This window comes from Amblyomma americanum, chromosome 10, assembly GCF_052857255.1.
Source record: "Amblyomma americanum isolate KBUSLIRL-KWMA chromosome 10, ASM5285725v1, whole genome shotgun sequence".
NCBI classification, from domain to species: Eukaryota; Metazoa; Arthropoda; class Arachnida; order Ixodida; family Ixodidae; genus Amblyomma; species Amblyomma americanum.
Genome location: NC_135506.1, coordinates 69,820,410 through 69,882,607, shown reverse-complemented (window position 1 = coordinate 69,882,607; position 62,198 = coordinate 69,820,410). Strand labels below are relative to the sequence as shown.

General features: G+C 47.6%; 1 protein-coding gene across 1 annotated transcript; it reads right to left on the bottom strand.

Moving 5' to 3' along the window:
• Nucleotides 1-11,907: 11,907 nt before the first annotated feature.
• LOC144107460 (lysosomal cobalamin transporter ABCD4-like) lies at nucleotides 11,908-41,900 on the bottom strand. Its single transcript, XM_077640465.1, has 3 exons — nucleotides 40,370-41,900; nucleotides 38,567-38,888; nucleotides 11,908-18,209 (listed from the first exon to the last, which is right to left on the bottom strand). The coding sequence occupies exons 1-3, from the start codon at nucleotides 41,658-41,660 to the stop codon at nucleotides 17,834-17,836; spliced, it is 1,989 nt and encodes a 662-aa protein (XP_077496591.1). The 5' UTR covers nucleotides 41,661-41,900; the 3' UTR covers nucleotides 11,908-17,833.
• Between the last annotated feature and the right edge of the window lie 20,298 nt (nucleotides 41,901-62,198).

Here is a 62,198-nt window from a genome sequence, read left to right as displayed (position 1 = left end):
GGTGGATACCTGAACCGCGCCATGAGGAAAGGAAGGTGAGAGTGAAAGAATAAGAAATAGAAAAAGAAGTCCCGTAGTGAAGGGCTCCGAAATAATTTGGACCACCTGGGAACCTTTGACGTGCACTGACATCGCATAGCACTCGGGAGGCTTGTTTCATCGACCAGCCCACGTCTGCCGAGCGGGGAACCTGTCACGTGACCTTCTCACTGCGCTGCGCCCGCCCTGCAGTCGGGGAGGGGCAGAGGAGGTCACGTGACAGGTGCGCCGCCGTAAGACCAGGTTCTCCGCATATAATGTTTGGTTGCAATCCAGAAGAGAGCCAGGTTGATAGTCTATACATGGTGGCGCTTTTGCGGCGACACCAGTGAAGGGCTCAGTGCGAGAGGTACATCTGGCGTCTACGCTGTTCGCAGAAGGCTCACGTGACCTCCTTTGTCATCAGGGCTGAGGAAGCGATTCTTTGCGAACCACGCTTTTCGCCTCCTTGGACCTGACATTAAGTCACGGGTGTTGGTTGACGTCACTGCATTTCCACGGTAATAGAACGCCACCTGGACTTGGTCGATGGTGTTCACAAGGTGACCATCACGGCACAAGGAACGAGGTTCCGCTTGGCCTTTCGCTGGTAAATTAAGTGCTGCGCGCACTTTTCCGAGAGGAACTCCAGGGACCGTGTATAAAGTATTCGCCGCTGTTGTGCACCTTACGGCATGCCGCTATTTCGCCTAATCGCACCTGATCACGCAAATCTCGCGCAAGCATTCAAATTTTAAAGTGCTCGACGGAAATGCGCCTGGCGAAGGGGAATCACAACAGCGAAGAAAAACGGATATTCTGCAAATTGGGAGTGACAATAAAAGAATCGACTTTTCGGAGACCATTCGGGGCCAATTTTCATTCTTAATTCCTTTTTTTTTCTACAATCCTTTCCTAAGATTCTGTCTCCTTTTTATTTTTCATTTTGATTCTTGCAATTCAGTGTTGGACGAAGTTTCTCCTTACCTTTCTTTGTTTTTTTTTTTTGACTCCGAGAGGAGTATTACAACGATGTCCTCATCACAACCTTTGTGACCAAGCAACGCGCACAATAAATAATAATAATAATTGGTTTTTGGGGAAAGGAAATGGCGCAGTATCTGTCTAATATATCGTTGGACACCTGAACCGCGCCGTAAGGGAAGGGATAAGGGAGGGAGTGAAAGAAAGGAAGAATAGGTGCCGTAGTGGAGGGCTCCGGAATGATTTTGACCACCTGGGGATCTTTAACGTGCACTGACATCGCACAGCACACGGGCGCCTTAGCGTTTTTCCTCCATAAAAACGCAGCCGCTGCGGTCGGGTTCGAACCCGGGAACAGTGCGAGTACGCTGTGATGTTTCACGCGCACAAGCCCCGAAACAATTCTGTTCCTTTTTTTTGTCATTCCTACTTTGGCAAGTGTTTGTTTTCATTTATTTTAATAGTTCAAATACAAATGCAGACTTTATAATATTCATGCCAGATGCAATCAACATTCAAGCAAAATATCGCGCGAAAAGCAAAAACGAACTAATTCATCGCATCGGCCGCCTTTTATTCCAATCGAAGCAGTCGATACCTACAGCCGGTGTCCTATTTTACGCGGTAGCATAAACGACCGCATATAGTTTTCGCTCAGAACGCTACAAACCTGCATATTACCCGTTACCGGAATGATACTTTTACGCACATTTCTCGCCCGTGCGTCATAACCGCGTGGCTCGCTCGATAAGTCAATTGAAGCGGCGCCATTTTTTTTCGTTTCCCTTCTTCTTCAGCCTTCGTGACTGTCGTGATTCGGGCGTTCAGATTATTTCCTCGCGTGACAACCTTCAACGCCAGATGTCCTTTCTCACATTGCTGTGCTTAAAAATTCGTTGATCAATACGTGCCGTCGTCGTTCGCAGCATTCGTCGCGATGGGCGCCTCAGTGGCTTTAGCGTTCGGCTGCCGAGTCCAAGGTCGCGAGATCGAATCCCGATCCTCAGCGGCCGCAGTTCGGTGGCGGCAGGATACCAAAACACCTGCATGCTGTGCGAAGTCGGCCTACGTTAAAACGAATCGTGGATGCTGCTTCTCGTATGCGGCAGGTTCGAGGTTCAATCCTCCTAAAATCAAGACAAGAGTAAAATTTCATAAGTCATAGCCCGATTTAAGGGGTTCAGCCGTATCCATCCATCCATCCTCAGTGCCGCCTGGTACCCACCGGTCTTCCTGTGGGGACAAGCTTTCCCTCTGTCTGGTGATCGGAGTCTCTGAAGTGAACGGCTTGCAAAGAACTAGTCCTTGGTGCACTTCGTGCAGACCAAAAACACGGTAGCCATGTCGCTATTTCTTCAAGCTACTGTTGCGCCTTCAAAATCAAACCGTGCTCTTTCGAGTGCGCCCTTTCCCGGTTTGATATAAGAATGAAGCTTACTGCACTCATTGTGCATTTAAATTTGTTGGCAAGCACCCCATCCCTCTGAAAAACCGATGTTTCCTTGGGGTAACGCAATGAATTTCCGAGGGAAGGCAAGCGTAAGAGGGGAGAGAGTCACTTGGCCGGATGAGAGTAGGAAGTTTGCTGGGATAAGATGACCGCAGTTGGCAAAGGACAGCGTTAATTGGAGAGACATGGGCCGGGCCTTTGTCCTGCGATAGGCGTAGTTATGCTAGTGATGATGACGATGACCACTTAGACAACATTCAGTGTGGCCGCAAGCAGTCACACAGCAGTCAACACGTGGGACGCAGTCTCCCATGCCGGCCTGGGACCACTGGTTTGAATCGAAGGCCGCCTGATTGCCAGCTGCTCAGGGACGTCGTACCGCCTTGCGTTCGTAAAGGACCTTTGTCCAGTAACACCTTCATCTTCGAGCAGGACCCTCACTGGATACCTTGTCAAATACGAACGTCTCGCCGCGCACAGCAACTGCAGGAACATGAATCATTAGAGGTCCTTCAGTGCGCCTCAAGAAGCCCTGACTTAAATATGATCAGAAATGCTTGGAGCGAATGAAGAAGTGAAAGGTGCGAGACACAATTCAGGCCGTGAACGGCAACGGCTTGTGGCAAGTCGTGCACGGAGAACCGTTCCGTCAAGATGCCGCATTGGCTGGCATCCGACGGTGGAGTGATATTGTCAAAAAAATTTCAAGGGTGTATGTACATAAAGATAGACAAGACGTGCTTATGCGTAAGTTATTCCCTAAAATCCAGCGGTTATCTTTTGCCAAGCCCTGTTAGCAAGCTGGTAATGTAAACAAAGATTTGCGCTTTGCCGTAACTAAAGCACATCTCACATTTGAGCGTTCTCAAAAATACTATAGTCTCGCCTGCGCATCGGCGCAAGGTACCTGGCTTTTCAGGCACAGCGATTCAAAACGGGCAGACCGGAGAACGCGCGCAGCCACGCCTGCCGACCCACGTGACCTAGTGGCGTACGTGTCCAATGTCCTTCTCTGAGCCATCCACCCGCAACGGCGCGACACGGCCCGGAGTCTGCTGCTGCTCTGCAAAGCAACCAGGAAGGTGATAACCGGGATGATATCAGTTCTAGCAGTAATCACCACCTTCCTTCTTCCTTATCGAAACAGCAGTCGACGTCAGACAGCGGCTGGCCGCTGCGGGCTGCATGCCGCTGAAAGGACATGCGGTGTGTACGCCGCCAGGTGACTTGGGCCTTCAAAAACAGCGCAGGCCCAAAGGACGGAGAAAGTAAACAGGACCGGCACAGTCATTCGTTCCTGCGTAGTTTTTGATGAAGAATCATGTATAACAACTAACTCAACTTTCCCTTTCTGCTACAGACGTGGTTAGACGTGGCTGCAAGCGCTCCTCAGACAGGCGGTTTCAGTTGGCCGCGCCCGAACAGCCCGAATGCCATGCGCTGCAGTGCCGGCACACCAGCATTGAAAATCGTGAAACTGACATAGGCTTTACTAAAGACAAGCTGCAAACCTCTAATGACAACGGAGACGATAACTGCAATAATAAACAGTAGTATTACATTTTAGTTAAGCAGCTTAAAGTTAACGCGTCTCTTCTGTCTTTTGATGTTTGGAACCGCCGATACCACTTCACCGAAGAAACGCTGCTTTGAACTAAAGAAAATGCAATGCTACTAAAGGTTTCTGATTAAACAACCTGTAGAAAGAGGGAGATAAAACGAGATCTGTATACTATACCCAAGTACAGAGGTAGAGGAGGACCCTTAGCGCCAGCAGGAACAGGCAAGTTGAAAGCTGCCTTGCGTATGCCCCGCAAATGATTTCAAGGGAGCTCTACTTTCATCCTGTCCAACACATTTTGTCGAGAATTAAGCCGCGCGCGCGACTGCGACGCTGCCAGGGCGATTCCTTTCTAATTGCCGGCCGGAAACAGAGCGGCCGATGCGTTACACGACACGAGGCATCCTAGCACACTCGCGCGTTTACATTCGTCATGCTGTGAAATTTGCACGTCTTTCTTTTCTTCCTTCCTTTCTTTCCTTCTTCCTTTCTTTATACACTCTCTCGTTCCTCCGTCATTTATTTTATCGTTACGTTCTATTTGCATTTTAAATAATACACGTACGAAAGAACGAAACACGTGTCGGATGAGGTAACGACTGGCTGTCCAGACAACACGGGTGTTTCACTGAGTTGCAGTCTCATCTGCCTGCTCACGAAGAAATGCGATCGATTTTTCAGAGAAAACATTTCCCAATTAAACATGTCAGCGACCACAGGAAAAATTAATACCTCATTTTCAAAACAGCGGTCAAAGAAACCCCGCTTGGGTAAGCTTCTCTAGGCTGGGTAATGACTACGTTTTTTTTAACTTTTTTATCAAGTTCTTAACAGATTTTTAGAGAGAGGAACCTGGCAGGTCTTCTGGGGATAAGCTATTGATGTTTTTTTTTTCACCCACCATGCTTTCTCTGTATCTTTCCACAGCATCTTTCAAAAACGCGTACATACGACAGCCACTGACCTCTATGCTTACAATCGAAAAAAACTGCTGGCTATGATGGCCACGAATAGGGTACGTACTGTCCGGAGGGAGCTGCAAATGCTTGTGTAGTCCATGGTGTCAGTTGACTTACAGACATGATCGCAAGCGTTCAATATATTAACACATCTATTAATCGATTATGCTGATTTCTATGCATCCCATTCAGTGACCACTGTCACATGCAAATGTATAAATTTGTTATCTTTATGCATAGACTATAAAAATAAAAAAATTATACATTTGCATGTGCCTATGGTCATTGAATAGGATATTAATAATTGGATATATTCAATGAAGACCCTGAGTGAGACCAGACAACGGTCCGCAGAACATGGAGCTCGAGAGTTTAACCTGTTAATACGGCTAAATAATTCATTAGCCGGAATGTTCATCGATAAATCAACTATGTCCTTTTGTCCTTTTTTTCCCTTATCTCGTAAAGCAGCAGTCGCAACGTTTTCGTTTCGTTCACAGTGCTCTGACCATGGCTCTGATGCCGAAATAAACGTCCATTCTATTTCACAGCTATTTGTCAAACGCTTATACAAGGCGTGTCGATCCCCACAGCATCCTTCGAAGCCACCTGAGCGCTGCTGATACAGGGATATTTGTTGCCTTATGTTGTCCACAAAACTTATGGGCAACCCGGCGCAACCCCGTAGGACACCGCGCAGGCTTAAAAGAACTTCACAAGATATGAGCACTTGCGTGCGCTGAAATGTTTTATCTCCCTGGTTGATAGACACTGGCAAGCTATCAGTTAACTCTGGATGTTTTTGGTTTTTCTGCGATAGCATTTAAAGGTCCATTCCCACGAGTTCGCGTCGTAGTAGTAGTGCGCAAGTGAAGGGTGGCTGGCCCCGGGAACCACTCCGAGGGTTACCTTGGGAGGAGCAGGGTATGGCAAGAGAGGAGGAATGCGTAATCGGAGGGTCACGAGGGTTGCAAGCAGACGTGGGAAACCAAAAAGAACTCTGTTCCTATGCATGTAGGCATATCGCTCTAAGCTTATTTACCTCGATATATTGCGAAATGAAAATATCTCTGCTGCTGTCAATGAACCTTGCGTTACGCTGTCGTAACCACCCCGAGTATTTTTTTTGCATTTCATTTTATGCTGAGCGCAGTTTCCACCGCGCGTTCATAACTCCACTCTTCAGTACTTAGGAAAACGTTGCTTGCTTATACCTTTCCGCTACAAGGAATTACCACAGATTAGATTAAGCAACGACTCGACAAAGGTTAAGCAATCGGTTGCGCAGATAGGAGGTGACGTCTGCTAGAATGCACACTTCCGTGACTTATTACAGCGCTGCACTGCCATTCAATGAATGGATTTTGAGAGCGTACCTTTTGAAACGGGGCGGTGGCGATCGCCATTAGGCTTAGAAGTGATGCGACTTGAGCGCCCCCAAGTGGCGTGATCATCCTGCTGAATCAAGTGCCAATTAACGCGCCGTATTACGCGAACTTTACTCGAATGTAAGCACAAGTGTGCACCGTTCTCCTCTTGTATCATTGAGCCATGTGACGCACACCTACCCCCTCTCTTCAAATTGCACCCCATGGGCTGCACATGGACTTCGGAAAATGTACAAATGGCTTGTATCGACGTCATAGGGGTCGCCATGTTGGTGTACCAGGATAAGAATGAGTCTTCGCGCTTATTTAATCCACTTATCACCATGTGCTCTCTCAAGTTCACTGCGAAGCTCTCCGTGGTCCACCATCATGGCGCCAGTGACGTCACGGGCCCGCCATCTTGCACCGACTTCATAGAGGACACCATGTAAGCATACCAGGTCCATGGTGAGAATGCACGCCATCCTGCACCGACGTAACAGAGATCGCCATATTGGTAGACCAGGACTTCGCTGAAAGTCAGTGCACATTAGCCAGCTAATCGCCATCTGCTTATTCTTCACTGCTGAAGCTTTCTTTGGTAAACCACCATGGCGCCCGTGACATGACGTTTCCGCCATCTTACACCAACCGCATAGTGGTTATCATGTTAGCAGACCAGGATCGCAGTGAAAATGAACGCCATCTTGCACCGACTTAACAGAGGTCGTCATGTTGGTAGACCGAGACCGAAATGCGCGCCATCTTGCACAGACGTCACAGAAGTCGCTATGTTGGTAGACAAGGACTACAACTAAAGTCAGCGCATTTTAGTCTGTTAATTGCTTTCGTTTGCAGTGTCGAAACTTTCCGTGGCCCACCATCCTGGCACCTTTTGACGGCATGTGCTGACGTCACAGCCATGGGATCAGCTCCCTGGAAGGATGAGGCAACGCTAGTGTTAATTGCTAATTCCGCTCGAAAACTTCAGTTACAGGTCTTTTTTCAGAGTTAACTGCATTTGAAATCCCGCCATAAAATCTGGATTTGCTTGTGCGACCGATCTTACTCGTGGGAATATGCTGCTTTTTAAAGAACACTACTCTAGCTACCCCGTGAAAATTTCACTTTGTTCTCGTATCTCCTTTTTTTTTTAATTACACTTCGTTCCCAGTTGTTCTTGCTGTACAGATGCCGACTGGTTTTTTTTTTTTTAAAAAGCACGACCACAACACTCCTGGGGCAAACAGCACTCTTGTCAAGCCCGCGGACAAGCGAGAAAGCGCACCAGTCTTAGGGAGGTCACTTACGTGATCCCCCGGTAGTCGGACTGTCGCAGTGCCCGATGAACAATTTGTGTCTCGATTGTTTGCCTCTCTCATGCACCAATTCAATGTTGTATGATCGTTCTCTGTGTATTGTAGCCTCTCCCAAATTTACTCTCTGCGTGTGTTCTTACAAGTGACCTGTAGCTGCTCTGTACCGTCTCCTTTGAACAGCTCGTGCCTCAGGCAAGTCATGGAGGTACGCATCAACGCCAGGAATATTGTTTCTGCATTTGTTCCCAACCAGGCAACCTTGGACACCCTGAAGGCCGTGTAGAGTTTCGGCAGTATTCGGGTGCGCTCATTTTTCGCCGATGGAATTACAACGGCAGGTGTGATTTCCGACGTTGATGTGGACATTAAACGGTGACTTACCGAAGTTGTAATCTAGTGTGCGTATATAGCTGACATTCACCGCTCTGGACGGTCGAAGTGCGTGAAGGTCGTGCCTGAAGGCAAAAGATTGCCGCCGCATGTAAAGGTAGGTCTTGCCAGGCGGCCTGTCCGTCCATAAGTGACGCAGATTTTGCAGTGCCGTAACTGTCAGAAGCTCGGTTACCAGTGCTGGATGCTGAAGCAGAACAGCGTGTCTGCGTTGCGTCGTCACCCTCGATGGCCCTCTGTGCACAGCAAAGGCGCCGATGTGCGCTAACTGTGATGGAACGCACGAGGCGACCTCGAGGAAGTGTCTCAAGCTCAAGAATGAAACGAAAATACTCAAGAAAATGTCGAGGGATCGATCCATGCACAAGGAGGCCTCTAAGGCGGCCCACACCAGAAGAAGACGCCCACAGAAGCAGCTCAAGTCGGCCACTGCAAACGTTCGTTCAGCACACGCAGCGGTTCCTGGTGATGTCCAGAAGCCCTCGCTAGCGCCTCGACCAAGGCAGTGTCCGGCAAGCACTCAAGTGGAATCTGCGTTGAGGTTCCAGCTCTGCGGATGTAAAAGTTACACCAGCGGAAGACCACAAGTGCAGGACCTGTCGATTGCACCTACTCTATGAGAGTCGTGCATGAAACTCAACAAGGACGTCCCAGCGACGAGGCCTTTTCTAGCTTCATGCTCTCCAGGTGTGGGTCAGTGTCGGCCAGAAGAGGTAACAACATACGAGCAAATCAGAGCGATGGTCAAACACCTGGCTAGTGCCCTGGGCGTAGCTGTTGTCGGAGTAGATACGCCGGTTGCCAGCGTATAGCTGTGCTCTTCTTAACCGCGGTTGAACCCGTTCTCGTCACTCTTTAACTAGCGACCATATGTTGCGACTTTGCGACCACAGTCACTACAGGACGTAGCATCACGTGTGCAGCTCACTACATCACCTCTCGACTTCACCTTATTTCGGTCTTTTACTCTTCCCCTCTCCCACAGCGTGGAGTAGCAGACCAGAGACTGTTACTCCGGCCGACCTGTCCGCCTTTCTGCACCTCAAACCTGTCTCTCTCTCCACGAACCTTTGACTCCAGCCCACTCTCTGGATTGCGACCGGCGAATTAAATCGAGAACATCTCCTGTGAGACCAGAACTGCCGCCACACGCTCCAAGGGTGTCGGGTACACATACTATTTATGTGTATGTGCGAGATTGATAGTTGTACAAGTTTAATTTCGGGTCTTACTTGCCTCAATACTATACGCTGTCAGCTGCGTGTACTATTTCACAACCGTCTGATACTTGGCCGATCTCCCATGACCTCTTTCAAGCATGAGTCATGCATCACCGTTCAGAGAGCAACAGCAACTTCGTTTCGGTCCATTAGGCACCGCTCAACCAGAGAATATAGCGTGGAAGTGATTTCGGTAGCGATCGCCACATAGATTTTGAACTTGGAATGTGTGCAGAACACTGAACGAGGAAAAAACCTTTCTTTTAAGGACAGCCCCATCAGCGCTTGCATTCAAGCACTAAATCTGCCACACCAGGACCGCGGGTCGCTGCTTGTAGGCGGGCAAGTGCGGCATATCCCGTCGCCCGGGAATGCTCGATATACGGTGCTGCCTAGCCTTTGAGAAACTAAACGATAATTGGAGCCCTTTAATCCGGCCGGTGCAGTCTGATCACGTATGCGTTTTCTCTCGGGAGGATTAGGCGCTGGACTCTACGGCTTTGCGCGAACACAAGCATTCCCTGGAGTCCACGCTGGAGTTCCCGGTGCGTAAACGATGTTTTATGCAGTTCCCCCCCCCTTTTTTTTCCTTTTCCATTGTTTGCAGATGTTATTGAAGACTGACCGTTAGGGGCGCTGCAGCGAGCTACGGGTTGCGCCCTCGCCCCCCTCATTAACGCGTACCGGGAAATCGAAGTGCGAGTTAATCCTTGCGCCTGCAGGTTTTATCTACCTTCGTCTTCAAACAGACTGCCCGTTTCGGCAATTGATTTGCCCCAGAATTTCCTTCCTATTATTCGACGCGCAACACGCAGCGACTGCTCTTTTGTTTCCTGGGGACAGTTACCTCCGCATTTTCTTCCTTACAATCCCCTGCTCATTTTAAGGCATTCATTCGTGTTAATCCATGCGAGGAACCGGCGATATACAGGGTATTTCGCATTACTTGAGCCACTGGGAAAAAAATTGTTGCAGTTTAACTAGGCTAAGCGGGGTTTAGCAAAATGGTCCCGACCACGTAGACGACTCCGGCGGACTCGCTCCGTTCATAGCGATAACTGCAATGCGAATGCCACGACAGCGACGCCGGCTCCCTTCTCAAGCAAGCGGCGTCACGTGGTTAATCAGGTGGCCACAGCTCGGAGCCCATGGCGGAGGGGAGTGACGTGGTACGTCACGTGACTACTACACCTCCACTGCTCCTTCACTTGAAAGTCAAATTGTGGCGCCGATGACCTTGACTTGAGTTTTCGCTTAAAAAAAAAGTGGGAAAAGGACTGGACGCATACAGCAAAAATACAACAGAGGTAATATAATAATGGTGTTCTGTATCGCTATCTGTACACTCTTACTGGATAGTCAGGTAAGGAATTCGTTACGATAAGGTTTTATACAGCTGAAAGTACAGAAGAAGCTTTATAAGCAGTAAAAAAATCCAAAAAAACACAAAGAAGTGACTAACTCCAATGATCTTCACTTCATCTTGCAAAGCATGTGGCAATTACACAACTGCGCAGCTCAGCATAGTAATCAAACACCACTTAGCACAAGATGCCCAACAGAAGTGCCCAAATTTTTGCACGCTTTGTTGCGTGTAACAATGCATGAGCATTAGAGATCCCTCCCGTGCAAGTACTCCTCCTCTTTCACAGATCTGAAGATCCCGGAGAGTCTTCCTACTACTCCTGGTGCAGTGGCTAAGCAATGCGCCACTGCCCCGGCAGGTGGCTGTTTCAAACACAGCTACCGGTGAAGTTTGTGAGACCCAGGTTGCTCTTCCAAAGGTCCCGTAAGGATCATTATTGCGCAGGTAGTTTTTTGGAAGGCTGTGTCCTGCCCGGTGCGGTGAGCGGTTGACAATGAAAGTAATTCAATTTATTTGAATTAATTTCATTGTCAACCGCTCACTGCACCGGGCAGGACACCTGCTTTTTCGTGGCACGGACGGATGTTGGCTCTTCTCGTGAGTGGGACCTGTAGAGTTATCGCATTAATTGTTTATAAATGTGGTGCTGCTGTCGAGGATATGCCTGCTGATCTGCAGTTGGTGACGTTTTTCAAGCATTTCAAGGGCTCAGATCTACTCAAACTCCTTTTGTCTGCACAAGACAGCGATGCTGCAATGGAAAGAATGCGAAGAAAGCTGTTACCAGGTTTTCACAACCCAAAATAATCCAAAGAGTGTTTTAAGTTTGTGGAAATCTGTTGCTTGCATTTTTCCCACCTTCTGTGCATGTAAAACCTAATCAGGCCAAATAAAACCTCAATAAATTTGGCCGCTGGCTCTTTTTTCTGCCCTCAGAAGAGACACAGTGACTACATTCAACATTACAATAGAAAATGCTGGGACAATTTTATTAGTGTCCCTTCTTGTACACATATGCTTTCCTCATGCACAAAAATCTTATAAAATTTCTTGTAAATAATTACGCGCAACTGAAAAGTTGCATCTAGGATTGTCGCCCATGTGTTGTGCAGTGAACTGAGTAAAGCTAAAACAGATGTCTCACAGAATCAGATTTATATACAGGAGTCTTAAGTAGCATATCTGATTAGAGCTGGAAAAAACCACTAAGTAAAGTTGGCACAGAAGTGCCCAAACTGCCCACCTCGCAGGGAGCAGAGTAAGGTACCAGAAGGCCAGAGCAAATAAAAAAACTTTTACAGTATTATATTATACGTTATTTTTCACAGTGCCAATACAATATAAAGCAGATAACCAAGTGAAATGTTTACAGAATGGTCAGTTTGGCTGGTGATACTGTTTTGCCAATATTGTCATTTTACTGACAGTAAAAGTGTACACAGCCAATGTTTATTTTGATGCATTAAAGTGCGTGCCTTTAGGAATTTATACTCTTGCGAATTCACTCCCCGCTGCAGTAATGTACACTGAAAAATTTTACTGCAGTTTAAGTGGTACAAAAATAAAACGCCTATACACAAAAGGCATTTTCACACAGGTAGGAAAAATAGTGGGTACAAAAAACAGTAGGCAGTGAATGTCATGAGCTGGGCAAAATTACTTACAGCAGTCAACATCAACAAAGAACTGTTATGATGTGCACCTGGAATGCTAAGTACCAAGGACCGAGAGACAAATGCATTTCACACTTACAGAATGTGAGCCTGTGGTAAAAAAAACCTGTAATGATTATATTGAAATTTTAAAATCTTGATGGTTTTAGCCTGCTCAGGATAACAATATGAGAAGGCTGTAAAGGAATCATTTTCACGTACAATTCCCAGCAACATTTGGCATCGTTTGAAAAGCTGATATGAGCAGAATGTGACAACATGCAGACACATATAACAATGTGGCACCTTCTGCTCAAGTAAGCATCTAACCTTCTCAAGTTTTTGCATAATCTTCTGACATTTCAGGCTGCTAGTACTTTAAGTCTGCAGTCAATATGCAAAAAAAAAAATATGTGAGCAATGTGCAAACATATGCCATACCAAATAGCTTGCCACCATTTTGGGTAAAAGTTTCTCATAAAAGTGCTAAAGACTGCTGTATATGTTCTAATGCCCCTTTGTAGCTGACAAAACACTCATCTGCTGTATCAGACATAACACTGAATACTTGAGCATGAAATGTGTATGATACAGCCAGGCCATCACCTTAAGGGAATGATGTGCATCACATAAGAAAACATGAAATGCCATGTGGAATCTGCCTTCACCTGGTAAAAAATTTGTAACTGAATTTCTTCTTTCATTATTCGGTTTAGGCTTCCCCAGCTGTGATAGCATTGCTGTGACATCAATGTTGACTTCTGGTTACAGGAAACATGCAATGAATGCAGAATAATAGCTGCTTCATCATTTTAATTCATTCCAGCCATTAGGTCAGCTTGACCTAAGAGCTGGAATGACACCTAATCAATAAGCTGAGTTATATTGAAGTTTTTGTATGTCTTATGTGACCTCAACTAACTTTTTAAATTACAGCCACTGTCTGGTGCTGAAACTGAAACAACATGAGAGAAGGAATGCAATTACAAATTATTTACAGACTGTAGGTAAATTCCATGCGGCAACCCATGCATATCATTGTCGCAAGCACTATTATAAAGGAACAGCCTCTACTCCTTCAAGCAAAGTTAACAAATGCGTCACTCTGTAACATGACAACGAGATCACCAAAATTCTGTTGCACACTTTCCTGCCTCTCACAACCTCAAACTGTGCCCCACTCTGGTGACAGTACCTGTGACAGCTGTCCAACATAGTCCAAGTCATTGCCTGCCGCCATAAGAGATACACTCACGGTACAAGGCCTACCAATGGCACACACAAACTTAACTATAACAGATTCAGGTTGTACATTCACTGCCTGATGATAATGACTAATATGACTAAATTTCACCAGGTCTCTAAAATAACACAAGGACTAGCTGTGCACAAAGAGAAATCACAAGAATGCATGGAAAACAGGATGGACATACAGGCCCATTGAAAACAGAGCAGAGTTCACGTAGCAGTACCCAGTGCTTGCAGTGCAAACACGGAATACATTTTGTTCCCTTCAGCCGGCAGCTAACATTTGCAATCACAAACATTTCTCATGCTTTCGCTATGACACATTTAACATCTAAATGTATAGGGATATGAAAATCATAGTGCACGCAGCTGGAAAAAACTGCAATATTCTTATGGACAGGTCAGAAACAAATTACCTATGTCAGACTGAAATGTGATCCTTCACGGGTATCAAGAACACATTGATATTGATTCTTCAGGCTCCAGCATGAAAGCGAAAACAAGTTCATGGATGCATGGAAAGCATGTAACACTGCCACATTCCCTTAAAAAAAAAAAAGTGAGAAAAGATTGTTTTTACAAAGCACATAGCATGTACTACCATGCATGTATTTCTTGACTAAACGAGGAAAAGACTAAACCAGAGATCAAGGATGCTGAACATGAAACAAGTACTCTTAAAAATCAGCCAGAGACATAACCTTAAGCCCACATGCAATACTTGGAATGCCTCATAAGTACATCAGTGTCAGCCACCTTGTGTGTGATGAGTACATGTGCTTACTATATCTTGACAAAGAAGAAACAAAAGAAAAAAAGGAATGAAGCATATAACTTATTTCACACTCCATGGTAATCAATACTGCAACTAAGAGGCTGTGCTGCAAACTTGGCTGCATGACTGCATTCCTGTTCGCTTTTAAGCATATTTCGCACACCTAGACCGCTTTAACACAAGCACTTTTACTCCTCAGCAATCGACGTGCACTGAAATTTTCAAAAGCAATTGAAGCAACGTGCTACTATTTTTCAATGATTCATCTAATCTTTAGTGCTGTGCCCCGCCTCTCACCATCATGTGATGCTAGGTGTGCCCAAACCGAAAAACTTCACAAATACTACTCCGAAATTGCATGTATAGGCCAAAATTTCAACTACAGATGACATTTTATGTTAAAACTATAGATAACAATGTACTGTCTGAAATGCACGAACATATACATTGCTGGTCTGCAACTGAAAACTGAGCATAGTATGGAAGCTTTGAAGGAATGGAATATAAATGTTACTTTGCCATATGTAAAAGTCTTCCCAAAACTAATTTTACTGGTACTATTTTTTATCCATCCTTGGCATATAACTGCTCACTGAGCTCAAGAATGCTGAAGGCAGCCACTGATTACATCCAACAACTTGAGTTAGAAATAAACGCACCGCGTTAACAACAGAAGCCATATTTATAAGCACACCTGATCCGTGACCACTATGTACCTAATGGATTAGGACCACGTGGCTAGCTATGACATACTACAATGCCAAACTGTTTTCCTCGAAAATGGCCAGTAATAAAAGTAAAGATGCTCTCTATCTACTTCTTGTTGGACCTGCATTGCCTCAAAAGCGGTACCTTGAAAGGATACTGAAACCGATTACAAGCGGACGATTTTGGAATTCTGTAGCCTCAGTTTTATCTGTGAAGATGCTGTGCCCATCAAGGCTCAGTTTTATCACACATATGGAAACACCTCTTTGGCTTTAACCGCCATCACAAAACAGATAAGTGGCTATACAGCCTAAAACCCTGTGTAAATAGACAAATGCAGTCTTAACTACAATGAGCATAAATATCACAAATATCGAGCAAAAATTGGTAGCTAAACCTGCAAGGCAATGATTGTACTGTAGCTCAAAAATATATCTGAGAGACATTAATATAAAGTCACTGATTGCCTTGGTGAAAACTGCAACCTGGTACCATGCTGCAAATTGAAGTCGGTCCATATAGTGAAACTGCTAAAAATAGGTTGTGAAATACCATATTTACTCACTCACATAATGAACCTATCTTTTTTCCAGAAAAGTTAACGTCAATGTGCGTGTGTGTGTGGGGGGGGTCATTACAGAGGGAAGAAAACAGTTCTGAAAGATTTTTTCACAAGAGTCAAAAAGAGTCCGTCCATCTATCCGCCAACAAAAGCATGTGGTCGACAAGTTGCACCCCCACGTCACCATATTCCGTGTCGCCGTTGTTTGGTGTCACACGCTTCAAAAGGTGCTTGCTGTACAACGTCGTGATTTGATGAGTTTGTAAATCCTTGTTAATTCGGACTTCAAGGAATTGGACCGAGAAAAACGTCCGAACTAATAATGCATCTCCGACCCCAACCCACCCAAAAATATAATGTCAGAAACCGCTCACATCACAGTTAATTTATTCGGCGAAAACCAGGACAGCGGTCACCTGCTTTTAAGATTAAAACTGCGCAACAATGACGATTTTTCTGAATAACGTCAGATGCATACTGTGTGCACACTATCGGGATTGTTAACACAGGACTGCGCCCGAATGGTAAATGTCACCGCGACATCGTTGACTGTGCAACGCAGTAGCAGTGCAGCCTTCTCACAAGCGGCGTCGTCGCATGTGAAGAGGTTCCACAGCACAGACTGCGAAGAGCACGTGACCAGCGCGCATTTCCGCCAGGATGAAAGAACGGAAGAATCACGCGGACCGAACCGAGAGAAACGCGTCGGCACCAGAACGGCGAGGCACCTTCTGGTGAGATAATGTAAAGAGCAGCGACGCAAAAATCAGCGTCTGAAAAACCGCAAAACTGTACTCCGCTGACTGACCGGTGCGCTGCCAGGGCTGCCATCCCCGTGGTGTGGAGAGAAACTCAAAAAATCAAAACCGAAACTATGCGGCCGCACAACTTTTCGGCGGTGGGGCGCTCTAAACGTTGTCACTCCTGCCATTGTGCGACGTAAGAGGCGTGTGTTAACCTCTCTGACCTGTTATTTGCACGATTACTCGCTATGTCGTTCAACAGCGACACGGTATCCGGTCGGAAGCCCGTTCGAATTAATGAGCGTCCGATGCCACAGGTTTGCATGGTCGTTGGCCGAGACCACAGGAGCAGTCGAAATTATCTGGATTTTCGACTTAATGAGAGCCGAATTAACGATGTTTCAACATAGTCGACGGCACCGGTTATTCAAGGCGAGATAAAGCGAACGCGCTGAACGCCAGCCCTGAAGGTCAGGCGTGCATATTTACAGGAGGTAAAAAAAATAGAATTCTTTACGGAAAAAAAAGGGGGTGGGGGAGGGAAGGGGTTCATAATGCGAGCTGATTCATTACGCTAGTGAACACTTATTTGCAGCAGCAGAAAACAGTGATCACATGAAAAATGGCAACTGCACAATCCAGAGTTAAATGGGCCAAATAACTTCATAAAATTAATTTACCTTACTCAGCCATTGATCAATTAATAAAGCTCCCATGAACCATAAGCCATTTTATGAAAAAAATGCAAATTCAGCTTGCCAGAACTAGTTGAAGCTCTACACGCGACAATAATTCACATGTAGTGACTTGCATCTACTCCATTGGCCGTTACAAATTACTGATATGCTCATGAGTGTAAAGGCTCAAAATATTTCTCGTTTTACACCGTACTGAAGCCAGGATACAAAAAGAAAATACATTATCGAGTCTGACAGGCTGTCTTCCGTTGAGCATTAAAGATAAACGGAACATCGACGCTGTTCTCATAGTTTTCTCCTCTGTCTTGTTCTGCGGCATCTATTCTAATATTGTACTGTCCGGCAGAATATGGAGGTTTGTTGCAATGCCAGTTCTGACTGCCCATGTGGAGACACTAGACACCTTTAGCACACGGTGTACTGTGCTATCGGTACCGTTACCAAAGTATGGGGAGCCCACGCGCACTCTGTGCACATGCGCAGATCACCTTGATGGCGCCAGGAACCGGGTATCTGTGTGCACACCTGCCACATCGGGACCAATCAGCGCGTGCGCACATGTGTTGGGCGGGATCGCGATACTTCGGTAACACTAACATGGTATGCTAAATGTGTCTACTCTTGTTTGCTGAATGTGCCCTGAAGAAGAAGCCTCTTACCTCCTCCGCCTATCACGGCTGGAGATTTGGGTTTTTCGCCTACTCCACACTTGCTCCCATCTGACTGGCCACTGGAATCAAACCAGAACTTATTCCAGTGCCCCCATCAGCACTGTGCCTACCCGGCCAGCATCTTTGGGCTACCTAGTCAGGACTAAGAGTCTCTAGCAGCATCGGAGTTGGCGCCCTTTTGGTCCCGTTCTTTCAGCGTCCAAGTTCCACCCTTGGCAGCGCCATGAAGTTCCAGGGTGGCATCATGTAAGGGTTCGAGGCAGGCGTGGTGACCGATGGTCACCGTAGTGATGCCAAGCTTGCGGCATTCCTGGTAAAGCTTCACCTGAGTGCCCTCGTCGAGTGCACTTGTGGCCTCGTCGAGGAGCGCCATTTTGGGTCTCTGGCAGAGGACGCGCAGGAAACTGAGCCGCTGCCGTTCGCCCGGAGAGAGCGATTCGTACCACATGGGCATCAGCGAGGAGTCGAGACCACCGGATCGCTTGAGAAGGTGGCCAAGTTCGACCAGCTCAATGAGTCTACAGAGAGCAAAAAAAAAACAGCAGCTATAAAACATGTGAATATGGTTAGAGGCAAATGATGAATAGCAGCACTAGGAAGTACAAGCTTAATGCATCCTCCTCACACATAGTACAAGAAACGAATGTTTGGAAGCATAAAATACAGGCATGATGAATAGGAACAAGACAAGTTGGTTGGTTTACGATCTGGAATAAATGGGAACACTGAACAGGTGAGAGATGACAGTGCAGTGGTGAGTCAGCACTGTGTTTTGCCCCTAAGTGTTTCTTTCTTGGTGCCCTGTCGTCGCGCTTCAGTCATGGAATACAGTCACCAACTTGCCCAACAACTTGCCTTGCCAGACAAGGAAGACATGGCCAGCCTTCCAAAAGCTCTGGGTTTCAGGGAGAGTAAGAGCAAAATTGACACAGCAGCAGCCGAGGCTAGCAAGAGCAGACAAGAATAATGGCGACGTAAAAGCAGAATGGAAAAATTGCGCGAACTGCCACAGAAATCAAATTAATACAGTTTAAAAGATAGGAGACAATTGCAGTGGGAAAGAACCAGAATATGATTAAAAGTAAAAGTGCAAATATTAAAAACAAAACAGCCACTAATTATTACTAGGCAAGGTGGCACTCGCTACCGCTTCACTACAAAGGGAACAACAATAAGATTTTAATCTATCTAGTTTTGCGCCAGAGGACGAAAGTTTCAAAAAATCAGCTTCGTGCATATGTGTGCTATCGCGCAATGCGCTACTTTCGCAATCTTTTGATGCAATTTTGGCATTACTGGCGATAAATTGGCCACACTGATAGCAGGTGACACGTGCAACGGGGTCACGCTGATGGTCGCACACTCACTCCAATTAAGAGCTTTCGCTGTAAAAAGATGCTTTCGCAACAGCTGTGCCGGAACGGCCAGCACTTGGCGGCTGCAGAATGACGAAAGGAGGCAAACGCGGAGGGAAAAACCACGGCCGGACTCGAGCGGCGGCGAAACGAAAGGTCCGTTCGATTCGCCTGCACTACGTGAACTGGTTCTCGCGGTGCTGCACTTCGCCATTCGTTTCAGCGGTGCAAGATGGTGCCGTCTGCACGACGCCATTCGTTTCAGAAAAGTGCAGACGTTGGGCAGGTCTAGTTCAGGAAAGTGCAGGAAAACTGCACCTCCTCAATGGCCGGTGCCGAAATGGCGCAGGTGCAGCCGCCATGGAAGCAGACGACGGCTTGCGCGACGATGGCTTGCGCTTTGCGATAAACGGCGGATATACTGAAATTATTCCACTCGTCGATGATAACAGTGCCTCACACGGGCCCGCAGACTCTCATGGAACGTGAGTGGCCACCCGAGAAGGCGGCGACGGAGGCGAGGATGGCGGCCCTCGCCGGCACCTTGCATCTCTCGACCATCGTGCTCTCGAAGGACCCGGAACCGGCGTCTTTACTTTCTACTAATAAAGTTATATTAGTACTCGAAGCCGGTTATGTTAACTAAAAAGTAAACACGTGCATGCAGCGCATGATGCACGTTGTTGCAACAACCGCTTAGCATGCAATTCGGCGCGCGCACACCTCAGTCGTGTTGCAGTAAAAGAACACACGTGTGTTTCGGTTAGCTGCCGCGAGGTTGCATCGATCGAGGCTGATTCATGGAAACGCTTCGCTGCGATGTGCTGTTTGAAAATTCTTCACGCGGTTCGGGATGTTGGCGGCCGTTGATTTGGGCGCCACGCTGCTGGCTGCAATTTGATGGCGACGCCAAGGCTAGCAGATGACCAGGCCTGCACTCGACCATTCGTTTCGGAAGTAGGCAGCACTTGGAACTGCTGGAACTGGCGCTGCACGCTCGCGGCACCACCACGGCACCGCTGCAGTACTTTATAGAACTGGTGCAGGGAGTGCAGGCGAATCGAACGGACCGGAAGAATGCTCCCCAAATTCCACCGAGGCCAAGAGATGGCGCTGCCGGTACAGCTGTGCGAAAGCTCCGTCATGTACTTGGTTTAGGAGGCCGTGACGTCACGGCCTAGCACGTGAACAGCGCATGTCGACTTTGTTCCTAGGGGCGCCGGCGCTCCGCCCGTTATGAAGGAGGGCGCGACGTGGGCGCGACGTCACGCCCTATCGCGTAAACGCCGCGTTTCGGTTCCTCGGCGAGCTAAGAGTTAATCACGTGACCCGATTTTAACACGACAGCGTTAATAATAATTGGTTTTTGGGGAAAGGAAATGGCGCAGTATCTGTCTCATATATCGTTGGACACCTGAACCGCGCCGTAAGGGAAGGGATAAGGGAGGGAATGAAAGAAGAAAGGAAGAATGAGGTCCCGTAGTGGAGGGCTCCGGAATAATTTCGACCACCTGGGGATCTTTAACGTGCACTGACATCGCACAGCACACGGGCGCCTTAGCGTTTTTCCTCCATAAAAACGCAGCCGCCGCGGTCGGGTTCGAACCCGGGAACTCCGGATCAGTAGTCGAGCGCCCTAACCACTGAGCCACCGCGGCGGGTACGACAGCGTTACGGAACTCGTGTAGCAGAAAAAGCCGGCGTCGGCGGCGTTGGCCGTGAGCAAAAAATCCTCCTCCTCGCAATGCACCCCACTGCCCCAACAGACAGCGCGCGACGGCATTATGCCTCCGTTGCCCGAGTAGAGTTGGGCCAGGTTGCGAGGCTAGTGCGGGAGCGCTGGCGAAGGTTGCACCCGACTAGAGTTGAGCCCTGCTGGGAGGCTAGTCCTGCCACAACGCAGAGGGAGGCTAGCCGGCGCTCCCCCTCCTGCGCGCTGCTGCTGACGCACGTGATCCCTCCCCCTCGGGCTCTGCGCTACGTGGTTTGCCGCTCCATTTCACCGCAAGGCGTCGCGCCTAACGGGCGATGGTGTTCCGTGGACTCCCTGGCAGTGCTGCGACACGCTCTCGCGTTCCACTCTTAAAGGCGAAGCTTAAGTAATCTTTTGGTTGACTTTGACGACCGTGATGACTTAGAAATAACCTTGACCTCTGCAATGGCTTGACCATTGGTCAGACCACTGATTGGCTTTCCAAGCTTATAAACCGAAGGCTTGAAGGGTTATGGGACGTACACGGCGATCTCAGCCCGTTACCTCTAGTAGTGAACGAAAACAAGCCAGAAGTTTCGTAGAGAGGCGCTCTCAGCTGTACAACAATCTGTACACAACACGTATTTGTACTCGACATGGTCTCGATTTCATGTCAGTGGCTCGGAGCCTGCAATCACCGGCGTATGCAAATTTTTCTTGCCCGTTCAAAAAGTTAGGGGTCGGCCAATACGACGTGTCCACAAATATGCGACTAAATAGGGCAAAACATCGGCCTGCATGTCTGAACAATGCACCGCCTCTGTCAAAAAAATGCAAAGCCGACCGGGTTTGTTCTTGAAGCATGCAGTGCGGCTCGTTTTGCATCGCCAACCTTAAATGAGTATAGACACCCAACTTTTGGGTGCGTGTTTTGTTTGTAACGATGCGTAAGACATTATTATACATTGATTACCACCCAGTATTCTCCTACAACCGCTAATTAATTTATGATCGCATTTCTTTCTCGTGCTGTTTCGGTTTCAACGGCCGAATAGGACTGTGACGTCAACGTGTGCTTATAGGTCACGTGAGACATGAAAAAACTGCAATATTATCCCTGCTTCCGCATTCGTTGTCATTCCGGTTCTTGGAGAAGGCTGGCTTCAGCGCTGTAGTGAAATGAAACGATGAAGCAGCGATTACATGGACATTTTTCCATGCCTCACGTAACACAAAAGCACTCTTTGACGTCACAGCCATCGTTCGGCTGTTGAAACCGGAACCGCATGACAGAAAAAGTTCGATTATAAATTACTTAGCGGTCGTAGGTGAATATCACATGGCGATTCATGCGTAGTATTGTCGTCGGCATCATTGCAGAGAATACATGCCACCAAAATTAGGTGTCTATACTCCTTTATCAAATGCCTCGAAAGTGGGAGAAACGTTCGTAACTGGACCATCGACGTTTATAAAATCCACATTTGCTATACACAAACCCAGAGCACGGATTAGAAGCGACAGCCATGGGCTGCGACAAATGCTGCACAGGCGGCAACAATACTGCAGTTCCCCATTGATATCGGCGAACTCGGTCCTGGGAAAAAATCCTCGCGTACTCTTCACCAAGGCGGGAGCGGATGAGTCAACCAAGAGGCAACGAGGCCGCAAGAACAGCCGGTGGCGGCGGCATCAGATGGCAGCGTCTGTCCTCGGTACGTCGGACGGAGCGGGTTGCAGGTGGAAGCTAAAGCTGGTGGTGTTAAACCGAAAGACGGCTGCGGCCTCGCCGGAGATCTCCTGTTTCCGACTCTCTACACAGGAGGAGAGGATCTCTCGCTTTCACCTGCTGGGAGACGGGTCGAAATTCCGTTCCCACGGGCACTCCGAACGGAAGACTTGGCGCAGCGGTGAAATCTCAGACACAACAGTGCTCGATGACTCGGTGGTCTTTCCTCCTTGCCACTGACGGAGCTGCGAGAGTGCATCGGCACCGCCTCCTGCCGTGCGCACAACTGCTAATACCCTGACTGGGCACCTTTCAGAGAACTTTATTCCCCGGCCAGGGATCCAGGGAACACGAACTGCATTTAACGGGCTGATGGTACCACCGAGGTATGCCCCTGCCTCGACTGCACAAACGCGCAATAAAATCTACCGAGCGGTTTCCTTCGTAACGAAGTCCAGCGACATTGTTCCGAACCGGGACCTGCTGGCCCGAACGAGTCGGGCAGACCAAGGGCCCCACATCTCCAACAGCCCGTGAAAACTGGCAAAAATAATGCATATGTAGCCTTTGTCAAACGAATAGGACCCAAGGATTTTTTTGCCTCTGTGCACTGAAGGTCACCTCTTGAAGGTGACAAGAACTCACATCCTCACACCCTCCGAAAATGAGCAATTTCGCAAATGCTACAAGAGCACCACTCTAAACTAAAGAGAAAGGAGCATAACTCTACAATCTAAAAAGAAACTATGTATGCTCTCTGAAAAGGGAGTAAGCTTTTCTCTATCGCATCCCCCCCTATAAAAGGGAGTATACGCTAGAGGACAGCTTACTCCGTTTCTATTCCCATATGGGCGTATCCCTGTTCAGAGCGCACACGAGAAAGGCCAACATTCATGGGGCGAACTTTCACCGCGAAATTCTCGCGTGGCGCGCTGTCGCGAATTCTATATGTTGCCCCACCACGCGAGAAAGACCGAACGACGCCGGCGAACGCCGCTACTCATCCAGGCGCAGTATGCATCCCTTATAAAAATTGTGTGCAGATACTCAATGCACTAGTTATTGACTTTATTGCCTTTTTACAGATATTTCTTTTTGTCTATTCATAGCCTACAGACTGTCTATAGAAAAAGTCAACTAAAAATGCGTGCCCATAAATCCATACCTTGTGTATATACTGTCAAGAGAATCTGCATTGCCCACAGTTTATTCTCTAGCATTTGTCCATAGACTCTATACAAATTTTATAGACAGAAGTCTATGGAGCGTCTATAGACTGTCTAAATAAATTTTTGTAAGGGGGGCACAGTATGCAATAGCCGCAGCAACGCTGTCATTACGCGCAGTGGCTGCGGGGCCCGAAATCAGCAGCTATAGCCATGAATAGCACGCAAAAAGGCAAAATAGCGTGGAGAACAAAAACAAAAGCGGCCCTGATGTCAGCAACGTACCAAGTAAGTTTCAGTAGAAGCCGGGCTGAAGTACTGCCCTGACCGCACGCTGCATATTTTAATGCGAAAGCACTAGATGGCTCCATCGAAACGAAAACCCGGCGTCGCACAAAAAGTGGCGCCGTTACAAAACTCGCGATTGGTCGAAACGGTGTGGTGTCATCAGAGGCGGAACAATACGAAACGTTAACCAGTAAATAGTCAGTGCTATACTTACAACTGCACCAGCTGCAAAGGAATATAGTAGCATTAGAATTAGGAAATAACGAACAGTATATCAATGCTTTCGAATTACTCCCATGTAATTTCATTAAGTACCCCCAGTAATTCTGGCTGTTGCCCCAAGAGGGCGTTAGCACTTCCTTCACGTTATCCTTCCAAGGCACCATTTCACATGAGCCATACACCATGGAATGGTTCTTAACGTTGTTCACACACACTCCACCGGCACCAAACGTATACCCGTGGCAGCGTGGATCCTCGGAGCCTATTTTGTCGCTTCCAAATACCGCAAATCAACGCACACCACAACTGAAGCATGTGAGAAGACGGAATCTCAGAATTCCTTACGTTATTTTCATTGCAACGCACGAACCATTGAATTACTGCAGAGAGGGGAAAGAGAAAAAAACTTGCATTCACTTCATTTTTGGAGCCGCCGTGCAAAGCTCGGCGCCAGCACGTTCTTCAAACGCCACCTCTGAAGTTTTAAGTTGCAAGGGCGTGTATTAGCTTAGATCCCAAATTTGGTTGTGTGTTATCAGAAACGTGATGATTCATGTCAAATTAAATGCTTGTTTTGAGAATATTAGCTAAATTATGCTCGAATCAGGGCGAAACTGAGCCGGCCGCAGCCATCGCGAGCAGACGTTTCGGGAACATGGAGAGTGGGGAACAATATAATAAGAACCACACTCCGTTTCATACGTACATCAGGTGCAATGCTGTAAAAGGTACGGAAGTAGTCTGCGATAAAAAAAAATGAAGGAAGAGGTGTTACTCCGCGCTTGTTCTGTGGCCGAGTCAACGACACGATAAGGCGACAGCCTGTCGTCAGCAATAAAAGCGCATTTACTCAAGCTCAAGACGAATGTATCATGTAATAAGCCTGCAGGCAAAACATTAACTGCTTTTTACTCATCAACCGCCGCGGTGGCTCAGTGGTTAAGGTGCTCGGCTACTGGCCCGGGTTCGAACCGGGTTTGAACCCGACCGCGGCGGCCGCATTTCGATGGAGGCGAAACGCTAAGGCGCCCGTGTGCTGTGCGATGTCGGTGCATGTTAAACATCCCCAGGTAAAAAATTGTAAATTGGTTTTTGGGGAAAGAAAATGGCACAGTATCTGTCTCACATATCGGCGGACACCTGGACCGCGTAGTAAGGGAAGGGAGTGAAGGTGGAGTGAAAGAAGAGGTGCCCTAGTGGAGGGCTCCGGAATAATTTCGACCACCTGGGGATATTTAACCTGCACTGACATAGCACACGGGCGCCTTAGCGTTTCGCCTCCATCGAAACGTGGCCGCCGCGGTCCGGTTCCAACCCGCGAACTCCAGATCAGTAGCCTAGCGCCCTAACCACTGAGCCACCGCGGAGGGTCAATTCGAAATTATTCCGGAGCCCTCCACTACGACACTTCCTTTATTCCTTTCTTTTCTCAGTCCCTGCTTCATCCATCCCCTTACGGCGCGGTTCAGGTGTCCGCCGAGATGTGAGGCAGATATTGCGTCATTTCCTTTGCTAGAGAAACCAATTTTTTTCGCTCACCACAAGGAACGCACAACTTTTTTATCGCGGATGGAGACACCGCAAACAAGGGCGCGCTTATTGGCTAGTGCCCACAGCCGAGCGGAAAAGCGGCGGATGATACTAAAGAAGCTATACAGATCGGGAGATTCTATAGTTCACCGCAATGGGGACCGAACAGCCTGCTTTCGTGCCGCGTGCCCGAAGGAAACATCGCCGGGCGAAGTTCCCGCGTTATTCGCAGGTTTTTCGCTCCCTGGCGGTCGCCCAGGCGCATATTACTTGGGCTCCTTATTTTTCACAAAGGCTGTAGACCGGCTAGACACGTGCCATCTGCATATGTGCGGCTACAACACAAGAGCGCCCTAGCCCAAGGCATTCCATAGCACGTATATGTGTGCTCGCTGAAGATCGTGCCAATGTTTTCTCTAAAGCCCCAACTCGATGGACACATCCTACGCGTACCGGCGGAGCGCCTACGCGCACGGGCGTACGCTGGATCCTGTCTGCGCATGCGCAAAGCGCGACGCGCGCGCAGGCGCGAGCAGGGGCAGATATCTGTCCATGTTAGATATCCGCGCCTGAGCGCTTGCGCTTGCGCGCGCGTCGGTCCGGTTTACAACAATACGAGGACGGCGGGGGCTCTCGGGGACTCTTTTCTTTATGGCTTGAACCTATCCCAGGTTCCTGGAACTTTTCTTCGCGGTTTAAGTTGTCCTTTCAGCGCCCCCCAAATCCCCTTTCTTCACGCTTGAAATTCCTTCGGTCGGCTCGAGAGGGTGAACGCCCCAGCACAGGGAGCATGTAGGTGTATGACTTTTTTCGACGCCTGGCACGGCGCGGCGCTGGGCGCGTAGGCGCTCCGCCGTACGCCTAGGATGTGTGCATCGAGTTGGGGCTTAAGCCCTAACTCGATGGACACATCATACGTGTTCCGGCGGAGCGCCTACGCGCACGGGCGTACGCTGGATCCTGTCTGCGCATGCGCAAAGCGCGACGAGCGCGCAGGCGCGAGCAGGGCGCAGATATCTGGACATGTCAGATATCCGCGCCTGAGCGCGTCGGAAGCGGGGTTCGGTGTACAACAATAGGAGGACCGCGGGGCTCTCGGGGACTCTTTTCTTCATGGCTTGAAGCTCTCTCAGGTTCCTGGAACTTTTCTTCGCGGTTTAAGTTGTCCTTTCAGCGTCCCCCAAATCCCAATTCTTCACGCTTGAAATTCCTTCTGTCGGCCCGAGAGGGGGAACGCGCCAGCACAGGGAGCATGGAGGTGGATGCCTTCTTTCGACGCCCGTCGCGGCGCGTCGCTGGGCCCTTGGGAGCTACGGCCTACGCCTAGGATGGGTGCGTCGAGTTGGGGCTTAAGATAGAGAGCCATTGTTCCACCCTTTGTAATCGGGAAGCCAGTGAGATTATGGTGTGTAATATCGGAGACAAAAGCCTCCAGCATACGCGAATAGCGGTCTGGCGTATTGCTGCTATGTTTGCCAACAATCGACTGCTTTCAGTTACACACGCGTATAGAGAAGCCAAGTCCAACTTCCGCCTCCACAAGCGGAAGTTTCGAACAATGTAGAACTCTACAAGTGGAGTCGATAACAAAGCCCAGAGCTCTTGTTGCTGCTCTAGTGGCCCGAGACTTTTGTCCACTACGTTGGCCGCACAGGACACTGTACATTATATTGTGAGGTTAAAAGACACGACCGCCTGCGCTCAAGATATTCACACGCATGTGGGTTATCACTGGGCAACATTATTTTTCATCTGCCCAAACTAATTTATAGAGCTCTCTATCCGCGGTGCGGGGTGGGCAATATTATTTTTATTACTTTTAAGGCGACCATACTATACTCGGGGACAAGTTTCTATGGCTATTCAGTGGAAGCTACGAGCGCGCCGCCAGCTTAAACGCCTCCCTCCCTCGTGACCACGTGACAAGACTTACGCGCTTGTACTTTCTCTTTTAATCCCTACCTCCCGTATACCCCTACAGCCTGACGCAGTTGCGGTGACACCACTTAGCTCGGTCAACAGTTACGTGCCCCAGTCGATTTTCCCTTCCTTACAAAACCACGTTCTCCCTCGAAAGCCTTGCGTCTTGCCCTCATAGCTTCCACTGCATAGACACAAAAAGCTGTCGCCGAGTATAACCCCATCCATGAAGAGAAAAGCCAGCGGCGTGTGTAAGTTAGTGTGTGTGTGCACTCGCAGATGGTAGAGAAAATTCCAGCGATAGCAAGCAAAAAGGGCGCCGTCATCAAGTGGCCGTAGAAGGCACACACTCAGCCGAGCACCTTCATTTCAGACAATCATAGACGCCGTTTATAGACGTCTTCATATATATGTCGTTTCGAGCCTCTCTTAAGGTAGCGGGCATCTTCTGAGCTATTAATGCGTAGGCATTACTTGGCTCATGCGTGGCGTGGCGTCCATGGAAAGTGTGCACAGAAAGTGCGGACACTTACCCGAGCTTACCCCAGTTACTACCGAGTTACTCGGGTAAGCTCGGAGGAGCATCGCGCCATCTGCTCGAGAAGTTGCACGGGGATTAACCCGCCGCGGTGGCTAAGTGGTTAGCGCGCTCGGCTACTGATCCGGAGTCCCCGGTTTCGAACCCGACCGCGGCGGCTGCGTTTTTATGGAGGCATAACGCTAAGGCTCCCGTGTGCTGTGCGATGTCAGTGCACGTTAATGATCCCCAGGTGGTCGAAATTATTCCGGAGCCCTCCACTACGGCACCACTTTCTTCCTTTCTTCTTCCATTCCCTCCTTCATTCCTTCCCTTACGGAGCGGTTCAGGTGTCCGCCGATATATGAGACAGATACTGCCCCAGTTTCCTTTCCCCAAAAAAACAATTATCATTATTATTATTATTAAGAGCAACATGGGTCGCACGATTGCTGCGGGTGGCTGTGACAGGAACTGCCACCTGCCAGTGCAGTGGCGCTGGTAGTGGTATGAGAACTCGCCGCCATCTATCAATGCTAGAGAGTGACCAACCGTGCATAACTGACATTAACCCAGGGAGCTCCGAATGGTGTGCGCTTCGGTGACCAACGCGAACTAAGTTACACAAACCACAAACGCACCAATGAAAACAGCAGTAGTGCCCAATGCTTTCGAATTCATAGCACATAAGGAGGTGCAAGTGGCCCCGGTAGTTTCTTTTTAATTTCTTTTTGTAGCGATAGCTACATTACGGTAGCATTTCGAGCCTTTAGCGTGGCTGCGCCGCCACACTGTCACGTGGTGTGCAACAGCTGCCGGGGAAACCGAGCTGCCATAGCTATGCGCATGCGCCGTGTCAAATGGGACGAAGACGAAGAAGGAGCGTCCAGCGAAAGGCTGACTTTGCAATTCAGATGAGCAAGTTCCACCTGGCCAGCTGTAGCTATCGCGTCACTCCAGATTTAACCAGAGCTAAACCACCGCCAATTTTTGATATGTCCACACTATATATGTAGTTCACTGTAGCATCTGGTGGCGGAAAATATATTTTTACTTCTTTTTCAACTCCACACACTAAATTATGCGCCTTATCGAGCATCTGGCATGCTGAAAAATTTACTTTTATTTCTTTTTCTTGGCCATTCTAATTTTTGTAGCATCTCGCAATGAAGAATTTTATTTTTATTTATTTATTTTTTCGCCCATTCTACTCTATGCAGCACCTGGAAGCCCGTTGTGCCAACTGGCCGTGCAGGCTGGACACTCATTTTTCTTTCTTTTTACCACCCAATGTAATGTATGCAGTCTCTGGCAGAGCGGGCCGGGCAATTTCCTCTTTAGTTTGTTTTCTCGACCCATTCTACATTCATTTGCAGACAATGCAAAAGGACACTAGCTGCGACACTGTTTCCGCCACCGTTAACCAGAAGACCCGCGAGGTTAGGGAATGTACGTACTATCCAAGCAGGAACAGCGCCAGGAAATCTGCAGTGGAGTGGCGCGAAGAGGTTGGGGGTAGTAAACATTTTTGGTTGGTTTAACGCCGCTGTGGCTTTCGTGTAGCCCCGAAATTTCGGTGGAACTTGGAAATTTTCGCCACCCCTCGCCTGCCCTCGGCCCCGTCTTTGCATCCGGGACAAAACTCTCCAGGACGCGTGAATTGCGACCTGGGCATATAGTAGCGACGTTTGCCAACAATAAACTGATTTCATTCTCACACATTAGACAACAAGTCCAACTTCCATCTCTACACGTGCAGTTTCTAACCACCGACCGGTAGCAAAGCTATGTGATCTGGTTGCCGCTCACACGCACTGGAGAATTTGTCCCCGGTAGTACATTATCCAGACAGGCCGATGTATGAGGCTAAAATTTACGAAAGCGCCCTCGCCCAAGACAGCTCGTGGGATCCCTGCAGAAGATGCGAATGTCGACCAGTTTTCACACACACTGCAATATTAGACCCCTTTAGCATACTCTGTACCGCGTTACTGGGAGCGCACGCAGCATCAGTGAGCATGCGCAGGTCGCCCGATGGCGCCAGCTGCACGGCAGCTCCGCGGACGCCTGCTGCAGGACCAATCAGCGCGTGCGCACTGGTGGTGAGCGGGTTCCCGGTACCCCAGCACCCCGGTAACAGTAACACGGTACACGGCATGATAAAGGTGTCTTTTGTCCCGCTATCGTAACCACGAAGCTTGCGAGATTATGGAGGCAAACCACATTTATAAAAACAAGCAAGAATGTGTCAGCCAGCAATCTATGTCGCTTCATAACAGTGAAATTACTTTTCTTGATCAAACGTGAAAAGATGGGTGAACTTTATGCCTTTTTGCTACAAGCTGTACTTTTCATGTTTTCTTTCTCCTCTGATACCTGGGTTTCGTGTCGCGTGTATTTCCATCTGTCACAGAAACAAACTTCAGTCAAGAGTCTGTGCTTGTCCTGTATCTATCTTTTATGTCCATCACACCTGTTCACGCTGTTTCGTTTTAGCATGAGCGCAAGTGAACAGAACTATGATTTCGCCCAGATGAACTTTTTCCAATTGCTGCGAAGAAAAGTGAAACCCTTAATTTTCTGGACATCTGTGCTCACCAAAGGACTTTTTTAGCGCTTCGAAAACGAAGCACTCCATAAGAACAAATACAGTATAACAGCTGTACGATTTTTCTAACCTACCATCTTGGAAAATACCTAGACTGCACTTTTCCCATTTTAAAGCAGTAGTTCACGAGATACAAGGACTATCCTGAAAGCAAGGGGACAAGTCATAGCATTATGCCCACGAGCGCTTGATTGGGAAATAGGTTTCGAGGAAAGGTGGGGGAGCCTTTAGCATCACAACGCGATGAGCTCAGTTGGCTCCGAACAGGCGAGTCGAGTGGACGTGCTTTGAGAATGCATGCCCGCTTCATTGCTGCGTTAAGGAAACAATGGGGAAAACATTGCAACAGCACTACGCAGCAAATGTCCTCGCTAAACTGACAAAGTCGCCTACTGAGACGTTTGACATGACTAACAGCACATGCCGAAATGATGCAATGAGTAGTTCGCGAGTGTACAAATGACACAAATCCTTCAGAGTGTGGGTAAAATCTTTAGAGGAAACCCCCAAGGTGGAGGGTTCCCCCCAAAGTTATGACCACACTGTTCCCCCTTCAAGTTATTGATCATTTCGCTCTCGCCCTACCATAAGCTTGCTGCCCCGGTCAGTTCAGTTGGTAGAGCGACTGCTCCGGCAAAGCGGTGGTCCCTGGTTCGAACCCCGGACCAGGACGAATTTTTCTTTAACTGCGCAGTTTCTGAGAAAGCTGTGTAGCTTTCCTTTGCAGCCCTATGGCTGCACTTGGGTGGATGCCAAGCAGTAATTACTCTCTTATTACAAATCCTTTTATAGATGGCCGAGGAGACGTCTTTGATGAACCGGGTGCCCACCGAAGGTTACGTACACTAATGTTGATTTTGTGCGTGCTTTAGCGAACGCTGATTGGTGTTCTAGTATCCGCTTGATTGCAGAAAAGTTCGGGATTCCAAAAAACCCATGTTCATGAAACTGTCACTGAAAATATGCAGATGCGCAAGGTGTGCGTAAAACTCGCACCGAAAATTTTGAAACGTGTCCATATGGAGACCTGAATGCCTGCTTTTCCCCAATTGTTGCAAATAATTCAACAGTGATAGAAACTATTTAACGCAAGTTACTACTAGCGAAGATAGCATGGGTGTTTCGATATGACCTAGAAACAAAAAGACAGAGCACAGAGTGGCATGCCAGTGAATTTCCCCGTCTGAGGAAAGTGCGGAAGGCGAAATCCAAAATGAAATCCATGTCTATCGTGTTGCATGACTGTAAGGGAATCGTCCATAAGGAATGTTTTTCCCTCTGTGATGACAGTAAATGCTAGTTTTTACGTGGAAGTCCTCTTGCGCTTGCATAGACAGATCGCGACATCGTGGGTTCTGCCCAACGACGACAACACTTCGTCACACACTTTGCTCGCTATCAGGGAGTTTTTGAATGGACAAGGCAAAACAAGGCTTCCCCAGCCTCCAAAGAGCCCCGACCTCTCTTTCTGGGAAGAGCGGTGGAAGGCGTCCGAAGGGTCGTAAAGACGGCACTCAACAAGATTCCAGAAAAGGACAAATATTGGGAAGGTGATTGGGCTCGCTGTGTTGATGCCCAAAGTTCTTATTTTGAAGAACACTAGGTGTACTGAAAGATTTCGTCAAATAAAGTCTGTTTCTGTACTCAGTTTGCTGCCTTTCATGCAGAAACTATCAGAGACACAATAGAGAAAATGAAAACATGTGAAAGAATGAATTCAGAAAGAGTGCAAATGCACTGAAAGGGCTTGTGATAGCAAACCAAGTAGTGTAAAACTCCACAGAGCCACCCATAGAAGACATTAAAAGGATGTGACAGGTGAAGGGCACACTCAAACTCTGGATGACTTGCAGCACTCTATTGCTTCAGAGCCATTCCCAAACAACACCTCAGCTGAATGTGACGACGAATCACAGCAAGATGATGCATAAGAAAATCCAGCTTATCTTGCTTTATGGCCCAAGACTGCAAGCACCTGAGGAATTTTAATGACTACAGGGCCTGCAGGCACAGACACGAAAAGCAAGGAACTTCACTTGATGAGTGCAACCGCCATTTTTCAATTAGGTTTCTTGAAAGGCACCTCGACAATGACTACATTTTCAAAAAATCTTGGCTATCTTAATCTATATCTGCAGATGCAGTAATTTCTGCTGCAACCCCTATGACAGAAACGTCAAATCTTCTTTGGTGACCACTGGATCATTTGACTGGACACACATGGCACAGATCCTCACATGCCATGAAAAGTCAAGCCATTTTATGTATTATCAAACTAGAACTGGGCCAAGTCAATGGATGAGAATGTGCTCAAGAACATCAAAGAAAGGTTCAAAGCTTCAAGTATTACTCCAACATACTGGACTGTATATCTGACATCAACCACACAGGTTGCCTGTAACCATTGGCTTCCTACAGACCACAATACCAAGGTTCGAATTAAGGAACATGTCATCAGATATAAACCCGTCAGCGACTACACTAAGTAAGGCTTTAGTCACATTATTCTATCAGGGCTTTAAGAACGAGGAATGAAAACTGAATATCACTGAGGTCATGGCTAATCAAGGCTACGCAAACAGCAAAAACACAAAGGAAAGGAAAAATGTGCGCAAAGCATTATTTCTTATGTTTAATCTAAGGTAGAGGTTTGAACGGGGTGGCAAATGAGGTAACACAGCTTTGGATCTGAATGGCACATCAAAAGTTCATTGATAAATCACACAGTCAGTGCAGAGGCTCCAGAAATAACTCCAGTGAAATTATATTCTTGAAGTCCAAATCACAAAAACAGCCCTATGTACCAAGAGCAGGGGTAAGGTATACGGGGCTCAACTTGTCAAAGCTGCCCATGGGACATGAGAGACACTGCAGCAGTGGGCTCTGGATTGATTTCTACTACCTTGGTTTCTTAACATGTAACAACACCGTCCAGTACATGAGAGTTTTTTCATTTCGCCCCCATCAAAATGCAGTGGCCACTGCCTAGTCTTCAATAAAGAACACTGGGCCAAGCAGCCAAACACTATAGCCACTGAGCCTCCATGGCACAAAATTCATTTCATGTATGACTAATGCAGGAGGTGTGTTTATTATGTGAGTGAAGAAAATATAGTGCTGCCACCTGCCTTCTGGTAGAGTGAGACTAATGGGTGCATCGATTAAAATTGACGTTATTCCACTGCACTACAACGTGAGGAGCAGTAACAAGGGTCAAATCAATGAAACACCTCACAAAAATGGCCGGTGGAAGGGAAGCACAAGATAAGTGCACACACAAAATGAAGATAAAAGAGAAAGGAAGGTAACCTATAGACAACAATGTGTGATACCACAAATATTTTTTTTTTAGGCAGATAAGGTGTGTATATCAAAGATAAACTCTCAGCACTGGAATTAGGTGAAGGCCCCAAATGCTACCTCACTGTAGTTACATCACTGTCTACCAACAGCTGTCATGTTGACAGGAATGTCACAAATGATGTCACCAGCAGCAAAATATCATCTGAAATTGGCACCAATGGTCTAGCTAAAAAGGCGTGGCTCATCACATCAAATGCATACTGCTTTGGACTCTTTCCCACTAGCAAAACATTTCTCTTTACCACAATTAAATTTAGGACAAAAGACATGCTAGATGAGGAGCTAAATGACTTAATCCACCGGTGATTCTTTGCACAATGACACCTGCATGAATAGACCTTTTTCATGGTGGGGTGCATGAAGTAGTTTTGCTGCTCAATGCTCTTAAACCAAGGTCACTTGCACAGCTTTGTATGTGTGCCCGCTGGCCAGCATGACCTTCACTGGAACTAACAATGCTTCACAATGTGCACGTCATCTGCTACTGCTACAAAACAGCTGCTGAGCGTGCTGTTTTCTGCAGATGGCCTGCACATTCTGTCAGTGGTTGGAATTTCAGTACATACCTATGGAATTTCACACCTACAGCGATACAACTCCAGAATGCAGTGACAAATGCCCCTCAAAGGAGGCCCTCCCTGCCAATGGCACCAACCAGTTCTCACAAACTCGCGGTTACACCCATTTGATAGAGGCACCTGTCAAGTTACATGCGATGTCACGTTAGGAGATTAAGTGCAACATCATAATAGATGGTCAGTGCAATTGGTTGGAGCACCTGCGGCGTGTCAAGACAGTTTATTATGTGGAGCACCACAATTTATTTCCAAATAGTGGCTTGGAGGCCTTCTTGGGCTTGACAACAAGAATTTGAATTGAGTGGTGGTAAAATTTTTAAATGCAATTTACCCGGCACAATAAAAGTGTTTATTGCCGCTAACAAATAGTGACCGAGCCAGAAAGAGTAATAAAATCAATTTCTGCTCAGAAAAATGTTGGATGGAGATGGAAAGCAAGTGCACAAAATAAGCAGCTCTGACCATGCTCTGCAGAAGCAAGGCGATGCAGCAAACCAAAATGAACATGTTTAGGTTTAGGTGAATGCTTCATATGGCAAAAAGATAAATTTAAAGAGCAGAGCATAACAGTTAGTTTACAATATTCACAAAATAAAAATTGGAGGAGACACTTAATTTCCGCCTTAAGGGAATGACGCGATGGCCTAATGGGTTAATTCTCATTTATGGAGAAGGTCATTCTCAACTTTACATATCCTCATATCCCTCCTGGCGCAGTGGTCCAGGGGTTAAGTGATGCGCCACTGCCCTGCGATGATAGGTGCTCCCAGTTGTAGGCCTCAAGCGGTCCAGGTTGCTCCTCTCAAGCGACCAATCATTAATTTAACTGCCACCTGCCATGATGGGCAGTTTTCTCACTATTCGGTGGGCAGGCAGTGATGACACTGCAAGGTTACGTGACGTAGGTGGCCCACCTGCCTATTAGCTTACTCTCTAAGGACCACCTGCTAGAGCCATGCCCATGATTTTTCACTCACGATGCTGACACCGACAACGCCAACACCGGATTTTCTGTGTAACGAAGCCTTTAACGATATCCCGTTAAAATTGAAGGGGACACTTAGGCTCCGCCATAAGGGCATGATACGATAGCGTTAATGGGTTAATGCCCAAATATGAGGAATTGCTCATTCTCTACTTTACATTCACTGATAATTGGGAGTCCTCATACCACTCCTGGTGCTGTGGTTAAGCGATGTACCACAGTACCGCTATGGCAGGTGCTGCCACCGGTGGCATCGGTGCTGACAATGGATGCCGACAACGTCAACTTTTCTGTGACACAGGCTCCCACGTTGCAGCTGCCGCATTAAAAAGCTACCACTTTAAAAAGCTTGAAGTGTATGAGTTCTATCAAAACAACACTTGAGTGCAGGCCTATCTGCTGTTGGCATCCCTATAAATTGAAACATTTCTGCATTGTAAGCATCTTTGCTGTGTTGCCTGATTCTTGCTGCTTTAGGCCTGTGTTCCTAACGATCAATTCCTGCTCTTTTGTCACACTGGTAAAACTGCCTCTGGAATAATACTGCGGCGTAAAATGGCAAGTCTGAGTATAAGCAGCAATAAAAAGGCAGATAATGACCCACGCCTTTGGGAGAAATTCTTCAAGAAAGTAAGCATGAGGAACAAATTTATTTGGTTGTAACTGGTCTCAATTCTGTGTAAACGCTGCCAAATGAGGGAAAAGCAGGCACACAGTGTAATGCCCTGAAACACGCCTGTAGTGGTTTTTCCACTAACAATTTCTTAGACCTTTCCTAGACATCCCATTTTGAACCATGACGGAAGCAGGCATGAAATGCAATGTGATCCCGGCATTTGCTCTGTGTCATATTATGTCACGACTTATTAAGCAAGTGTGCATATTACTGCCCTACTGCCCAACCTGAATGTGCGTTCTTTAGGCTGTTAGAAACACGCTGAGAAAAGCTTGCACTGCCAGCATGAGCTGAGAACTGTCTTGTGTTTACCACGATGGCTACCACTGAAATCGTTTGATGGTGCTACAGTTTAAAAGTGTTCAGAGCCAAGAAAGGCACTTGGAAACAGTGGTAGTTGCCTTTTGCACAAATCAACATGAAAACCTGCCTCTCCCAGCCTGCAAGGAGGTCTTCAGAAAGGTTATCACCCGTACTGCTAGGGGCGAAGGAAAGTGCCCCTGTTAGTGCACGACTGTGGATGTGACAGTGAAGAAAGAAAAAATGTTGTATCTGGGGGAATCTTCCCCGGCACTCTGCAAAAAAAAAACTAGAGACTGTTCAGAAACTAAGTTCTCATGATGTTTTTTACAAGAGCAGCACCGTTCAATGTGACATATATGCTGAAAGAAAGTGCACGCCTTTTCAGCCATTTCCACAAAGTTTATATCATTTAGCTGTTGGTGGTGAATAGGAAAGATGTAGGGCAACCTTCTTGTTAACCTCCTTGTGAAAGCCATTGTTATGACCCCCAGATTTCATCCTGATGATTGTGGTTAGGAGAAAAGGAAAGGCACAATAACCATCTCACTCGAATGCAGGGGTGAATGTCAATCAAAGAATGACCTTCAGCCAATGGTGTCATATGATTATCCTGACGTTGCTGCTAATCCACTTGACCCATTCCCATGTCATCTGGCATTCAGGCACCCTTCTCATTTGTGTCCTCAAGAGCAAGTGTAACCCGATGGAACCACCCATTAAGCATTGTTCCTTTCAAACCACATATAGACTGCTTTAAATTTTCTTTTTTTCCGCTAACTGTTGAAATTTGGAATCGATTGGACGGCTCACTTCGCGCATTGCCAATTGAATAGTTTGTTGTTCAGTTGCCTAACAATTTGACCTGTTGATCTGTTTTTAATACTTCTATGTTATCTATTTCTATGCTACCCATGTTATTTGTTTCTACTAATGTATGTACCCACTCCTGCTGTGTCTCCCCTCCGAGACAGCAGTATTTGTAAATAAATAATAAACCGTGGTTAATCCCCTTACAGCTGAATGCCCTCGCAGTTTAAAGATACCAGGTGCAAGGGGAATTGAGCACGACCTCATGACAGTAGGTGAACTCCACTGGCTGGAAGGCCTCATTTGAGTGAGATTCACCTCCTTATTCTTGAGTTCTATCAGACCATAGACACCTAAACTGTGAGGGAATGGATGCAGTAGGGGGTGAAGTGAAAGAGAAAGAAAGGGTCACCGGAGTAGACTTCATTTTAGGCTACTTCGGGTTCCTTGACATGCACTGAAATCGCATAGAACACAGGCACCTTTTGCATTTCGTTTCCTCAAAGTACAGGCACTGTGACCAGGATTTGACCCCACAACCTTACATGTGCTAAACATCCAAATGCAACAGCCACTGAGCCATCGAAGCAGGTAGAGGCTATGGAATTCTGCTACTAAGTGCGCGTTCACGGGTTTGAACTCCAGCAGTGGCAGTCACATTTCGATGGCAGTGAAATAAGGATGCCCATGTACTGACACTTTGGTGAACACCAACGCACCCAACATGGCCAATATTAATTCAGAGCTGGCATTCCATATGCTACACAGCCACCCATGCAGCTACGAGATGTTAAAATCCATTATTGGTATTAACCTCAATATCGACAACATGCACATAAATAACGCCAATACCAAGAAGCAAATGCAAAAAGAACGGAACGAATTTTTAAAAATAAAGTAAAAATAAACATGTACATTAGGTTATAGGCAGATTTATGGGTGGTCCTATTTGTGCATGCATTTCTAGGGCTTTCTGTGTCTAGAAAGCTACATTTTTTCATAATAAAAAATTTCTCACTGAGGACTGGCTGCTTCCCCATACCTTTGAATCTACCGTTGCGTGAGGTCATTTGAAGAAACTAAGCTGTCAGGTAGCAACCAGTTTGCCTTCAAAGTAAGGGTACAAATTTCCTACCTCCATATTTCACCCTCTTCATGTGGCGTCGTCTTTGGCGGTGTGTACGGGTAGTAGAGCTGAGACCTCAGGCTGCCTGTGCCGAACCACGTCACTTGTGGCAAGAACAGGGAACCACTGGACTCCCTGACAACCGCGCCCGATGATGGGGACCACAAGCCTTTCAGAATCCTCAGGAGGGATGTCTTGCCACTGTTGCTTGGCCCCGTGACGAAGACGCTCATTGGGGGACCCAGTTCAAGGGTCAGGCCCTCGACAAAGATGTTGTCATCATATGGACTTCCATAGGAGACATTCTTCAGGGTGAAGTGCGGCATTACTTCTGCAAAACAAAACGGAATTGGGATAAGTTGTAGTGACGTGCTCATTACGAAGCACATTCTCAAGCTAGGGAAGATTTTCAATTATGGTCAGTTCGGCCCCACACCCATCCAGAATTCCAGAAATCTCTCAGACTCAGTTCTACTTAATCTTTCAGGTGATGCAACGGGACAACCCACAAAAAAGTTTCGCCACTGGTTGTACAAACAGTTGCGTTATTGATCCTTACACTCCTTGTCATTTTTTAAAATTTGCTTTTAATAGGCAATGTATCATACGCGGCTTAAACCTGATAGCAGCACAGAAAGGTGTATTTTAAGGAGACACAGAGGACACCTTCATAAATTTTTTTCTTCTGAGTAAAAAATTTTGGCCTTTTGTGACCACGTTGATGCTTGTTAAGTTGTTAAGCGGCAGAATATACATTTATTTCTGTGGAAATTGGCATTAAATGAGGAATATTTTTTCCAGACACACGGTTCAAACTGATGACGTCAATGACAAAAAGAACACTTTCACTACCAAATAGAAATGAATCCCAGTATGGCCTAGCCTCAGATATCAGGAAGAAACACTGTATTGACATCAATGCAGTTTGCTAGCAACAGCAGGTAGGGATGATCCCTGCATTAAATTTTTGGTTTTTCTGGCTTAAAAATGCTATATTTTGAGCAAAAGCAACCACATTATCTTAAGAGCATGGCAGTCCATTGAAACAGGCCAATTTTGATTTGTCCCCAGTGACCCATTAAATAGGCACCATATTAGTGCGCAATTTAATACCCCTTTAGGAGGTTGCTTGAAGTGCTGCTATTGCTGCCAAATTCTAGAACGGAAAGCTTCCCAGCTCATTACATAAGCGACATTATCACAACGTTTTGAACTTGTTTGCGATCTTATTACGTCATAAAAATTATATGCTTAAGCAGATAGTTTTGTATTTTTCTCCTCTTTTTCCATGGCTATGGTCCCTTATGTTCTCATACTCGTGAAACAACCAATTTGAGTTGCACGTTTTGTTATCTACACTTTTTCAATCTTACGTGTTTGTTGCTAATATTATGTCGGGCTTTTAATGGTTTGTTACTGTTTACTGTAATGTTTTTGCAGTCTGGTTATTAACACTGTTTTTTCCTAAACTCTTCTACACACAACTTGCTACTCTTCAACCAAGATTCCTCAGAAATGTTCACTGCTGTAGTGGATGTCTCCACATATTAAATTTCTTCGCATGTAATACCATTTCAGTCTCACTCCCCTCTGCAATGCTTCGGCAATTGAGAGAATTGTAAATAAATAAATAAAAAAACCGCATCACAAAACATTCCAAACTAACAGTCCAAAAGCACTATTTCAAGCTAAATTAGTGGCATGAAAAAAACAAGCACTTAAACTATAATGAACATCAACCATGCCGCATGACTAATGCAGCCTCTCAGCACAGCATGCTAGAGTAGTGCAGCCTTTGGCCAAGACATATACCATTGTCAGCATCGTCTCTGTCATCCTTAGGTTGCTTGTTTTTCTTCAGCTGTTCTGAAAGTTGGTCTTCTTCGTTTATAGCTTCCATCCTTTCCAAGAGAACAGAAATCCTGTGTGTATTTCCAGCCACAGTTGAAATTCCACTAGAGAGGTCAACTAGCTTACTGAAGCAGCTGATTAGATACATGGAGACAAATGTGTTTTTACTGATGACTCCACTGAGGTCGGCTGTTGAGATGTCATCGTACGCTCCAGTGAAAAGCGGCACTGCTATGATGAGAAAACTGAGGATGCTGCCAGCATAGTCTGTGAAGTAAACACCAAGGTTGAGCGGGAACTGGCGGTTGTAGACGGACTGCTGTGCTCTGACCAATTCAACCAGGTGTCCCTCCGTCGAGTCGAGCTCAGCAAACTCCCCATCCAGGAATGCGACAGACTCAGAGTTCGCCCTGATTTGAGCGTGCTTGTACCTGAAGCGACCTTCCTGCTTCTCCAACTCGTACACCTTTGGCACGACTCGGGTGATGAGGAGCTTGCTCACAATTGTGCTGATGATAAAGTAGATGAAAACGGCTAGCGGGCCAATGAATCCGGCGACAGTAAAGGACTGGTAGCTGTAGTAACCTATCGTGAAGGGGGATATAAGCAAGGTGGGCACGATGTCGCTGAGCACTTGGCACAACCGATCCACATCCTGGGTGATGCGTTGGTCCGGGTTGTCTATGCTCGTCTCGACCACGTTCACACGGTAGTGGACCTTGCGTGAGAAGTAGAGCTCCTGAAGGCGCTTGGTCAGCAGCTGGCGCCACTGAACCGTGACAGTGCTCGAAACGTACGTCTTCGAACTCTTTATACAAGCCACGAGCGCGATTAGGCCGAGGCAGAAAGCGGTTTGGTTTATGAAGCCCCACCAGTCCTTTTTGCCGAGCACGACGTAATACTGACTAGTCGTGAGCCCCACCTGATAGACGATCACTTCGTACGCGACGGAGAGGGTAAGAAGTGCCAGCATCACCAGCACAGCGGCGGCGTTTGACAGCACGATGCTGGCGAGCCTGCGGAACCGCCGGAGAAAGAGGCAGTCCAAGGCAAGTCGCTCCATCTCGGCGGAGCTCTCGCTGGGTTCGTCTTCGACGTGCCTTGGTGGGCCCACGTTGACGGTGGTGATGCGCTGATATGTCCCGGACGACGCCATCTCTTTTTCCGCAGTCGACGACGGTTTCGAGTTTCCTTCAAGTGTCCTCACTGTTAACGGAGTCTGGGATGAACTTCGTTGGCGTTTTGAGCCCATGCGAAACCGACCCTGATGAGGAGCAGCCACTCGCGGCGATAAGAGCGATCAAAGGAGCCGTCTTTGAACACCGCGAAACTCCGCGCACGGACGACGCTCAACTGCGCGAAGGGGGATGGCACAGCGGCATGTGATAACCCGAGTAAACAGAAGCAAAACCCAAGGAGCGATAGCAGCGCAACTGTCGCAATGCGATGCACATTTCAAGCATGGTGGTCGCCATGTGAAGTCAACGCCTGTGAAGATGTGGGTTCAGCTGAGCAAACTGCACCTTGTGTTGGAAAGATAGTATGCGCCCTCTGGCGAAATATTTTAAAATTATCAACTGATCAACTAATATTCGATAAGGTGTTGTACAATATTACTGCATAAAGTGGAAAATAACTTCTTAAATTTTGGTTTTTGAGAATACCACCACTGGTAGGCTATGTTCGTTTACAATCATTGATGTCAGCCAAATCAAAGAATGGCGAAAGCTATTTATTGAAATTTTTTCTAATGTAATTACAATCTCCGAAGCTCGATAGTCGTTAGTGTTGTGTTGGTATTTACCGCCTTTTGTACTTTTGTTGCTTTCATTGCACATTTGTGCCTCCGAAGCTAGATAACCGCTACTTCAGTGCACAGGCATCCGGTTCTTTAAAAATTCCTGTGCACCAACTGTTTGTCTAGTCGAGGGGAAACATCGCTCACAAGGTAGCATGTTATTGTCTGTGTTCTTTGCGGAGTAATTAAACACCAGTGCTTGCCTTAATTTTTGTCACCACTATATTACTGGTGTCGCCCACGGGTTCACGTCTCAAAAAGGGTGCCTGAACAGCCGAAACAACGGTTTGCGCCCCCTGCTGATGGGAGGAGCAACCGGTGGCTTGTCAGCAAGTCGTGCGGTTCCTTGAAGGCATCGGGTTATCTGCTCGCTAAGATTAAAGTAAAAATAAGATTCATCACAGCTCTCATTGAAACACCTCAGAATGCAACATGAAGTTTGAAAACAAATGAGTATCTCGCTCACCCAGCAAGCCGCACCTTTAGTTGCCCCTTCACCCAGCAGGTGGAGCAGCCCGTTGGATCAGCTGCTTGGATGGCGTCTGAAAAAACTGCACTCGCAGCTTGCAGTTTGACCTTAATTCCAGAAAATGCAGGCAAACACCGATGTTTTACATCTCAAAGAACGCAGACCATATATGCTACCTTGTGATCGATGTACGTGTGCTCGCGATTAGGTCAGTACTTTGAACACTGTATTTTTTTTTATATCCGGAGAGATAAGTACAGAAATCTACTTCAGAATTATCCTTGGCCTCTCATAGCTTTAAAGTATTTAGCGATTTGCTACGCTGCTACAAACGGGCAACCCATGTATCGCGTTTATTGGGTCGCGGCCTTTCCTAGCAGGGCGTAATAGGCCTAGGACCTTGGATGCTTTCAATGCGCATTTTGTGACAATAGCCTTCTGACGTCTTCCGACTGCTGCGTGAGGCCGAGAATGCTTTCCTCAGCTAAATCATTGGCTTGTTCGCACTGAAATTTCACAGAGGGGTGGCATATATTTGGTGGTGATCAGTTTTGTTTAGCGCGAATTACTCTGATTCGGGAAAATTTAATCGGAAGCTTGTGCGCAGCGACGCAAAGGGCTATGACAGGTTCTTGGGCTTCAAAGGTCTTGCACTGGCTGCGCCATCTATCTCCTGCGGAATGAGGGACAAAGTTCTGTGGAAACTGCGGTGAAACAGAGATGGCGGTGCCCCAACTACTTGCTCAGTCGAGAGCACGGTTTAAGAGTGGTCGAGAGTAAACACCTCTCACAAGGCAACGTATTATTGTCCACTTTCTCCGAGATGCAATTGAACATCGGTAATTCCGGAATTTTTTGGAATTGAGGAGAAATCGCTGTTGGTTTCGCGTTCAGTTTTCGCAAAGACGAGCCGAGCAAAACATCTGGCAGGCTGCGCCATCTGCTGGACGACGGGGCAGATGAAGCCCTGGCTCACCGGATGGGCGAGTAGCGCGCTTGCTTCGATGGTTCTATCGTCTGCTCTTTGAAATTGATACCGCAGGGAATAGTTATCGCTTCTGTTTCTAAAAACCATGATGAAAATGTGACATCAGTAGCACTGCACACAGTAATAAAAGCTAATTAATTGCTTGTGTTGCGACATTGTTCCCTCCAAGAAAACACCAAACGTTTGAGGACGTCCTCAAATGATCAGAACGTCCTCATCCCGAACAGGAGATTCTGAGTACATTTTGAGTGCACCGATGGCTAAATGTCCTCGTGAGGATGTCCTAAGTTAGTGCTGTGCTGGACGGCTCGAAAATGAAAATTCCTCAAATGTCGTACAACCGTCTAGACTATCGCAGGATAGTACTGTGGAACCGAACTGAGATAAAGCCAGCTTTGACTCTCGCACTCGGCTCTCATTAATTAAAAACTGCAAGTTTATTAGACGACACGTGTGCGCAATAGTGATATAATGAAGGAGACCGTTGTGACCCCAAAGATTATATATGTGCCTTGAGGAGATATCTTTTGATTTTACACCTGTTTTTATGCGTCGCATATGCTTCTGAGGGGGATGTACTGTTTAGATATTTTGGCCACTCATCTTTTCCATTCAGGCAGCAGAATTCAACTCCAGAGGGCCACTTTCTAGGCCCTTAGTAAATCCGTTATTTTTGCTTGTTCTGGTTACCTTCGCTTACAGTAGCTTTGGATACGGCACACCCATAAAAAAAAGGTCTGATAAAAATCCTGAAGAGTACTGAAAACGTCCCCAAAAATGATCCTTAAGACATCCTAAGAATGCGCAACGGACTTGGACTGCTTGAGGACTTGTTAGAGGCAACTTGATAACGTCTGAACATCCTGACACGGACATCCTGAGGCCATACTCAGGACGTCTTTGTGTTAATTGTCTGGGCTGTGTCGTTGCCTTGGACAGTCGGATCTTTTCCGACGACTATGAGCTGTTTCGGTCTATCCTTGCGGGAATGGCTAGCTTTCTAGGTGTATCACATATCATGTTTCTGACGGGTGTGGTGATATGCCGGTGTATTGCACGAACGAGAAGGCGGTGGTTGTGTCGTGGCTCCTCTAATCTGGCTCAGTTCGCTGAGTGCGCAGGAAATTCAAAGTTCGGCCGTAGTCCCCACTCTGAAAAGTTCATGCTAAAGTGGAAGGAACTCTTCGCAGGAAGAGTGTCGAGAGGAGGAAGAGAAATGATAAAAGCAAAACGCATCGCAGCATTGTAGATGCCCTTGAAAAGGCCTTTTCATCCGACCTGCAGATGTCCTACGTTGCGCTGTTATTCGGAGTATCTCCGGCAACGGTTAGTCACGCACTGAAAAGATTCGTGCAAGAGCAACTAAAAGATAACAGGGACCGTCGCCTTGTCTTCGGCCACGCGGAACAGGAGAGTATAGTCACCAGTGGCCACCCTATATTTTTAACGCTATCGCGTTGAAGACTCCGTTCAGCAGAAAATGCCGTCGCCGTTGTCGGCTTCGTCGTTGTGAGTGAAAAATCACGCGTGTGGCTCTGGCGGTGGTCACCATAGAGCAACCTACGAGACAGGTGGGTCACCTAGGTCACATGACCTTGCAGCGGCATCACAATGGGCCCACCGGATAGTGAGCAAACTGCCCTCCGTGGCAGGCCGCTCGTGAAGAGCACCGAGGCCCACCGCTGGGCGCACCTGCCATAGCAGGGCAGTGGCGCATCACTTAAGCACTGCGCCGGGACGGGTATGAGGACTCCCAGGAATCTATCAATGTGAAGTAGAGAATGAACTTTTGCATATATGGAAATTAACCCATCACGCTATCGAGTCATCCTCCAATTTTCTGTGACTCACAGACGAAGTCGTTTCCTATATCGACGGCAGAGTGAACAAGCAGAGCATACGGTTTTGGGCGCAGAGCAACCCGAGATTTTTGTCAACAAATGTCCAGTCCCCACGCGCCGTGGCTTGCTATGGATTGGAGCGAGAAAGACTAGTCGGTCTTTTTTGTTTTGTTTTGAAGACAGTGTCAACAGAGTCATATATTTGCAAATGCTCGTGTGTAAGCTCCTTAACTCCCGAACTGAAGGAGATATGCATGCAGAAGGGGCTCCTCAGCAGGAAGGACTCCGGCTAACTACGCTACAAGCTTCCAAAGCTGGCTCGACAACAGTTTTCCAAAGATGTGGATGGGACGAGGCTTGTAAAATATATCATGGCCTCGCCGTTAACTCGATCTCGCTCTGTGCGGCTAGATTCTACGTTTTTTTTTTTTGGAATATCGGTGTCTGCAGCTGTGGTCGAGCGCCAAGCTTTACCGAACTGAAGCAATGCATTGAGGATGCGTGGGCAGAATTCGTCACAGGCCGTATCAGGCCATCGGCTTTGAGATATCTCGAGCGTGTGGGGAAAGGTTGCAGATATGTATCGACTCCACCGGAGAACACTTTGAGGTGTAGGCACAATGTCCTGCGGCTTAAGACATACTGAATGTCATTTTGTCCTTTTCAGACTGTTGGAATGTCATCCAGGCAACATCAGAGCACTCTGAAAGAAGTTAAATGCATGAGAGCCCGTGTGCTGCACGATGTCAGTGCGCGTTAAAAACATCTGTGGTCTAAATATTTCCGGAACCTTCCACAACGATGTATTTCATAGCCCATGCGCAGTTTTCTGACGTTAGAGGGACCATGAAATGGTATTTACCGAGTTTACCGCAAGAGCGATCGGTGTTTCATCACAAAAAAAAATTCAGCTATTAAAAGGACGCTCCTCCTTTCCCCCTAAATTTATACACTCCGATTCGGCAGAAGAAAAAAAAAACGAAAGAGGTTGGGTCTGCAACCCGCCACGCCTCATTCCGCCTGCGTCAGCACGCAGCACGCAGATTGCCCTCCTTTCTTGTCATCCGGGCAGGGGCAGTTAAAAACGCGCGGTGAGGTGTCTTCCTAATCGGTTCCATGCAGCAATTTTCTTGGAAATTATTTGTAAATTATACAGTCCACGCACAGCTTTTAAATTTGACCAAATACAAAAAGCACCTGTACAGATTTTTTGCATTCAAATATGACCATCAAAATTCTTTATGGTCAATAAAATCAAACATCACCATTCATAATCAGGATCCCTGCCTTAGAATGGTCAATAAAATCAAACATCACCATTCATAATCAGGATCCCGGCCTTTAATCTCCAGAAATAACCAATCAGATGGGATCGCCCAGGCGGCACCGGAAACATTCTGGAAACACAATCGACGAATTATAATTTATTAGTGTGTGCGTATCATGAATGTCCCATTTTCTCTCAGTTTTTTTAGTAATGGGAACGATGACTTTCCAACTGCAACGGGCAGACGACTGTATCACGGGGACTGCATCTTCGAAGTAAGCGCGCTACTCGTAGACGCAGCGAGGCGGGTTATCGTTTGCCTCGCCGCCCGGCAGATGGCGTAGCCAGTCAGATTCTCTGCTCGACTCGCCTTTGTGAAAACTGAGTACACAGCACTTTGAGCACAATTCCAGAAAATCCAGGACAGTACCAATTGTTAATTACATCTCAAAGAAAGTAGAGTATAAAATGCTGCCTTGTGAGAGCGATGTTTGCTCAATATTACGCCAGTAGTTAGTGCACAGAAATTTTTAAAAACCAGGCAGATAAACACGTAAGTCTGATAAGGTAGTAGATGTCAGCGTGGGCAAAGGTAGAAATGAAAATGAAAATCGGTTTTCTGAGAAGGAAAAAGCGCAGTGGCTGTCTCAGTTTTTAGTGGACGCCCGAACCACGCTGTGCGGAAGAAATGAAGGAGGGATTAAGAGGACGTTGGTTCGGCTTTGCTGCCGATGTTGGGTACTTCCGATTTACTTCGACGTAATCAGGCAAGCGCTCCGACATACCACCAAGTGACATCCTGTGTGCGAGATTTGCGCAAACAAGCTAAGCGAAGCCAAGCATAGACAGACAGACAGACAGACAGACAGACAGACAGACAGACAGACAGACAGACAGACAGACAGACAGACAGACAGACAGACAGACAGACAGACAGACAGACAGACAGACAGACAGACATACGGACGGACAGACAGACAGACAGACAGACGGACGGACGGACGGACGGACGGACGGACGGACGGACAGACAGACAGACAGACAGACAGACAGACAGACGGACGGACGGACAGACAGACAGACAGACAGACGGACGGACGGACGGACGGACGGACGGACGGACAGACAGACAGACAGACAGACAGACAGACAGACAGACAGACGGACGGACAGACAGACAGACAGACAGACAGACAGACAGACGGACGGACGGACAGACAGACAGACAGGCAGACAGACAGACAGACAGACAGACAGACAGACAGACAGACAGACAGACAGACAGACAGACAGACAGACGGACAGACAGACAGACAGACAGACAGACAGACAGACAGACAGAAAATGTGTAGCACCTGCTTTGTATTGGAGTGGTGACAGGATACAGGATTAAAAAAAGGCAACAGTTCGCAACAATGGACCACGGTTCACAAGATCCTGTATTACTCCGCTGCTCAATGACAGCAGTAAGCGAAATAAGGTTTACAGTCGAGCCCGGACATATCGAACCCGATATTCCGAATTATGGGATATACTGAACACACGCATTGCCCATTGAAAATCCTATGTAAAAGTATAGGAAAGTTGCACTATATAATGAACTCTAATTTCTTGGGCGATTCGGCATATCGAACGGGGCACAGCGCTGCTGTAAATGGTGTTTTTCCAAACGGTGCCATTCAATGACTTTTCGAGTGCCGAGATGGGTCAGCGGCGAAGCCTTGGACACCCCATAGCAGCGCTAACATTGTGAATTAGCGAGGCGAGGTAAACCTGGGTCGTGCATGAAAATGGCTTTCGGTCGCTTGCACTCAGTTTCCGCGCCACTGCGCTGTCACGGTGTTGAATCAGCCTTAACTAAAGCCAAGTCACGGCACTCGAGTATAGTATGCTTCGCTCGCTTCGCTGCGGAAGGCGCTGCGGGAAGCATCTATACCTTAATTTTCATGGACTATTATTCTACGTATAGCGTACTATTTATAGCACATTTATAGTGCACTGGCCACACGATTAGACACCTATGGTAAGGATTGGCTAGTTTCAAAGAACTCTCCGCTACGAAAAGCGCGCAGCCAGCCATGGGCATCCAGAAGTGGTTCTAGCCCCCCCCCCCCCCCCCCAGAAAATTTCGTATAATGCATGTGTGTGTGTGTGTGTGTGTGTGTGTGTGTGTGTGTGTGTGTGTGTGTGTGTGTGTGTGTGTGTGTGTGTGTGTGTGTGTGTGTGTGTGTGTGTGTGTGTGTGTGTGTGTGTGTGTGTGTGTGTGTGTGTGTGTGTGGAGTTTCCAGAAGAAGACCATAACGCTAAAATCTCATTTCGGCCAAACATTCACAGATTTCTTGCTGCGTCGGCCCTTGTCAGCGGTATCTGGATAATGTTGATACTGCCGTGAGCTGATCGAGCTGCAGCGTCGGCTGCGTCGTTTCCGACAATGCCACAGTGTCCTGGTATCCACTGGAAGACGATGTCATGATCCTCTTCTTGTGCCTGGTGTTGATGTCTTAATTCAGCTAAGAGTTGCTCGTGATCGCCATGGCGTAAAACAGAATTAAGATATCGTAGGGCTGCTTTTGAGTCGCAGAACACCCCATTTGGGGGGTGTTTATTTTAGTTGATTGGGGTTTACCGTCCCAAAGCTACACATGCTATGAGGGACGGCGTAGTGAAGGACTCCGGAGATTTCGAACGCCTGGGATTCTTTAACATACACTGACATCGCACAGCACACGGCCCTCTAGAATTTCGCCTCCATCAAAATTCGACCGCCGCGGCCGGCATCTAACCCGAGTCTTTCGGGCAAGCAACCGAGCGCCATAACCACAGAGCCACCTCGGCGGCACATTTGCGTGGGGGGTTTGTGCAGCGATGTACTGCACAGCCGCACGAAGAGCGGCCGATTCTCACCCGGTGGAGGTTGTCCGATGCGAAGTTTGCTGGTTAATACTGGTCTGTCTCGCAGGAATGACCACGGCGTAGGTTGAACTTGTACCTAGCTGAGACCGAACCATCTGTGTACACATGAGTGCGGTCACTATATGCGGCGTGGAGTAGGTAGAGTGTCAACTGTTTAATGGCCGGCATCGATAAGTTCGATTTTTTCGTTATGCCCGGAATTGTACGGCGCACACATGGCTCCAATAGACACCACCGCGCACAGGAAGGCCGTGCCACCATGGTGAACTGTGATGGGATGGACGACTGGTGCATGGGCTGCTATTACCTTTGAAAACGCTGCGTGTGGTCTTTGAACAGCCAATGGCACAAGGTGGTGCTGGGGAATCCTTGTTAGATGACGTATGTAGATCCTCAGGGTGTCAACGGTTATATACGTCGAAAGTGGATAGTCCTGGGCGATGGCAGTGGTAGCAACAGTTGATGCGGTACGAGGGAGACCCAGGCATGTGCGAAGTTCCTGACCTTGTGGAGTCTAGAGGGCACGCAAATTCGTCTTGCATGTGCTCGAAAGCACCGGCGTACTATACCGCGAACTTTACACAATGCACACTATGGCTAATCTTGTGGGTCATGTGACGGCAGTGAGAGAATGACGGCCTGCAGTGTGTTGGGCTTCGCATGATGAGTGTGTATGGAGAGCGCGAAATGAAACACAGGAATGATTTCATCATCCGTGTCATCAAACAATTTGTCCAGAAAAACCCAACACGTCTGCAGCTGCTATCCAAAGAAGGTTGACTGCACTTACACGTTGGTGAACATGTTTTTTTGCGTGCTGGTTACCAGTTCGCGTTAACCGCGAACCGCACGCAGCGAGACTGACCGCTCTTGTTCATGAAGCAATAGTAGCTTTTGTATTTCGCTTATCATGTTTAATACTTTGTTATTTATTAAAGTTCAGTGCGTCTTCTCAAAGCCCGACACTGATTTGCCGTTTCTAACTTTTGTTTCATCTGTATAGTCCAGACCGCAAATAGTACCTTTTTGTAGTTGCCTGCCGTCCCTCTCCTGCCTGCAAAAAGTTCTTGGGATGCCCTTGAAGCTGGCAAGCAGCATGTATCGCAAGATGCTCGTCACTAGCGTGCATGCGATGTACTCTTGCTTATACGTTAAAAATAAGCTTACCTACTCCAATTTCTTATATATCGAATTATCGAGATATCGAACTATTCCGCGATCCCCTTTTAGTTCGATACCTCAGGGTTAAACTGTACAACGTTTGACTACACGAAGCAAGCCAGCGGCATCAAAATTCTCGAGCATATAACTTCATCTCAGGATTAGCTTCTTGTTCAGGTAACGCGAAATGCCTTGAGACAACGGACTACTTTTTGTCACGGAGGAATTTTGTGTGGTGGTCCTCTGTTTTGGCGGAGCTTCGTTGCAGAGCTGTTGTATCTGTCTATATCTATTAATTCCTTGCGGGGCTAAAGTTTTTTTTCGGATTAATTGCCCATTTTTTCCCTCTATCTTAACTATACTATCTTGCCCTTCTCTACAAATCCCCTAATCGCATCTTGCGCTTTTAAGAAAGTTGAATACGCTCTGACTGTTCCTAAACCCGCGTGCATCTCGGGTCTCTCTAATGGGCTCGTGCAGAGGGCTATAGGGCTTTACGCTGGATAAAATTGTGTTCTATCGTTCCTTCCTGATGAGCGTCCTGCAGGGCTTTCGAAAACCTTCTGTCAAGAACCCCATAACTTTTTCTTCAGATCGAGGGGGGGGGACAAGACTTCAGGTTTCTGTTTTATTATTTAAAGTTATGCATTTTCAGTTAATATTGTTCTTTGTTTATTTTGTACTGCTCAAAGCTGTATTTGTTTAATGCATATAAAACTTATACTGGCATGGCCAGTATAAACATTCATACGAAAGAAGCGATCGACCACATCAAAAAAAACTCTGCGCGCAGTCTGTCGCAAATCTGTTAATGAGGATCATGACTAGGTGTCAGCGAATCAATGACCGCGGTTGCTACATGGTTGGTTTAGGTTTCTTAAACGAAAACTTTTAATACTGACTGTATCATGCCAATTAGCTTAGCTATACTATGCTTTACACTAACAACTACCTAGAATTGAGGAGTTTTTCAGAAACGTGATCTGAGCGCAAACAGTTCGAGATTAGGAGGGGGCGGCACAGCTCCCTCTGGAGAAACTTTTTGGTGGGCGACTCCCCCATTAATAATAATAATAATAATTGGTTTTTGGGGGAAAGGAAATGGCGCAGTATCTGTCTCATATATCGTTGGACACCTGAGCCGCGCCGTAAGGGAAGGGATAAAGGAGGGAGTGAAAGAAGAAAGGAAGGAGAGGTGCCGTAGTGGAGGGCTCCGGAATAATTTCGACCACCTGGGGATCTTTAACTGACAGCGCACAGCACACGGGCGCCTTAGCGTTTTTCCTCCATAAAAACACAGCCGCCGCGGTCGGGTTCGAACCCGGGAACTCCGGATCAGTAGTCGAGCGCACTAACCACTGAGCCACCGCGGCGGGGCAACTCCCCCATTCCCTGTCCCGAGTTTCTGTCTTGTGTAGGTAGCGCCACCTGACAGAGTCTACCGAAATCAGAGTGTTGTTCAACTACGTTGGGCGTCGCGGAAGCGATGTTCTTAACGAGCGTTTCTGTTCCTGAGCAGGGTCGCTCTAATTCCTTGTGGGCTTTTTAATCATATAAACTGAAAGCGTTATAATTGTCACTGTAGCACCAGAAAGCGCGGACAACGTCGGCGCGCACCTCCTACCGGTGGTTACTCCATCCGTGCTCTGCTTACATTGTTAAACCTCCTTAATAGCGTTTCCTTATGGTCGTCCATAAAAAGGTTTAGGTTACCTCTAATCTGTATAGCTAGTATAGCAGTATCTCTTTAGTTTGATGTCTTTTTTTTTTCGTCGCCCGCTCAGTGTGTGATTCCTATCGCTCTCCGCGCGGAGCGCATGCGACAGCGGGAACTTTTGCGTCGCGCCAAGAACAGTGCTTCCTCTTTCCACCGCTAGGGGCACTGATCGCATTCGCTTGACCCAAGGCTACTACTCCAGCCAGAAGAGGCAAGCTCGGCAAAAGTTAAAAAGCCCCTCGATGTTCGATGTTCTTCCTGTGTAAGTGTTTGCCCTCGTCCTTGTCGAAACGATGACTTAGTTGAGCACACCTTTCATTTTCTTTTAGATGTTCTGCTAGCGTTGGTGAGTTTATGTAGAAATTGTTGGAAGTAAAAGGTGGCAGAGGGAATCTGTGAGAATCAGAAAAACCCGTTCTGAAGAGAGACAGACAACAGAAAAAAGAGAAATACAAGAACCAATTAGGGTACTATTAAGCGAACGCTTAGACAAAAAGCGAAGAGATAAGGAAGGGCACGCTTAAGTCAAGTGGAAACCAAGGCTGAAGATTAAGTTAGATTTAAGCTGACCCGTAAGCGTGAGTTTAAGCAGGCGAAAGCTGTGACATTCATAGATATAAATCACCTAAAAGACATCGAGGCGTAAAGAAAGAAATCTTTCATGGAGTCCTTTCGAAACAGTGTTCCTGGGGTGTTTCAAAGAACAGACTGAAGGGCTGTACCATAAAAAAACTAAATAGAAGAGAGTCACGTATGAGCTAGACAGCATGAAAAAAAGTGACATTTTTCCTTCAATGGGCTAATTTTCATTGCGAATGAACATTTTTATTCTTAAGTAAAATTTTGCCATATTCAGGGCCCAGCACATGAGCAGGAGCAAAAGAAAAAAGAACAACGTTGCCTTCTTTGGGAAAGGAAGAAGAAACAAAAAAACAAAGAAATGAAAGGGGAAAGAGAGGTCTCAATATTATTAATTTCTGTTACTGCGTTAGCAGTACTTTATACGCTGGCTTCTCAAAGTCACGGGGCCTTCATTTTCCGAAATGATGGAGGAATAATAATAATAATAATAATAATAATAATAATAATAATAATAATAATAATAATAATAATAATAATAATAATAATAATAATAATAATAATAATAATAATAATAATAATAAGTTTTTGGGGAAAGGAAATGGCGCAGTATCTGTCTCATATATCGTTGGACATCTGACATCGCACAGCACACGGGCGCCTTAGCGTTTCGCCTACATAAAAACGCAGCCGCCGCGGTCGGGTTCGGACCCGGGAACTCCGGATCAGTAGCCGAGCATCTCCTTACCACAGAGCCACCGCGACGGGTGGCAGCTTATTAATGAGCGCAGTTCCGTCCTGTGGTGTATCGGGCAATTAGACGTGGTGGCAGTTTATTATTGAGCGCAGTTCCGTCCTGCGGTGTATCGGGCAAGTAGACGCGGCTTGTCGTCTGTAACGAGTGTATTCCGTATATACTGGGCAGGCACCAGATATAGATCGTCATCTCGTCCAGATATGGCAAGATAGAGAAAAGCTCATTAAACGATGGAAACAACGTCTCAACAGAGAACTGAAACTTCGCATAGCCTCCGTCACGGAGGAAGGTCAAGTATACTCGACGCAATGGACGAGACAAAATTGGGCCCAGTTCTGTTCATTCCTTAAGGGCACCCTCAGCACCGCCCAGATATGGACAATCCTTCGCAGTATGGTTGAACCCGACAAAGCCAAAACGGCTACAAACCGAAAGCCTCAAACAAATGCTAATAAATTCTCTGGCACGGGTGAGACGCTGACGGAAGCTCTGTGGATGCGCTATGTAGGCGACACTGTCATCCCTGCCTGTACGCTTTATTGCACCGGCCACGCCAACCTTACGGTGGACGCCCCTATTGCAGTGACACATGCCTGAGGGGCAGTTCACGCCTCACAGCGAAACACTGCCAATGGAGTAGACAAGACAACAAATGGCATGATTCCTAATCTCAGGATCATATTCATGCTCTCACGGATTACCTATGGGACAAAGGAGTAGTGCCCCAGGACTGGCGACACGCTGAAATTATCACCATTCCAAAAGCAGGCAAGAAGCCTAGATTGGACGCACTGCGCCCAACTTCCTTAACGTCTTGCATAGGCAAACTACACGAAGGGGTCGTCCACACCCGCCTTCAAACTAACATCGAGAACAACGACCTCTTTCTTCCTACCAAGATTGGTTTTCGGCTGGGCCTCTCACCTCAATACGCTTTCCTACTAATAAGAGAAGAGGTCGTCACAAATATCCCCAAAGGTCATGAACACCACATTTTGGCCCTCGATATCATAAAAGGGCGCCTTTGATAACATCTCGCACGAAGCAGTTCTTCAAGGCATCATCGACCTTAACTCTGGCGAAAAGGTATTTTCTACGTACGCGCATTCCTCACGGGACGCAAAGCCATGATAGGGATAGGCGAAACACGCTCCGAGGCTCGAAAAATGCCACACAAAGGCACGCTGCAGGGCTCTATCATATTGGCGGTAAAATTCAGCGCGAACGGACGAAGGACACAGAAAGGGGACAAAACAAGCGCTGCATCATATCACCCCTGCCATTCAACATCGCGATGCTCAAGCTCGGTCAGCTACCCCAAACACTCCCCAATATCGGATATACGTTGTATGCTGATTATATAACGATAGGAATCACCAAGAGCTCCTTAGGACACACACACAAAAAAACAACGCTACAAGAAGCAGCACAAATAGTGGACGAGTTTGCCTCTGTACGCAGTCTTCAGTAACACGGATAATTGAACTAGCTGGTACATCATTTTAACACTTTCAAAAGTGCTGCGACAGGGGACACCAAGAGAAAGAAAGCGCTTCCTTCCACTGCTCCCGATACGGTTCTTTCTGGTTATGGAAACTATAATTGTCATTGCACTCCCACGTTGTGTGATACAAAGAAGCGTATGTCTTTTATGATTCACCTGGCTTTTGTAATTGTGATGCCATTGCGTTTGCGAGGCGGACAGTTTAAAGCATTGCCAACTAGCAAAACGACTCGTATTATTTCTGAGCTGGCCAAGAAGATACGTTTTTGTTAGCCGTGGTACTAGATAATAAATCCCTAGGGGTGAAATGTGCACTGCAGACTTTCACAGGCGGCGACACGCATATACACCAAACCGCAGCTTCCCCACCCACTATATTATTAGTGGAGCAAAAAAAATATTTTCCGCTGTAGACGGCTTGGTCCCCACACCGAGGCACCAACGAATTCATCTCCATGTATTTAAGCAGGAAGAAGGATGAGCGTATGTGCCGCTGACCAAGCGAGAAACACTCTATGCTGCCATCCGGTGTCCCGCTGTACCCTCGACCTTTCACTTCTCACTCTCACCGCTAGGTGGAGATGCTATCTAGGGACATTGCGAATGACAGTACAATGACACCGCACATGGGGGTGCCCAGGGCTAAAATGAGAATTGTTTTTTTGAGGAAAGGAAATGTCTAAGTAATTGTCTCCCATATCTCGGTGGACGCCCGAACCGCGCCATAAGGGAAGAGAGGAACGTGGGAGTGAAAGAAGAAAGAGGTGCCGTCGTAGAGGGCTCCGGAATTATTTCGATCGCCTGGGGATAATCACCCGCCGCGGTGGCTCAGTGGTTAGGGCGCTCGACTACTGATCCGGAGTTCCCGGGTTCGAACCCGACCGCGGCGGCTGCGTTTTTATGGAGGAAAAACGCTAAGGCGCCCTTGTGCTGTGCGATGTCAGTGCACGTTAAAGATCCCCAGGTTGTCGAAATTATTCCGGAGCCCTCCACTACGGCACCTCTTTATTCATTTCTTCTTTCACTCCCTGGTTTATTCCTTCCCTTACGGCGCGGTTCAGGTGTACAAATATATATGAGACAGATACTGTGCCATTTCCTTTCCCCCTAAAAACAATTATTAATATTATTATCTTTAATGTGCACTGGTATCGCACATCACATGGGCGCCTTTGTGTTTCGCCTCCATCGAAACGCGGCCGCCGTGGTTGGGATCGAACCCGGGTACTCCGGATTAATAGCCGAGCGCCCTAACCACTGAGCCATCAGGGCGGGTACTCTAGGGCTCGCTAGAGGCCGAATCTGTGGAGCCCTGCACCTCCTGGAACGTGCAGGGCGCGCGGTTTCGTACGCAGCTCGCTGCATCTGCCACCCATTAAGGCGCCCCCGCGTCAGCTCTGCTGTCAACACTGATAGTCAACAGAAACCCATCGCTTAGCTGCTCAGCAGAGTCGTTTGAGAAGTCGCCGACTTTAAGACTCCTCCAGTTTAGAGCTCATCTCTCCTCAACGGAAAAAATGGCCTGGCTTAGCTAAGGTTAAGCCTAGGATGCGAAGCATAATAGATTTGTGAAAGGGTATAGCCTGGTGACACTTGGTTATACTTGGTAATGCTTGGATACATTTGGTTTATGCTTGGTAATGCTTGGATATACTTGGTAATATCTAAGTATGGCCGCGCGGCGACCGCGCGAGTTGAGCCCCGTTTCTCTACAGCTGGCGTGACGTCAGACCACGTGCTCGACTGCAGCGCCCCTAGCGGGAGGAGCGGGAGTTAGCCTTGGTGGTCGTGGCCGCGCGGCGACCGCGCGAGTTGAGCCCCGTCTCTCCTCAGATGGCGTGACGTCAGACCACGTGCTCGGCTGCAGCGCCCCTAGCGGGAGGAGCGGGAGTTAGCCTTGGTGGTCGCGGCCGCGCCAGGCTGGGCTATGGTTGAGCTAAGTAGTGTCCCTATTATGCTTCGCATAAAAGGTCGTCGGCCCTTTGCGACCCTGACAAGGCCGCTCGTGGTCTCACTCCCTATTTTCCACGGCCTTGGACAGCGTCCGAAGCGCGCGACGCGCTGTCATCCCACTGAGATTGAAGTTCCCGGTGAAAGGGGGAAACGAGCCACTGTCGACGTAGGTTTCTAACACCTCCCCGCCAAGAATGATGGGGGGATGCATAGGCACAACATACAGAAGCCCACCAAAGTCCAAGGGAAGGGGCCATCAAGTGGGAACTATACCAACGGAAATAAAAGGGGTGCTTCTGCATCCTTCTAACAAAATTTTCAGGACGCTTAAGCTTCGCCTTTAGGAGCAGAACGCGACAGCGTACCTTGCAGCATTGCCAAGGAACCCACGGAACGACATCGTCCTTCGGTGCGACCCCTAGCCCAGGCAAATAAGGAAAGGAAACATATCTCGGTAGACACCCTGCCTTTCCTTACGGCGCGGTTCAGGTGTCCACCGAAAGGCGCCATTTTTCGCTCACGGCCAAGACGCCGACGACACCGGCTTTTCTGCGACACGAGCTTCTTAACGCTGTCGTGTTAAAACGTCTTGCCTGTACCCGAACTCTGCTGCCACAGCACACCTTTGGGGGAAGAAATTTTAAAGGTTTATTGTTGCAAATTACTGGCCTTTATGTGTCATTAAGCGCAAAGCAGAATTATGGGGCACGTCTTTCCTTGAACCGCAAAATAACCCTAGGACTCACCTGCACTGAACGAAACCGGTTGGAACCCGCAGAAGTCTGCGACTCCCGTTAACGGAAGGTCAAAAAGACGTGTCAGGCATCCACAAAGGACGGGGACGGCTGCGATTGTACAGGAGGGGAACGCCAGATAGTGGCCATTATTCGCTGCAGGCCGTAGCGCTTGCGATTATTGTGTTGAAAAATAACAGTGAAACGGACTGCGGAGTACAATACAAATGATTTATTTTAACCCCATATAGGCCCCGTGTGGTGTTTGTGTCAAGTGCTTAAAGACTGACTCAATCGAAAGTGTGTGTCTAGTGATTCGAGCACAAGCGGTAACGATTATTGAGAGAGAAAGAGAAAGCGAAAAAATTAAAAAATTTTTGCCTTCTGGGGAAAGGAAACGCGCAGTAATTGTCTCACATCCCGGTGGACACTAGAACCGCCTCGTAAGGTAAGGGAGGAAGGTGGGAGTGAAAGAAGAAATAGAGGAAGAGGTGCCGTAGTGGAGGCCTCCTGAATAACTTTGACCAACAACAACAACTTCGACCACATGCGGATCTTGCAGTGACATTACACACGGTTGAAAATGAAAATTGGTTTTTGGGGAAAGGAAATGGCGCAGCATCTGTCTCACTTATCGGTGGACACCTGAACTTTCCCTCGAGAAATGACGGCCGAGTAATTGTCTCGCCGTCAGTGAACACTTGAACCGCGCTGCGAAGGAATGGTTGACAGAGTGAAAGAAGAAAGACGGAGGCGCTGTAGGGTCAGGCTTTGAAGGAATTCATTTTGGCAGGTTGAACGTGCGCAGACATTGCGCAGCATCATGACAGCTGTTGAGTTTCCGCTTCATTTAAACTTAACCCGCGTCATCGGGCTGCTGCCAGCAGCTTTCAAAAAGGTCCGCTAACACGTGTTGTAGTAACTAAGGTTTACATGAACGGCTAGAATTACAAAGAACCAAATGTCTGAACGCAGGGAGTCCAGCCACCTGGACGCCGCAGCGCAGGTCCACTAATTAACCGCCTCGCATGGGACCCTGCCGAGAAGCAAAATAACAGACAACCGCTGCCTCCCACTTGGATATTAAAGAGCCTCTCAGCGGGGGACTTCGTGACCAGCCTGTCAAGCCGTTATTGCTTTAAAGCTGCGCGGCTAGAAAGCCAGAGATTAACCACAGGACACCACAGCAATTTTTTTGCATATTTATTCAGCTGTCCGGGAGCCACGGTGAAGATCAGCGATGGTACGGCAGATTTGGCCCAGCTCGAACCCCTGCAGTCATGACGAGAGAGCTCCCGCGAGCTTCCCCGACAGCGCTGGTAAAAGCGCCACAGGTCCGTCTTTGCTATGGGCAGGTAACAGCCAAACTGGTCGGCTCAACTGCTGCGGCTCTTTCGTGTTGCAGCGCCCTTGGAATGCGGCCATGAACAGAAGCGGACGAGCGGAGCCTAATGTGAAGCCACGGCTAGGCTCGTCTTCGGGGCCTCCCCCTTCAACGCCTCTTGCAGGTTCCAGATGAGACTTCTAAGCCGTGGAGGGCCGTCAAGTCTGTTCTGCAGGGAAGAGCTGGGGAAGACGATTACGAACAAGTTCGCTTGTAAACAAGCACACTGTCAACACACCGGAACTTCGTGCACCTTGAAGAGAGTCCTTGCAGTTCCGCTGCAATGACAGTTGTCAGGACCGTCCGGAAGGTGCCAGTGGCTCTGGATTGTTCACAGGGATTAGTGAAAGTCCCAGCGGTAGCAATGCGAGAGGATCCCTTTACCGCTCCTCGACGGCGTCCATAATAGGCGCCACGAGGCAGTCGTTGCTATGGGCAGGTAACAGCCGAACTGGTCGGCTCAACTGCTGCGGCTCTTTCGTGTTGCAGCGCCCTTGGAATGCGGCCATGAACAGAAGCGGACGAGCAGAGCCTATTGTGAAGCCACGACTAGGCTCGTCTTCGGGGCCTCCCCCTTCAACGCCCCTGGCAGGTTCCATGGAGAGACCTTGCAGCGTCCGGGACCGTCAGGCAGGTTGCGCACCGGCTGGATCTCGTCCAAGAGGTCACCCGAACCAACGCGTCGTAGGAGGACCGTGGAGGAATCCTGGAAGCTCGGCAGGTGAAGCAGGACAGGAGTGGTCTCTGTTGTGGCCAAGTAACAGCCAAACTGGTTGGCCCAACGGCTGCGGCTCTTTTGTGTTGCAGCGCCCTTAAAAGTGAGATGCCATGACGTCAGAAGCGGACGAGCGGAGCCTATTGTGAAGCCACGACTAGGCTCGTCTTCGGGGCCACCCCCTCAACGCTCCGGCCAGGTTCCGCAAGGACCGTCCATCCTCCCGCAGACGTCGTCCATGGCGAACGCTGGCTCAAGGCTTCCTCGAAGCAGGTGTCAAATCATGGGGATGTTATAAGCTTGACACAGGTAGAGAAGAATTAAAGAAGGCACATCTCGGCGACTGGTGGAAGGCTGGATGGCGAAAGGGTACTTGCCGACGTGGCCACCCAACTGGTCTCGGCCGTGGCTCCCGGACAGCTGACGCTGGCGTTCGATTCGCTCTCGCTTTTATAGCCGCTCACTTCGTCTTCCTCGCGTTTCTTCACAGCCCTCTTCTTCACTCCCTTTGGGAAGAAAAACTAGTGCTTGGTGCGGCTGGCCCAGCTATGGGATTCACGTTGTTGTTCGAAATCCTCTGCAATAAATGCGCAGCCGAGTGTTGAAGACTACTTGTGCATGGTCTGCCAAGCGTCACCCATACTGCGCGTCCTCGCAATATTGCCCGCTTCACAGCATAGCGCGAAAGCGTTGTAGGTTTGTTTTTCATAATTATTATTCGCGTCGTTCTGTCGCTTTTTCCTGCAAAACTGACAAAAGAAATTGTAAGGCAGAGGGCAGAAGGAAGAAAAGGCCTCTGAAATAAATTACTGCGGCCAAGGTAAGATGGAGTGTTTCAAACGCTATTACGAAGCAATCAAACAGCTTTATGATGCGAACGAAGCGACTAGACAGCGGTGAAGAAGCACCTTTGTAGCTAAATGACCAGTACAGTGTAATGGTGACATCTTAATATTGGTATCTGACAATAAATAATTCGTATCGGAGGACTTCATAGTGAAGAGAAGAAAGAAGTTTGAACGCATTTTGTCTGTAGGAAACAATTTGATATTTCTCAGTGAAAATCATTGAATTAAATCAATACAGCCGTATGCTCCTTGTTTTTACATTGCAGCGTATGGCAGTTAGCCTGAGGTTTACGGATTAAATCTATATAATATACTCACAGCCATGTCACACCTTATTTTTGTTTTTGGAGGCTAGATACCTCAAAGTTTGCGATGGGCCTAAATGTAACGAGTCGTGGATATCCTGGTGCGATAATAGCGATGAATAAAGAGAGGCAGAACGGTCTACATATGCCTGTTGCGTATATTAAAGCGAATTTCTTAGGTCTTATGAGCTAACAGGAGTACAGCGACTGGCGTGTTTTTTAGTTTTCCAATTTCTGAAAATAGAGACAGTTATGCTGACGCCTCAAGCACCTAAACACACCCCAGCGATCGCAAGCTACGGCTTGCTGTTTGATTCAACGAAAGCATCAGTCTTAAATCTGTTGTCCCCATTGACGCTCTTCCGAGGGAGTATGAGGAAACGGCAGGTTGATTTGGTGGTCAACCGGAACAGCCAGCGCAGTTTTCTGTCAGCGTTTTGATTGTGCGTCCCAGATGACAAGCACCACTTAGTTGTAGCAAGTCAGCATTGCTTCCAAAGGCGGAAGAGTGTAGACACGACGTCGAGTAAAATAGCTATAGGAAATAACGAACATCATCTCTGCAGCTGAATCCGCGTGCGCTCCAAGACTTAATTATTGATGACAGGGGGCTGCCGTACAGGTTGTAATAATTTGATAACTTACAGAACAAGAGGGCAGGTAGTCATGAGTTCTTCGCTCCAGGACGAGCGGCAAGTTTCGGGGTGAAGGAGTGAATGCCCACATCGCACGGTGTTTTATGGAGATGTAATTACAATCAGTCGTGATTTATAGCCCCAGTCAAGCCTGCTGAAGCAGTGGTAATGGCAGTAACTACAGCCAAGCTTCAAATGTGGCCCATCCTTGCCGACTAACAC

Coding starts and splice junctions, on each gene's coding strand:
- LOC144107460 (XM_077640465.1), bottom strand. CDS start 41,660: ATGGGCTCAAAACGCCAACGAAGTTCATCCCAGACTCCGTTAACAGTG. Junction 38,889..40,369: donor CAGAGACGATGCTGACAATG/GTATATGTCTTG, acceptor TTTGTTTTGCAG/AAGTAATGCCGCACTTCACC. Junction 18,210..38,566: donor GAAGAGGGTGAAATATGGAG/GTAGGAAATTTG, acceptor TGCTCTCTGTAG/ACTCATTGAGCTGGTCGAAC.